This window comes from Acomys russatus, chromosome 31 (genome assembly GCF_903995435.1).
Source record: "Acomys russatus chromosome 31, mAcoRus1.1, whole genome shotgun sequence".
NCBI classification, from domain to species: domain Eukaryota; kingdom Metazoa; phylum Chordata; class Mammalia; order Rodentia; family Muridae; genus Acomys; species Acomys russatus.
Genome location: NC_067167.1, coordinates 16,797,315 through 16,868,625, shown reverse-complemented (window position 1 = coordinate 16,868,625; position 71,311 = coordinate 16,797,315). Strand labels below are relative to the sequence as shown.

The 71,311-nt window shown below is 43.6% G+C and overlaps 2 protein-coding genes across 3 annotated transcripts; one reads left to right on the top strand and one right to left on the bottom strand.

The window, feature by feature from the left end:
- Positions 1-20,591: 20,591 nt before the first annotated feature.
- Metap2 (methionyl aminopeptidase 2) lies at positions 20,592-46,915 on the top strand. Of its 2 annotated transcripts, none has more exons than XM_051172659.1 (11): positions 20,592-20,777; positions 22,661-22,765; positions 31,267-31,332; positions 31,835-31,937; positions 39,470-39,631; positions 40,784-40,965; positions 41,780-41,874; positions 43,667-43,763; positions 44,879-44,982; positions 45,425-45,540; positions 46,225-46,915. In XM_051172659.1, exons 1-11 carry the CDS (start codon positions 20,627-20,629, stop codon positions 46,475-46,477), a joined length of 1,434 nt encoding a protein of 477 aa, XP_051028616.1. In that variant the 5' UTR covers positions 20,592-20,626; the 3' UTR covers positions 46,478-46,915. The 2 variants fall into 2 exon arrangements, with proteins under 2 accessions (XP_051028616.1, XP_051028615.1); XM_051172658.1 differs by having other exon boundaries at positions 22,658-22,765.
- A 2,808-nt stretch (positions 46,916-49,723) lies between these two features.
- Usp44 (ubiquitin specific peptidase 44) lies at positions 49,724-59,138 on the bottom strand. The gene is made up of 5 exons (XM_051172660.1): positions 57,662-59,138; positions 55,167-55,362; positions 54,088-54,196; positions 50,926-51,131; positions 49,724-50,060 (listed from the first exon to the last, which is right to left on the bottom strand). Exons 1-5 carry the CDS (start codon positions 59,072-59,074, stop codon positions 49,861-49,863), a joined length of 2,124 nt encoding a protein of 707 aa, XP_051028617.1. The 5' UTR covers positions 59,075-59,138; the 3' UTR covers positions 49,724-49,860.
- Between the last annotated feature and the right edge of the window lie 12,173 nt (positions 59,139-71,311).

Sequence of the window (71,311 nt, the reverse complement as noted above, 5' to 3'; positions counted from 1 at the left end):
TCATAACATTGTCATCACCATCATCAGCATCATCAGCATCAATATCCTCATCATCATCATCAACATCATCAATATCAGCAGCAGCAGCAGCAGCAGCAGCAGCAGCAGTAGCAGCAGTAGCAGCAGCCTGTCACATCCACATTTCCTACTGTTCTTCCAGTTTAAACAAGAAAATTTTGAAAAACACTGACCGCCCAAAAAAAAATCATTTGAAAATCCAAGAAGATATTTTTAAAAGCAGAGTTTCTGAGCTATTTGCAATCATTCATAGCCAGCTGTCAGTCAGTGTTCATTGATGGGGCATCTGCTGCTTGTTTGCATCCGTAGACACAGATGAAAATCTTCACCATCACGAACCTCTATTTTTCTGGCTGGAAATGTACGTTGCCTTTGGAGAGAATCTGCAAGGCATGCTTCCAGAACTTAATGTGCATCAGAGTAATCTTGAAGGCCTGTTGCGCCCGACTCTATCCTCTCAGTTCAAGAGACTAGTATGATGCCGTAAAAATTTGCTGCTCTAGCAAATATAATGAATAGGTTTGGGTGGGGTCAGGGGGTTAATGTAAACAAAACGCGATGATCTGCATGTATGAAAATGTCATAATGAGACCCATTATTTTGTGAGCCAACTGAAAAAAATACTGCTACAAAAATAAAAACGAGATAACTTGGAAATTAAACTTCAGGAAAGAAAATTATACGTCAAGGTTGAACGTGGTGACACACGCCTTTAATCCCAGCATCTGGGAGACAGAGGCAGGTGGATCTCTGTGAGTTTGAGGCCAGCCTGGTCTACATAGTTCCAGGACAGCCAGAGCTACACAGGGAGGCCCTGTCTTGAAAAGGAGGAAGAGGAGAAAATTAAGCAATCATTACGCAGTAGGTCCTATGTGTTTCTGTTGCTGTAAGAGAGAACCTCAAATCTGTCCCAGGAGAAGCCTAACAGATGTTTTAACTTGCTTCTTTCTCCTGACAAGCATTAATTAGTCAATAGAATGACTCTAACAAACCAGACTGTACTAATCCAATGCATTGTCACTATCTTTTTATATATATATATAGTTTATTAATTTATTCATATTACATTTCAATTGTTATCCCATCCCTTGTATCCTCCCATTCCTTCCTCCCTCCCATTTTCCCCTTACTCCCCTCCCCTATGTCTGTGACTGAGGGGGACCTCCTCCCCCTGTATATGCTCACAGGGTATCAAGTCTCTTCTTGGTGGCCTGCTATCCTTCCTCTGAGTGCCACCAGGCCTCCCCATCCAGGGGACATGGTCAAATACGGGCACCAGAGTTCGTGTGAAAGTCAGACCTCACTCTCCACTCAACTGTGGAGAATGTCCTGTCCATTGGGTAGATCTGGGTAGGGATTCCAAGTTTACTGCATATATTGTCCTTGGCTGGTACCATAGTTTGAGCAGGGCATTGTCACTATCTTATTTACATATGGTTTTGTTCATTTATCCCCAAATATTCATAAACACAGCCAGTAACTTCAACTTACCAGATTTTTCTGGAGATTTTTTTGGTACCACCTGAGAAAATGTTCTCACTCTAATCCACTGATGTCCCTCTTGAGGCAGTTCCTTTGCATCTGGCTTGATTTGGTATTTTTTGTCGTTGATGATAGTCATGGAGCTGGAACCCCTGCCCAAGGCCCTGTCTTGTGCCACCATGTTTGGCGATATGCTCGCATTAGAATCTTCAATCAGATCTTGCCAACCGTAAGTCATGAGATTGATGAGGCCCACAGGGAAAGCCATACCCTTGCTAGCGTATTTCTTCAGTGTCGTCTCAAGTTCGTAGAGTATTTCAGAAGCCATGAGTTTGTACTCTTCAAAGAAGATCTCATGCAAGTATGATTTGGAGAATGTAGAATCAGGAAACACTTGAGGGTCGGAGATGAGAGTCGTGCGGGACTTGTTTTCTTCCGCAGGTTCTGAGAAGATGACCCTACTGGGCTTGTCTTCTTCGGCAGGTTCTGAGATGATGGTCCTGTGGGGCTTGTCTTCTTCAGCAGGTTCCGAGATGAGGGTCGTGCGGGGCTTGTCCCCTTCCGCAGGTTCCGAGATGAGGGTTGTGCGGGGCTTGTCCCCTTCCGCAGGTTCCGAGATGAGGGTTGTGCGGGGCTTGTCCCCTTCTTCAGGTTCCGAGATGAGGGTCGTGCGGGGCTTGTCTCCTTCCGCAGGTTGCAAGATGAGGGTCGTGCGGGGCTTGTCCCCTTCTTCAGGTTCCGAGATGAGGGTCGTGCGGGGCTTGTCCCCTTCTTCAGGTTCCGAGATGAGGGTCGTGCGGGGCTTGTCTTCTTCCTCAGGTAAAACTACGTTGTTCTCTTGGGCTTTCTTTGGCTCGGTTGATTGTTCGATTTCGTGACTGTAAACAACATGTACTAGCATTAGAGAGATCCTACATAGTCTTACCTGCTAACTTGGCGTCTGGAAAGCCATCTTAAAAATGTGTACACCTTTTATAGGATGGCTTACTAAAACTTTGTTATTATCAGAAAAAGAGTGGTAGGAGGATGCTTTATAGGAAATGAAACTTAGTAACCAATGCCATAACCACACAGTGATCTAGCCTGGCACCCCACTGTATTATAAGTATACATAATTGGCCAGCGTGGTGTCCTTTAATCCCAGCACTCTCGAGGCAGAGGCAGGAGGATCTCTATGAGTTCCAGGCCAGCCTGGTCCACAAAAGTGAGTCTAGGCCAGCCAAGACTACATAAAGAATCCCTGTCTCAAAAAACCAAAGAATAAAAAAATAAAAAAGTCTGCATAATTATATATGTAAAATCACCTCAAATATATTATATGCCTGTGTAATTATATATAAATATAAGGCATATTTGATAATAAAAATACTAAGCAAGAGTCCATCAAGTAGTTAACTGGAAGATTATGGAGTTACTTAAACTTTCCTTCTTTAAACCAAGCATGATGGTGCATGCCTTTATTAGAACTTGCCTCAAAATACTACTACTACTAATAATAATACTTTTTCTTCTTTTATACCTCTCAAACTATTTTTGTTTTGTATTGTATTATTTATTTGTTTGTTATTTTGAGACAGGCTCTCAACTGTGTAGATCTGTCTGTACTAGAACTCACTGTGTAGACCATCAGACTGGTCTCAAACTCACAGAAATCTGCCTGCCTCTGCCTCCATGTGCTGGAATTAAAGGTATGTGCCACTACACCCAGTTAATACTGCTCAAACTTTCTTACACACACATGACTAAAAAAAAAATGTTTTGTTTATTCATTTGTTTGGTTTTAGGACACATCAGAGGCCACTTTCTCCAAAAAGTATTAGCTGAATTTTATTTGGCATGGGGGTTCCAGAGTGTTCAAATCAGGACATCAGGTATACTTGGCCAGTGCTGTATCGCTGACCCACACTTCCAGCTCCTCAATTTCTTAGTAGACTTCAGATATGTTCTCTTATTCCTCAGCCTGTCCTATACACTTCAATCATATATTAGTATTTTATATTAAATTTCTAAACCGTGCAACAGATAACAAGCCCATAAGCAGGCTAGCTATTTCAGACATTAATTTTTTTTTTTTAGTGACTGTTTATGGAATTTCAAAAAAGCCAAAGTATACCATGTTTTAAAATTACAAATGAAGTGATCTTCCCTTTATTTTTGTTTTTTATTATTCTTATATTTTTCTTTCTTTCTTTTTTTTATTTGTTTTATGTATATGAGTGCATCACACACATGCCTGTAGCCCACAAAGGCCAGAAGAGAAAGAGTGCTAGATCCCATGGGACTGGAGTTACAGATGGTTGTGAGTCACCATGTAGATTGGCTCTTAACCACTGAACCCTCTCTCTCTGTCTCTTTCTTTGTCTCTCTCTCTCTCTCTCTGATGGGGTTTTACTATGTATCCCTAGCTAACCCAGAACACATGATGAAGACCAGACTAGCCTGGAATTCAGAGCTTTGCTTGCCTCTGTCTCCTGTGTGCTGGAATTAGAGGTATATGCCATCTCACCCGGTTTATTATTATTACTTGTGAGAGCCCATAACTGTGGTGTGTGTGTGTGTGTGTGTGTGTGTGTGTGTGTGTGTAGGTCACAGGACAACTATATGGAATTGGTTCTCTTCCCACACTTGTGTGGGTTCTTAGGATCAAACGCAGGTCTCCAGGCTGGTGCAGCGAGCACCTTTACCCCCTAAGCCCTCTCACTCACTGGCACTTGTTCTGGTTTCTGGGGTTGTGTTGTATAGCCTGGGCTGGCTTGGAACTCACTGTGTAGCCCAGTTGACCTCAACCTTCCCCTGCTTCTGCTTTCCAAGTGTTAGGTTTACAGCCAGACTCCGCCGTGCCCCGTGGGGTCTTCCCCTTTTGGTTAGAGCACCTAGATATTTCAAAGCCACGTTGCCATAGCGGACAACTGGAGGAGCTGAACAAAGTACCTTTTTACAACTTTTACTTGACATGTAGAAGTTGCGAACATTTGTGTGGCACTCTACTATAAGCAGACAATGCATAGCGATTAGATAGGGGCGGCCAATATATCCGGCTCCTTGCTTGTTGACCATTTCTTAGGATTGGGAATACTCAAAATCTTGGAAAGGGTGGGTACAATAGTGGTGGGGGTGGGTAGGGACAGAGAGAGTGATTAGTGGAGACAGGTGTGCAGCGCAGTTGCCTGGGAGGGACAACTCCCAATGCCCTGCAGAATAGTAGAAGAGCTACACTGGAACAGTGCACTTAGTATTTTTTAGAAGTTTTAAAAGATATTTATTTTTTATTTTATTTAATGTGTGTGTGTGTGTGTGTGTGTGTGTGTGTGTGTGTGTGTGTGTGTAGTCCCGGAGGCCAGAGGCATCAGATCTCCCTGGAACTGGAGTTGGTCACTGTGAGCTGCCAGATGTGGGTCCTGGGAACTTAACCCAGGGGCTAGATGGTTCAGGGGGTTAAGTAGAATCCAGGTTCTCTTCTGAGCAGCTGCACCGCAGCTGACGTCACCTGTAACTCCAGTTCCAAGGGTTCAGCTGTGAAGGGCTGCGCCTTCAGCCTGTGGCCAAATGCTGAGCAGAAGCCTTGCTTCTGCCTGAATTCGCAGTGCTGTGGCTTTTGAGTTGTCGACCCCTGCTCGGAGGATCCTCTGTGCTGCATAATCTATTCTTTGAGTTGCTAATCTTTGTGTTGTTAAAGAAACAAGGAAGTTCTGATTTAAGAGCTATTCCTGGGGAGTGCATTCCTTTCAGCCTGCCCAAGGCGCTGGGAGGGATGGCGTCTTGCTGTGTAAACCGCACTTCCTTGAAATAAAGTGAGCCTTGCCTGGCAGTGGTGGCACACGCCTTTAATCCCAGCACTTGGGAGCAGAGGCAGGCGGATTGCTGTGAGTTCGAGGCCAGCCTGGTCTACAAAGTGAGTCCAGGACAGCCGAGGCTTATGTGCTTACCATATAATTTTATATGTTGTTTTGGGGGAGGTTATTTTATTATTTATTTATGTATGTATGTCTCTGCGTATGACTGTGCACACACATGCAGGGGCCCTCAGAGGCCCGGAGAGGGTGTTGGAGCCTCTGGAGTTACAGGTGGTTGGGAGCCACCCAACATGGGTGCTGAGAACCAAACTCTGGTCCTAGGCAAGAGCAGCAGACGACCCCCCCCCAAGGCAGGAAAAGGGTTGGCTTGTTGCAAAAATGAGGAAGAACTCAGTGACTGGCTCATATGATGGATACACTTAAGTTAACCATTGATAAAGTTGTGATGGGGGCTGTCGTAGTGATTCTTTGGTGCAAGTTTTGGGGGAAGTGAGGAACCAGGAGAGCGACGTTGTTCAACATCGTGAGATAAACTCTTACAAATGTAAAGAACAAAAAGCCAGGGGCGTGGTGGCGCACACCTTTAATCCCAGCACTCAGGAGGCAGAGGCAGGGGGATCACTGTAAGTTCGAGGCCAGCCTGGTCTACAAAATGAGTCCAGGATGGCCAAGGCTACACAGAGAAACCCTGTCTCAAAAAGCAAACAAACAAAAAAGAAAAAGAAAAAGGATGAATGAAAGCCGAAGAGGAATTCCAAATGTTTTACCTGTCCTTCTCCTTTAGGTATAAGAATTGGTCCTCCTGTGTTTTCTTTTTCCATTTTCTTAATTTAGGTTTTAACTAAAACAAAAGAAAAGTTTATGATTGGCATGTGGAGGAAGATGCTGGTTAAAGGTTAAAACAAATCAAATGAATTATAAGGAAGGGCTGGGGGGTGTCACTGAATTGGTAAAGTGCTTGCCACAGGGACATCATTGAATTGGTAACGTGCTTGCCATGGGGGACATGACCGAATTGGTAAAGTGCTTGCCATGAGGGACATCACTGAATTGGTAAAGTGCTTACCATGCAAGCGTGAGGAGCTGAGTTCAAACCTGGTAGCATGATCCTGTCATTCCCAGCACTAGGGGGGGTGCAACAAGAAGATGCTTGGGGCTCAGTAGCCAGCCAGTACAGCCTACTGGGCAAAGCTCTAGGCCAGTGAGAGACCTGGTCTCCAAAAATGAGGTGGGGCTGAAGAGATGGCTCAGTGATTGAGTGCTGGCTGCCCTTCCAAAGGACCCGGCACGCACGTGGCAGCTCACAACCATCTGTAACGCCCGCCTCTGTGAGGATCAGAAACACATGTGGTACACAGACACACATTCAGGTAAAACACCCATACACATAAAATAAATAATTTTTAAGAGGTAGACAGTGTTTGAGGACTGACACTTCTGGCTACCACACACATGTGCACACATGTACACTCAAAGCAACATATTTATAACATTTGACCTTGCACACACACACACACACACACACACACACACACACACAAAGTAAATTATATTTTGTTGGGGCTGGAGAGATAGCTCGCCAGTTAAAAGTGCCAGGCATGGTGGCACACACCTCTAATCCCAGCACTTGGGAAGCAGAGGCAGGCAGATCTCTCTCTCCCACATGACAGCTCACAACTGTCTCTAGTTCGAGGAGATCCAACACCCTCACACAGACATACATGGAGGCAAAACAGTGCACATAAAAGAAAAACAATATATAAAAAATTATAAAAACAGAAAAATATGTTTTAAAAAAATACCTTGTGGGAAATGAAGCAATTGGTATTACCTGATCAAAGAAATATATCGGCCCAGAGTAAAAAGACGTGGTGTCAATAATTTTCTCCATGCTGCCATGAGACCTAAGAAGGGAAAAATTGAAATCTGAAAAATCAGTTATCTCATGGCTATAGGTGATGATTCAAAGAGCCCAATGGTTTTAACGTTTAGATGGTCAATGGGGCCCCAGATACGACACCTGGTACAACAGAGGTGATTAGGGATGCAGGAAACAACATGATACTCATTCTCAGTTTCAACATGGCTGACACTTTGGACCAAGTAGCTCTTTGCAATAAGGAGCTTCCTTGTGCGCGCTAGGATGTCCAGCAGGCCAGGCACGCTGGCTCATATCTTTATCTCAGCACCTGGGAGGTAGAGGCAGGCACATATCTGTGAGTTCAAGACCAGGCTGGTCTATATAGTGAGTTTCAGGGGGGGCCAGAGCTACACAGAAAGATTTTAAAAATAAAAAAAAAAAAAAAAAGAGGGTGTCTCACAAATGCAAGCCTGGCCTCCACCTACCAGCCTACCAGATGTGAATACACACGTTACTTTAAGATCACAGAACAAGAAGTCTCCCAACATTGCCACGTGTCCTTGGGGATCAGAGTGCAGTGGAAAGGAAAAGTCTGCGCAGGGGAGTCTGCGCGTGGGGGGGGGGGGAGGGAGTCTGCGGGGGGGGGGGGGGGAGTCTGCGCGGGGGGGGGGGGAGTCTGCGCGGGGCGGGGGAGTCTGCGCGAGGGGGAGTCTGCGCGGGTGGGGGGGGGGAGTCTGCGCGAGGGGGAGCGTGATGCGGTTCACCTATAATCCCAGCATTTGGGGGGCTAATGCAGGAGCAGCGTGAATTTGAAGTCAGCCTTGGAATATAGCAAGACCTTGTGTAGGAAAAAAAAAAAAAAGAGGCCAGGTGTGGTGACCCACGCCTTTAATTTCAGTACTCGGTAGGTAGATGCAGGTGGATCACTGTGAGTTTGAGGTCAGTCTGGTCTACAAAGTGAGTTCAGGATAGCCAAGGCTACACAGAGAAACCCTGTCTCAAAAAAACAAAAAAGAAAAAAAAAAGAAAAAAGAAAATTAACCGGGTGTGGTGGTGCACACCTTTAATCCTAGCACTTGGGAGGCAGAGGCAGGAGGATCGCTGTGAGTTCCAGGCCAGCTTGGTTTACAGAGTGAGTTCCAAAACAGGGCTATGCAGAAAAATGCTGTTTCTTTTTTGTTCCCGACCCGCGGGTTCAGTTATTCGTGGAGTGGCGAGGAGGGTCACGACCTGTGAATAAAGAATGGACGAAAGAAAGGCACGAGCCCAGGAAAATTTTGCTTATCGAGGGCCGTTTATTATAAGGGGGTATCCAAATTTATAATAAGCTTCTGAAAGGGCGGGGGTGAGAAGGAATGCAGTGGAAAGCTACAAAATCTTCTGGGCCAGGCCCAAGGACAGCAGGTGTGGAGTGGGGCGACTATACAGAAGTCTCGATACACCGAATGTTCTCTTTCTCAAGGTCAGGCTGGATCTTTGTGGTAGCCAGGCAGAATAATTATCTCAAGTATGCAGACAGCTGTGGCTTTCAGCCAGCAGGGCCTCTCAGCCACTGGGGCAGGTCAGGCAAGGTCCTATGGCTCCTGACACTTTTTTCTTTTTTATGTACATTGGTGTTTTGTCTGCATGCATGTGAGGGTGTCAGATCTTGGAGTTATAAACAGTTGTTAGCTGCCATGTGGTTGATGGGAATTGAATCCAGGTCCTTTGGAAGAGCAGGCAGTGCTCTTAACTGCTGAGCCATCTCTCCAGCCCCTTGTTTTTCTTTGTTTCTTTTTTTTTAACTTTTAAAAAATAGAATTTATTCATATCACATCCCAATTATTATCCTATCACTTGTATTTTTCCGTTCCCATCCTCCCTCCCTCTTTTCCCCTAGACCTCTGACAGAAGAAAAATGCTGTTTCTAACAACAACAACAAAATACTGGGAGAGCCGGGTGTGGTGGTGCACATCTTTAATCCCAGCACTTGGGAAGCAGAGGCAGGTGGATAACTGTGAGTTCAAGGCCAGCCTGGTCTACAAAGAGAGTCCAGATAAACTTTTCCATATCATATCTGCTCTCTGGCATCTTATTTTTAATCATTACACCTAGTGGTGTAACATCCATAGTGGAGGGAGAAAACTGACTCCTGAAAGTGGTCCTCTGAGCGTGTGCGCACTGGGGGACACATACACACACACACACACACACACACACACACACACACACACACAGACCTATATATATGTATAAGCATTTTAATGAAAATTATGGTAGACGGGTTATATTTTTAAAGGGAACTCTACCAGTTCCATCTTACACCTGTGCCAGCCTAGAGATACCAACAGCTAGAGACCAAGTCTTCAAAAATATCTGTGCACCTTTAAAAGGACCTATGTGGGAACTAGGGAGATGGTTCGGTGGTTAAGAGTGCACACTGCTCTTGCAGAGGACTGGTTCCAAGTGCCCATATCATGAGGCTCACAACTGTCTGTAACTCCAGCTGCACCCAATCTGATGTCATCTTCTGCTATCTGAAGGCTCCGGTGCTCATGTGCACAACCACACACACGGGCTATACATTACTAAGAATACGCCTTTAGAGAAGAAAGTGCCTATGTGTACTGGGGATTGTATGGCACTCACAAGGTGGGCTTGGGTTCAATTCTCAACATCACAGAGAGAGAGAGAGAGAGAGCGCGCGAGAGAGAGAGAGAGAGAGAGAGAGAGAGAGAGAGAGAGAGACAGACAGAGACAGAGACAGAGACAGAGAGACAGAGAGAGAGACACACAGAGAGAAAAGCAGAAAGGCAGAGACAGAGACAGAAAGACAGAAAGAGACCCCATAAATAAAGTACCTACCTTCTGCCTCATCACCTTCAAGTCTTGAGGGATCTCCTGGTTCTGACACAGAACACTCGTGTACCAGAGCTCCATTTAGAACTCTCGGCCCAGATGATTCCACTCATGACCTTTATCTTGGTCCTCTGTAGTCACTCAAATACAAGGCTGGAATTTCTGGATAGAGACCCTAACATGCTACCAGAACCTTATTAAAAGCACAGCAGTGGAGAAATGAAAAACAGCAGTCTACAACACACAGAATGGGAGCAAGGCTTCAGGGGATGTGAGCTCTAAGACTTTTTCCTATCTGAAAGTAAGAAAAGCGCCTTTAGCAGTGGCAGTGGTGGCACACTCCTTTAATCCCAGCACTCGAGAGGCTGAGGCTGGCAGATCTCTGTGAGTTCGAGGCCAACCTGCTCTCACAGAGTGAGTTCCAGGACAGTCAGTGCTACGCAGAGAAACCCTGTCTTGGGAAAAACAAACAAACAAACATCCAAACTTCAACAACAAAAATAAGATGTCTGATTTAGGTGTCAAACCATCTGCCAGAGGGAAAGGCAAGCAAAAAATAGAGATTTCGAGCCGGGTGTGGTGGCACATGCCTTTAATCCCAGCACTCAGGAGGCAGAGGCAGGTGGATCGCTGTGAGTTTGAGGCCAGCTTGGTCTACAAAGTGAGTCCAGGATGGCCAAGGCTACACAGAGAAACCCTGTTTCGAAAAACCAAAAAAAAAAAAGTGATTTCTTGAAGAAAAGCAATAAAGAATTCTCCTTTAAAGTGTCTCCTCAAATGCTCTGGAAGCACAAGTGAAGACAGGGCACCGAGGCCTGCTAAAGCGAGCGGTGGCTCTCACCTGTCCCAACGCTGTGACCCTTTAGCACAGTTCTTCATGTCACAATGACCCGGCCCCCAGCCATAAAATTATTTCCATTGCTACTTCATAACTGTAATTCTGCTGCAATTATGAATTGTAAATATCTGTTTTTCAGTGGTCTTAGGTGACCCCCCATGAAAGGGTCATTGGTAGCAACCCGAACCACAGTGCTAGACTGTATTTAGCTATGCAGAGATGCACTTATATTGCATAGTTGGAGGTAGACTCTAGGATTCCTCAAGCCCTGATGTAGTCATCAAGGGCCCAGCATCATTGCATCTTTCTGCACTGTGTTCAACATGTTTTATCCCAGACTAAGAAATCAAAAGAGCCTAGTAATGGCACATGCTTGTAATCCTGGGACTCAAGGTGAAGGCAGTACAAAAATGTCTAGACTAGACCAGCCTAAGCTACAAAGAAAGATCCTGTTTCAAAAAGAATGAAAAAAGCTGGGCATGCATGCATTCATGCATGAATGTGTGTGTGTGTGTGTGTGTGTGTGTGTGTGTGTGTGTGTGTAAGAGACTATACTTTGTTATTGGTTTTTTTTTTTTTTAAGGTTTAGAAAAACTTTCCAGAAGGTTACAATGATTGTCTTTTATTTCTCATTGAATAAAATTGCCACAGATGACACTGCCTAAATAAACCATAGGCGGGAGGGATGACAAGAGCTGTACATTTGCTTAATCAGGATTTTCCTTTTCGCTATGGATAGGTCCACCTGGCTATGCAAAGAAAGGGGGATATGCCAAGCATGCTAGGGCACACTGTTCTCCCAGGACTCAAAAAGGTGAAGCTATGATGGTTATGTTTAGAAATGAAACACTAAATATGAATTTTCTTTTTTTTTTTTTTTGAATTTTCAATACGATCTGCTTTCTTATCTCTTTTTTTTTTTTTTTTTTTTTTGAAGATTCATTCATTTATTATGTGTACAAGTGTTCTGCCTGCATGTACACCTGTAGGCCAGAAGAGGGCATCAGATTACATTACAGACGGTTGTGAACCACCATGTGGTTGCTGGGACTTGAACTCAGGACCTTTGGAAGAAGTGGCCGGTGCTCTTAACCACTGAGCTATCTCTTCAGCCCCCCCCCCTTTTTTTTTTTTTTTTTTTTTTGGTTTTTCGAGACAGGGTTTCTCTGTGTAGCCTTGGCCATCCTGGACTCACTTTGTATCTTATCTCTTTACACTGGAGCAAAATCTGTCCATTGACAGAGCTGTATCCATACACAGTTCACAGCTAGCGTTCTTACTGTGTCATTTGAAAGCAGGAAATGGGGCTGGAGAGATAGCTCAGTAGTTAAGAGCACTGGCTGTTCTTCCAGGTCCTGAGTTCAATTCCCAGCACCCACAACATAGTGGCTCACAGCCATGTATACTGGGATCTGATGCCCTCTTCCGGTGTGCATGATCATATACATAAAATAAATAAATTAGTTAAAAAAAAAAAGAAACCCAGGCCATCTTTTTCCTCTGAGAGTAGCAGTATCCATGTAGTGCACATACATGCTTGCAGGCAAAAAGAAAAAAGGCAAGTGTGGTGGTGCATACCTTTAATCCCAGCACTCAGGGAGCAGAGGTGGGCAAATCTTCGTGAGTTTGAGGCCAGCCTGGTCTACAGAGAGAAATCCTGCAGGGGGAGAGGAGGGAACTTGCCATGTGGAAATCAAAGACCCGCCTAGGGACTTCAACTTTCAACCATGATCTAGAAGCTGATTGTGAGCAAACCTCCCATACAGTGATGGACTGGGCAAAAGAAAGGAAATAGCTTTTTTTTGTTTGTTTATACACTGGCCCAGAGGAAACAGCATTTGATGCTCAACAGAGAAGAAACAAGTGAAATGAAATGCTTGGTCGTGGCCGGGCATGGTGGCGCATGCCTTTAATCTCAGCACTTGGGAGGCAGAGGCAGGTGGATCACCGTGAGTTTGAGGCCAACCTGGTCTACAAAGAGAGTCCAGGACAGCCAAGGCTACACAGAGAAACACCCCCCCCCCCCCGAAAAAAAGGCTTGGTCACCATGGCTCTTTGACTGAAAGGCACTTTCCAGGATAGACCGAATCCCTGACACAGAGCAGATGCAGAGAGAGGGAAACTGGCTAGAAAGCATAAGACGAAGTATTTTATTTCTTGATACTGAGCTCTGTGTAGCTCTCAAATAATCCCTTAAACTCATGTAAGAGTAATGAATTAATTATATTCCTGATCTCTCTTTCTCTCTTTCTCTCTCTCTCTCTCTCTCTCTCTCTCTCTCTCTCTCTCTCTCTCTCTCTCTCTCTCTCTCTCCTTTGCTTTCCACTGCTGTGATTAAACACCGCGACCAAAAGCAGCTTGGGAAGAAAAGGGCTTATTTGGCTTACACATCCCGATGCGAGAAGAGTCCAGAGGCAGGAAAAGCTGAAGCAGAAGGCACGGAAGAGCTCTGCTTACTGGCTTGCTGCTCACGCCTTACTCAGCTTGCTTTCTTATGTCACTCAGGGCCACCTGGTTCTGGGTCCAGTCAGCTGGACCCGTCCACAGCATCATTTCATCACGAAAGTGCCCCTGTAGTCTTGCCTATAGGCAAATCTGATGATGCAATTTCTCAGCGGAAGTTTCTTCTTCTTAGATGTCTCTAGCTTGTGTCTCTAGCTTGTAGCATAGACGTTATCTGCATCGAGATTGTGGGGGAAGGGGAAGAATTCTATTACTAAGAATGTGTTTGGACAAGAACAGTTTTGTTAGGAGATACGAACAGAGGCTATTAGGGAGAATTTGTAGTTTGCTACCCTGAACTAGAAATTTTCAACTACTAATCATCTTGCAGTTGCAAAAGAAGCTAATAACACACTGTAAGGTAAAAGGTAACTTAAGATACCGCTGGATACGATTAAGAAAATATCTGGGCCAGGTGGTGGTGGCAAACGCCTTTAATCCCAGCACTTGGGAGGCAGAGGTAAGGTGATCGCTGTGAGTTCGAGGCTAACCTGATATACAAAGAGAATTCAGGATAGTCAAGGCTACACAGAGAAACCCTGTCTTGAAAAATATGTGTGTGTGTGTGTGTGTGTGTGTGTGTGTGTGTGCGTGCGCGTGCGGTGGTGCACCCTTTAATCCCAGCACTCTCTGGCAGAGTCAGGCAGATCCCTGAGTTTGAGGTTAGCTGGTCTACAGAGAAAGAGCCAGAACAGCCAGGGCTACACAGAGAAATCCTGTCTTGAGCCTCCCCAACCCCGTTCCAAAAAAAAAAAAAAAAGTTAGAGAAAATACTATAGAGTGCAAGGGAAACATGCATCATTTCAAGAAGAATCCTCTCGGGGACACTCAGGGGAGAATCACAATTCACCTGTGAAACGAGTTTGAGATCCTGGGTCTCCAAGCAGGACAGTGTGCGCCAATTTCTTCCTTCTTAGTATCTCCTAAGAAAAGTGTTCATCACTGGCTTCCTAAGACCTGTCTGCTCTTTCCCTAGAGATGCTTGACCATCTCTGCTTCCACTGGCCATTTTCTACAGCATCTTCTTCTCTAACCATTCCTTTGAAGTCTCCTTGACAGAATCCAACCCCGCCCCTGTGCCCCCCCCAAAAAACCTCCAAAACTTGAAAACACCAGTGTCCTCCTGGGTTTTGTTTGCATTTGGGTCACTGAACTCTCAAGTCTTCTGCCACATTGAGGCTACATTTGACGAGTATCCCTATCACTGGATCCACGTTGCTCGCTGACAGCTGGGTATCTTTGTCTGCATGCCCTGCGGGCATTGCAAACTTAGGATGTAGGCAGCTTATCTTTGGCTCCACCTTATCCAAAGCCCCCCGCTGCCTACTTCATTCCTTATCTCAGCTGCCATACCATTCCCCACCCAGGAACCTGGGTGTCATTCTTACCTTCTCCCCCTCGAAAGTCAAGGACTATTATAGTCTCTTAATTATACTTCAGAAATATTTCTGTCTTTAAGCCTCTTGTCTCTGGTCCCCAATTATAACCTCTGCTTAAGGTGTCATCAATATTGTTATCAGCCATAACTTACTGCTTCTGTTTCCCCTAGCTTCTACCATCTCTGTGCTGTCTCTAGAACAGAGGTCATCAGACTTAAAGATCTTGTTGTTGAGTACAGCTTTAAGAATTGATATTGTAGGGGCTGGAGAGATGGCTCAGTGGTTAAGAGCGCTACCTGCTCTTCCAGAAGTCCTGAGTTCGATTCTCAGCAATCACATGGTGGCTCACAACCACCTATCATGTGATCTGATGCCCTCTTCTGTAGATAAAGCACTCATATACAATAAATAAATAAATAAATAATAAATAAAAAGAATTGATATTGTGGGCCAGGCGTGGTGGCTCACGCCTTTAATCCCTTTTTTTCATTTGGGGGGGGCGGGGCTTTGAGACAGGGTTTCTCTGTGTATCCTTGGCTGTCCTGGACTCACTTTGTAGACCAGGCTGGCCTCGAACTCATAGCAAACTGCCTGCCTCTGCCTCCCGAGTGCTGGGATTAAAGGTGTGCGCCACCATGTTGGGCTGCCTATGATTTTTCAATTGGGAACTGTTCTCGCCCATGAAGACCTTCGTATGACTTATGTTATACAGCGTATGTACCTCTAATCAGCTACATCCATGTTTTCAGGCCCCATCCTCTAATGTGGCTGTAGCTGGAGACAGACCTGCTAAGGAAGTGATCGATATCAAATAACGTCTCAAGAATTGTGCCCTAATTCTACAGGACATTTAAAAAAATAATTTATTTTAATTTTATGTTCATTGGTGTTTTGCCTGCATGTATGTCTGTGTGAGGGTGCCAGGAGCCCTGGAACTAGAGTTTCAGACAGGTGTGAGCTGTCATATGGGCGCTGGGAATTGAACTCCAGTCTTCCAGAAGAACAGCTACTGCCCTTAACTGCTGAGCCATCTCTCCAGCCCTGACATTTTTCTTATAAGGTCTAGTCACACAGAATCTAAGGAGGTCATCTGCCAATCTGTGGTACCATATGGCATCTAGCCCTAATGGGATCTCATTTGCTGTTTCAAACCCTACAACTGTGAGGAAATAGAGTTCTGTTGTTTAAATTACCCAGTCACTGGTATTTGTGCCGGGTGTGGTGGTGCACGCTTTTCTTTTCTTTTCTTTTTTTTTTTTTTTTTTGGTTTTTTCGAGACAGGGTTTCTCTGTGTAGCCTTGGCCATCCCGGACTCTGTAGACCAGGCTGGCTTTGAACTCACAGCGATCCGCCTGCCTCTGCCTCCCGAGTGCTGGGATTAAAGGCGTGCGCCACCACGCCCGGCTTGAATTATTATTATTATTATTTTTTTTTTTTGGTTTTTCGAGACAGGGTTTCTCTGTGTAGCTTTGGCCATCCTGGACTCACTTTGTAGACCAGGCTGGCCTCGAACTCACAGTAATCCGCCTGCCTCTGCCTCCCGAGTGCTGGGATTAAAGGTGTGCGCCACCACGCCCGGGTGCACGCTTTTAATCCCAGCACTTGGGAGGCAGAGGCAGGTGGATTGCTGTGAGTTTGAAGCCAGCCTGGTCTACAAAGTGAGTCCAGGACAGCCAAGGCTACACAGAGAAACCCTGTCTCAAAGCCCCGCCCTCCCCCAATGAAAGAAAGAAATAGAAAGAGAAAAAGTGGTATTTGTTATAGCAGCCTGAGGTAGCTAATCTGCTCTGGAAATATCTTAAATTATCACAGGTTGGGATGGTAGCAGAGGGCACATTATTGGTAGAGGTCAGGACCATCAAGATAATTTAGTATAATCCACCCTCACACCCTTCTTTTTAATTTTTAGTTACTTGCTGAGACAAGGTCTTGCTATGTGTCTCAGGCTGGCTTTGAATTAAAGATCCCCCTGCCTCCACCTCCCAAGTGTTGGGATTGTGTGCACCGCCATGTTCAGTTTCTCCCATCTTATTTTATATTAGAAAACTGTGGTCCAAAGGACATGATATGAACTTTCAGCGACTCTAAGCTATTGCTAAATGGTGTTCTAAATTAGAATGAATGTTTTCTCTTTCACATAGTGAACAGCACAGCTCTCCTTCTTCCCCTTTGTTGACTGTGCCTGCTTATCTTTTAAGCATTCTTAATGTGCATGTGTGTATTTTTATGTTGCTGTATTTTATATACTTATGTACTATGTTGTTTACCACTAAATGCATCTCTAATATGTATGTTTATACGTGTATATATTATATATATCTATCTTTTTTTTTTTTTTTTTTTTTTGGTTTTTCGAGACAGGGTTTCTCTGTGTAGTCTTGGCTGCCGTGGACTAGCTTTGTAGACCAGGCTGGCCTTGAACTCACAGAAATCTGCCTGCCTCTGCCTCCCAAGTACTGGGATTAAAGGTGTGCACCACCACACCTGGCTTTTTCTATATTTTTTTAAACAAAATACCATAAACTAAGTATAGACAACAGAGTTTATTTCCCAATGTTCTGGGGGCTGGAAAGTGCTAGATCAGAGTGATGGGAATTCAGCTCATATATTCTTTTTAATTGCTGCTTTGAGATTTTATTTCCTAGACACTTTAGGAGCAAAAGGAGAAATGCAAACTTCAGTTCTTCCCTTTGGCACGGAGAAGGACATGTTGTTTTATCACTGTTCTTTTAGTACCTTGTTCCTCCCACACACACTTTTAACACCATTTCTTTTTTTTTTTTTTTTTTTTTTTTTTTTTTAGTTTTTTTTTTTTGTTTTTTGTTTTTTGTTTTTTTTTTTTTAAAGATTTATTTATTTATTATTTATACAGTGCTCTGCCTGTATTGTGAACTTGCATGGCAGAAGAGGACACCAGATCTCAGTATAGATAGTTGTGAGCCATCATGTGGTTGCTGGGAATTGAACTCAGGGCCTTCTGGAAAAGGAGACAGTGCTCTTAACCGCTGAGCCATCTCTCCAGCCCTTAACACCATTTCTGAGGATCAACTTACACCCTAGCGTCTCTTTGTCCTGATCCTGTGACAATCTGTGCTGGAGTTGAGGTAGAGATGGCCAGAGTGTCCCTAGAAGTGAGAGACGAACTGAAGGGTCAAAACAACATTTGAATGTCCTTTTGTTTTGTTTTGTTTTGGTGACAGGGTTTCTCTGTGTAGCCTCGGCTGTCCTGGACTGGCTTTGTAGACCAGGCTGGCCTCGAACTCACAGCGATCCGCCTGCCTCTGCCTCCCGAGTGCTGGGATTAGAGGCGTGCGCCACCACGCTCTGATGTAGCGGGTGTCACTAGTGAAGACGTTCATACGCAGTGGTGGCACATGCCTTTAATCCCAGCACTTTTGGGAGACAGAGGTAGGAAGATCTCTGATCTACAGAGTGAGTTCCAGGACAGCTAGGGCAACAGTGAGAGACCCTGTCTCAAAAAGCAAAACAAACAAAAAAAGCTGATATGAACTAGGCATGGTGCTATGTCTGTAATCCCAGGCCTGGGAAGTAGATAGGCAGGAGGGTTGGGAGTTCAAGGTCATTCACGGCTACATAGTGAGTTTGGAGCCAGTTTGAGCTATATTATACTGTTAAAAAAAAAAAAAAAAAAAAAAGAAAGAAAAAGAAAGATATGAACTATGTAGTGAAACAAAAGATAGTTAAAAGACCACTCCAATACTAGAAATACATCCGTCTTTTGCTTTTGTTTTGCTTTGTGAGGCAGGGTTTCCTGTGGCCTGGCCTGAAGTTTACTATACAGCCACAGATGGCCCTGAAAGTCCCAACCATTCTCCCTTCAGCTCCTTAGTGCTGGGATTATGTGTCCACTCCCACACCTGGCACTTCTCCTCTTTTATATGTAATGCTTTTGTCTTCCTTTCCCTTTGCCAAGAACTTTTCACACTTAGCCTCAGATCTCAGTCTACCTGCCCCCTCACAGGTCACTACGGTAAGTTGGTCATGGTTCAAACCATTCATATCTATTTTTATTAGTTGGTGCCATGAGACAAAGACTCTGTTCTGTTTTGTTCTTTTTCTCCATACACTGCTAGCTCCAGGTTCATACTACGCATTGAATGGTTGGATATAAGAATGAATTAGGTATGTATTGGGCAGGCAAAAACACAGCCCAGATGGAAGGAATAGGGTGTGTGAAATGCTCCAAGGCCAAAACCAAACAAACAAACAAAAAACCAAAAACCAAACAACAACAACAAAACAAAAAAACTTTAAAGCTGGGTGTGGCATCTCATGCTTTTAATCCTGGCAGGATATGAGTTTGAGGCTAACTTGGTCTACATAGAAAGTTCCAAGACAGCCAGCGGTACATAGAGAGACTCTGTCTCAAAACCAAACCACCCCACTCCCCCAAATGGAGGGACTAAAGAGGAAGGGTTGGGATCATGGTGGGAAATTACAAGGATTTTTGGGTAAGGGCTACCTTTTTCTTTCTAATGTGTTTGGCCTATTAATTTTTAATATTGTTAGCGCTTAACCAGAGACATAAAATTGAAATCTAGAGATACACTTAGGGGGAAAAAAAGAAATGAAGATATGTAAAAGGTTAAGAGAAGCAGTTTTCAGGAGGATTGGCTAAGGCCTGCCTGAACCTTTGCGATAAATAATGCACTCCTGTTTTGTTTGTTTGTTTGTTTGTTTGTTTGGGTTTTTCTCTGCGTAACTCTAGCTGTCCTGAACTCCCTCTGTAGACCAGACTGGCCTCAAACTCACAGAGATCCACCTGCCTCTGCGTCCCTGAGTGCTGGGATTAAAAGCGTGTGCCACCACCGGCAGTGCTTCTGTTTTTTAGTGCCGGGAATGGATGAGGGGCTGTTAGCACTCCCAAACACTCCCGGGTCCCATTTTCTGTAGCCGTGGTCAGGGTTGTATAAAATAAAACCACTAGTAAGGAGAACCTTAGAGCTAGACCTAGTTTAAAACTAAAGAAAACACCAGACCTCTCTAGTTGGGCAAAGGCCCGTACTCAGTATAACTCCTTAGTTCATCCAAATAGCCACTCACCATCTACTTTTTTGGAGAAGGGGGGGGGGGTGTCTTTCTATATAGTTCTGGAACTCACTATGTAGACTGGCTGAGCCTCAAACTCAGAGATTGTCAGGCTTCTGCCCAAGTGCTCGGATTAAAAGTACTAACCACTCGGGAGGCAGAGGCAGGCGGATCGCTGTGAGTTCGAGGCCAGCCTGGTCTACAAAGCGAGTCTAGGACAGCCAAGGCTACACAGAGAAACCCTGTCTCGGGAAAAAAAAAAAAGTAATAACCGCCCCCAAAAGAGTATTCTATCTTGAACCATCGGAGGTTTGGAGTACAGTGCTCGAAACGCGGAATTCTGGCTTCCAAAATCATCCCAAGCTTCTAGACAGTTTCTTGGTAAGCAGTGATAGTGAATTTAACGCAGTTGAGTCATCAAGAATGCGTATAACTTAAAAAAAAAAAAAAAAAAAAAAAGAATGCGTAAAACGAACACGTTTCCTGTAGGATTAGAAAAAAGAAAAGAAAAAGAAACCGGGAACACTAAATCTTTCGTGTTCGTGGCATCTCGGGAGCGCTCTAGAGCGAAAACCCTTTTCCAAGCCGGGAAGGTGAGCACCGGGCGGGGGCCGGGGGGTGAGGGCGAGGGCGTGGGGGGGGTGCCCTAGGTTTAGGACTAGACAGGTGCTCCCAAGCTGGGCGAGGGGCGGGCGCTCAGGCCGCGTGCTGCGGAGTCCTCCGCCGTCCCAGCATTCCCTGCGTCCCGACCGTGGTGAGCGGCTTCCGGCGCCGCTGGTGGAGGTGGGTGAAGAAGGAGCGGGCCCTCGCCGCTCGATCTCACTCCCTCGCTCTCTCTCTCTCTCGCTCTCTCTCTCGGGCAACATGGCGGGCGTGGAGGAGTCAGCGTCCTTCGGGAGCCACCTGAACGGCGACCTGGACCCAGACGACAAGGAAGAGGGAACCTCCAGCACGGCCGAGGAAGCTGCCAAGAAGAAAAGACGGAAGAAGAAGAAGGGCAAAGGGGCTGTGTCAGGTAAAGGAGTCGCGCGTTGTCGCTCTGCCTGCCAGGAATGGCCGAACTTGGCTCGGGCTCCGGCAGGAGTGGCCGGGGAGCGGGGACGGGGGTGCCGGGAGCCCGGAGCCCTGGCTTTCGTGAAATCCCCCAGGCCTGGTGGAGGTGGCATGGCCGGCTTCCCGTGCTGCGGCTCCTCCTCAGGGATGGTGGGAGGGCGCGGGGTGGGGGGGTGATGAGAGCGCGAACTCAGCTCCCACGCAGAGCGAGGCTCAGGTGTGAACCGTGCACGGGGTTCGGCGCGGTTGGGACGCCGCCCCAAAAACCTCCTTCGGACTCTCGGAGCGGCCGGGTTGCTGGACCTACCTATTTTTGTCGAGGGTGGGGGTTGGGTATGGGAGCCTATTGCTGGGACGGTTACGTCCCTCCCCGCACATCCTCCGCGCTTACACTAGGGCTTTAGCCAGGGGCTGCAGATGTGGGGTGTTCTTCTTCTATGGGTGTGTGTCCTCACTGACAGCTCATGGCACTGACGGGTGGTGGTGGTGGTGGTGGTGGTGGTGCAGATTTTCACGTGCTTTACTCTCTCAGCACATACTCTAGCTTTTCAGGGCTCGCAGGCCTGAATTTAGATGCCGCTTGGCGTGCGGCGCAGACGGGGTGCTGTGCGACTGTGGATAAGGTTCTCTTAACTGGTAATATCTAGATCCATGGGCAAGGCCGAGAGGACTGCGCAGTGTTTACACGTGGACCGTGTTAGCTAGGAACGTGTTTTATCGTGAAAAGTTTTGTTTTCCAAGCGCCTTCATTTTAGGAAACTTTTTGTTTTTTACCTGTTCATGTTTAAGAATCATGAGATGAGGAATGAGAATTGGAATTCAGAGAGATTGAAGAGGACTTACCTACGCGTTTCAGAAATTTGCTGGTTAGTTGAGAGTAAAAAAAAAGTGGAAGTTGTACCTTGTGTAGGTCTTTTCCAGGGCAGGATTTAATCTAGGGGAATTCTCCTGTGGCTGTTTGGTGGGCTTTCAGTGCTCTCTGGACTCCACAGTTTGCCCTTGAAGGTGAACAGCAGACCATCTCTAAAGATGTTGGGTTTGTTCTGTTGATTTTTGTTTTGAGGCGTTATCTGATTGTTTGTGTTTTTGTCTTTTGAGACAGGGTTTCTCCTCTGCATATCTTGGTTGCCCTGGAACTCCCTCCATAGACCAAGTCGGCCTTGAACTCAGATTCCACTGCCTCTGCCTCCCAAGTGCTGGGATTAAAAGTGTTAGACAATCTGTCTGGCAGGGTTTCACTGTGCTGCGCTGGCTGTTCTGGAACTCCACCCCTCCACCCATAGCCAGGGCTGGCCTCCAGTTCACAGAGATGCTAGTGTTTTTAAGCTGTCTCTCTCAATGGGAACCCTCACTCAGTAGAATGTGCACATGCTGCTCCTACAGCTGGATTGTAGTCACTTCTGGGCGTGTGTAGATGTTTAAGAATTTGTATTTTAGTGATGGATTATCTTTTCCTATTTATTTTGCTTTTTGTCCAGCTGGTGTGTAATACATCCTTGTCTTCCTAAGGTCTTCAGCGTGTATTTTAATATTTTTCAGCATGTTTTTAAAATATCTTTAAACTGCTTAAGAATAGGGGCCAAGTTACATTTGCATCTATCCTGCAGGTGCTATCCTATGTAATGGAGGTTTTCCTAAAATGAATTGAGTAGGCAGTACTACTTGGATATGGAAATTTTTTTCCCGTGGTTTAACAAATTATATTAATAATAATGTTTCTGTTTTGTCTCCCCCATGCTGCTTATTGTAAAATGATTTGTGAACTATACAGGATCTCTAGAGTATATTGAAGTGTGGAAAGGTCCTTTATTACATTTAATTTGTCCCGTTTTGTTTGAACAGCAGTGCAACAAGAACCTGATGCAGAATCGGGAGCCTCAGTGGATGAGGTAGCAAGACAGTTGGAAAGACAAGCCTTGGATGAGAAAGAGAAAGACGATGACGATGAAGGTAAGCACTTAATTTGATGTTTGGTTAGAAAAGACAGAAAATGCAACATTCTTTTTTTAAACATATATTGTATTAATCATATTACATCTCAATGGTTATCTCATCCCTTGTATCCTCCTATTCTTCCCTCCCATTTTCCCCTTAGTCCCCTCCCCTATGACTGTGACTGAGGGGGCCCTCCTCCCCCTGTATATGCTCATAGGGTATCAAGTCTCTTCTTGGTAACATTCTTTTTTTTAAAGTTTTTTTTTTTTCCATTTTATGGTTCTGTGTGAGAATGCCTGTATGTAGGTATATCACATTGATGCTAGTATTTTAAGAGGCCAGAAAAGGGTGTTTGATTCCTGGAACTGGATTTACAGGTAGTTCCGCTGTGAGTGTTCTTAACTACTGAGCCATCCCTCCAGCCCTGAAAATGTGACATTAGTTAAGGAAAATTTGTTTGTTTGTCTGTCTAGTAATTGTCTAACATTTGATGTGTGTGTGTGTGTGTGTGTGTGTGTGTGTGTGTGTGTGTGTGTGTGTTTTGGTTTTTTTGAGACAGAGTTTCTTTGTGTAGCCTTGGCTGTCCTAGACTCACTTTGTAGACCAGGCTGGCTTTGAACTCACAGTGATCCCGCCTGCCTCTGCCTCCTGAATGCTGAGGTGTGCGCCACCATGCTTGACTTATTAAAATTTAATGTCACAGATAAAAAGGAAAAAGTGTTTGTTAACAACTCTTTGGCTATATTGATACCTGCTCAGATAGTAGGATTCTAACTTTTAGATATGTACTTGGCAGAAGGCCAAGTATTGGGTGAGTATGATATAAAATTAGAGGCTGTTATTTTAACATTTACTGAACTGCTACTGTGTGCTATCTAGGATATTTCATATGCCTTCTTTTTTTAAATCTCACAAGACCAGCTGAAGTAGATGCTATCATTCCTGTGTGTGTATGTGTAATTTTACATACATTATCTACCCCACTTAACCACCACATAAATATGTGTATGTATATATGACACATATATAGATGGCATACAAACAGGTATATAATGCATACTAGTGTGTATGCCATTTATATATGTATTATACACACACACATATTTATGTGGTGGTTATGTGATGGACCTAATGTATGTGAAGTAGAAGCAAAGCACCTTATCCAGAGTCTGACCCTCTACCCCTCCCGTCTCTTGCCCCGCCCCACCTCAGTCCATACAAGAATTGGCGTCATCATTCTCAGATGTGCATGATGGACTGTGTCTAACCTTAAGTGTATTTGGGTACTATAAGATTTCTTTTACAGAAATTGCCAGAAGTCTAGTGCTTGGTGCTGTCAGTAAAACAACAGGAAGAGATGATTAGGAAAACTATTATTATTTCCCAGCCTAGTTTGGCACAGGAGTAATTGGGGCTTTCCCATTCTTTGGGTTTTTGGTTGTCTGTTGTCAGCCTACAGGCTATGCTTACCTGTCAGCTGGGTGGGGTAGTTTGAATAGTTATTATTACTCTAGAAAGTTGGCTTCTCTGCCTTCAAGAAGCCATTGGCTGTTCCTCTCCTTAAGCACACCTCTGCTCTTCTATATCACTTCAGATTATAGCTGTGTTTTGAGTTTTGAATAAGAAATGGATTTGCAAATTGTAGGTAATATGGTAGGCCTTACTGTGTGGAATCTGAGTGCAGATTTTGAAGTGTGCCATACCGCACTTTACTTAGAAAGTTGCATGAATCTCCTCGACATTGGAAAGGAGAATGGTATGTGAGATTGGTAGCTTGCTCTCAGTTTGAGTTACTTTTCTAATTCATTTTGACTACCAGAATCAATCATTACTTACCTAGTTTTTAAGCTGGCCTTGGTGGTGTATGCCTTTAATCCCAGCACCCAGGGAGGCAAAGGCAGGAGGATCTCTTGAGTTTGAGGCCAGCCTGGTCAACAAAGGGAATCTAGGACAGCCAGGGCTACACAGAAAACCTTGTCTTGAAAAACAAAACAAGGGGCTGGACAGATGGCTCAGTGGCTAAGAGCACTGACTGCTCTCCCAGCAACCACATGGTAGCTTACAACCATCTACAATGTAATCTAGTACGCATTGTATATATAATAAATCTTTAAAAAAAAAAACCATTTAATTATTTTATGTATGTATACATGCCCACGACACATGTATGGACTTCCAAGTACAGCCTCAGGGAATTTGTCCTCTTTCACCATGTGAGTCCCTAGGTCCAAACTTGGGTTCTCAGGTGTGACAGTAAGTGCTTTTACCCACTAAGAGTGAGGGAGACTCCTTTCCTTCTGCCTCTGTTGGTAAAAGGTGCAGATGACCATGGCTGGCCTATCTTTTGAATAAGCTTTGAAGGGAATGGAGAACACAGACACTTCAGAAATTTTCTTTCAAAGAAAAACTGGCTGGTGTGGTTGAGAGGCTACTTTTGGAGGTGAAAAGGCTCTCTAATGTGCATATTACAGATCAGTGCAAATTAGGTTTGGAAAGTGGAGGTGGAATTTTGTCTTAGCTGAAGAAACTCTTCTTGTAAGCCTTGGGATCTGATCCAATCCAAATGGAGCTTGGTGTTGGTGGCACTTGCAAGGCAGAGGCAGGCAGATCTCTTTTGAGGCAAGTGTCAGGCCAGGGCTACATAGTAAGACCCATTCAAGAATAGGAGAGAAAAGAAATCAAACAATTCAAATGGAAAAGACTATTTACTTGAGTAGGGGTTATTTTGAGAAAGTTTTGAAATATGGTGAACAGTGCAGATGAGAGGATTCTTTGAGAGAGACGGAGAAGAAACAGGAAAGGCAAGATCATTTTTGAGGCCACTTAGCAATTGGCTATGCATGTGGTAATTAATATTTAACTGGCTCTTGTAGATAGTGTTCAAAGGAAGGGTTTAATGGGCTAGTAATAGAGACTTTGAATCTGAGCAGCAGGGAGATAGGCATTAGTACATCCATCCCAGGGGTTTAAGCTGCTGATTGAAATAATGAAGTCAGGAGAGAGCCTGGAGATTGTGGAAGGGTGATGGCACGCCAGGAAGAAAATAGACTTCACTTTGGATATATTGAATTTGAAATTGTTGAGTACCACTTGAGAAGCTGATCCTGTGGTCATCTGACAGTATGTCAGAGGTCACTCATTAGATCATTTTTTTCTTATATTTGAGACAGATGACCAAGAGGCCAGGCTGCCTTTGACCTCTAGATCATCCTTCCTCAGCCCTTTGAGTGCTAGTATAACAGGCGTGCACTGTCCCGCCTGGCTTTCATTCAGTATTTGCTTTTTATCCAGAGCATGCCCATTGGGAAGGTTCCCACTCACCTTTCATCAGGTGCTTTCTGTGCTGATTCCTCCCGCAGGAGCATCCTTCCGTAAACCTGCTTTTCCTTCTGTAGGCTGACACGGCAGCAGAGCAGCCAGCATACAAGACTGCCGCTTGTGCATGGCTGAGGGCTGAGTGGGCATTGTGTAGCTGAGTGGGCATCTCATGTCCGTGAAGTAGGAATTGGGGCTCTGCACCAGTTCTTTCTCCTGTGTTTTCTCTTCTCCCCTCCTGGAAAGGAGATCCTTTGTGAGAGGCATGGTCTTATAGGCAGTTTATCCCTGCCAGAAAACATTCAGTAAATTTTAGGTTGAGCTAATAAACTAGTTGTTCAAAATAATATTTACAGTTTTGTTTTTTGAGACAGGGCTTCTCTGTGTGACCTTGGCTGTCCTGGACTTGGAGATCAACCTGCCTCTGCCTACCGCACGCACCCAGCTGCACATTGTTTAGAAAAATTAGTGGGCACGGTGGTGCACACCTTTAATCTCAGCACTAGGGAGGCAGAGGCAGGTGCATCTCTGTGAGTTCAAGGTCACCCTGGCCTCCAAAGTGAGTCCGGGACAGCCAAGGCTACACAGAGAAACTCTGTCTTGAAAAACCAAAAAGAAAGAAGGAAAGAAAGAAGAGAAAGAAAGAATGTATAGCTGTGTACTTGTCAAAAGAAAATATAAAGTATGTACATTAGCAGGTCAGAGGACAGTTTGTAGGATAAAGTCTGTCTTCTCCACTGGGTTTGGGGAATTGAATTCAAGTCCATCTGGTTGGTGGCAGGCACTCATACCTACTTAGTCACTCACTGACCTGCCATCTGTGCTCACTAATGGTCTCACCTCCGCTAACCGTTTACCTGGTATCCTTTTGTATCTGGTTCTTTTGCTTCCACCCTTTACCCTTTGCATGGCTAATCTGTTTCCCCATACAGTGTTGTATTTTCTGCAACATCGTGAATGGAATTCCTATTCAGCTTTTTTATGTCTTGTTTTACCTAATGTGTATATATACGTATGGTGTGGGTGAGTGTGGAGGCCAGAGGAAGACACCGGGTGCCTTGCTGTCTCTGCCTCATTCTCTTGGGTTGGGGTCTCTCACTGAGCCCTTAGCCTACTTCTTTAGCTAGGCTTGCTGGGACAACCGTGATCTGACTGTCAGTCCCACAATGCTGGGCTGTGGGCACATGCAGCTGTGCCATGCTTTTACATGGGTGCTGGGGATTGCAACTCAGGTCTTCATGCTTGTGCAGCAGGCCTTCTTACCTAATGGGGCGCAACCTATCCCCGAGTTAGCAGTTTTGACGGTGATCCAGCTGTTGCGTTCTTTTTTAGGAATTATTAATATATTTCTTTTTATTGTTCAGTGGTTACTAGATTTTACTTGTCTGTTACTAGTTGAAGGCTATTGTGTTGTGGTTTTTGTTTGTTTGTTTATGCAGTCATTTATATACATGTCTTTGTATAGATGTATTTTCATTTCTCTGGGTAAATACCTAGAAGTAGAAAGGCCCTTTAATGATCTATCACTCTCTGTAAGCTGTCTCATTTGCATGTAACACATTATAGAAACTGTCAAGCCAGGTGTTGTGACATATGCCTTTAATCCCAGCACTTGGGAGGCAGAGGTAATTAGATTTCTGTGAGTTCCAGGCCAGTCTGTCTGGTCTATATAGTGAATTCTAAGACAGTCAGAGGTTCATAGTGAGACCCTGTCTCAAAAAAAAAGGAAAGAAACTGTCAAATTGTTTTCCTAAGTATGTCATTCATGTCAGTAGTGAGAACTCCATTGTTGGTAACTGTGTAAGAAATTGATGATTGTCAGCTTTTAAATTACAGCCTCTGTAAAAGTGTATAGTGCTAGTCACTGGGGTTTGCAGTTCCACAGTGATGATATGAGCATGCCTTGCACACATCATTTTGAAGTTCTTGTGTGGTCTTTGGTTTTTGTTTTATTTGAGTGTCACTGAACTGTAATTGTCCTTTGTATCTTCTGGATGTATGTTTTACAGATACTTTCTTGTTTGTGATGTCCACTCCCCTTTGCTGATGGTGTAGTTTGCAGTACAATAAGTTTAATTTTGATGACATTTGGTTTGTGTACCTGTATAGGTGGTGCTTCTGTGTCCTCTCTATAAACTGTCTTTTTAAGGTTTTAAGAGGTTTTGTACATTTTTAGCTGCTACATCTAAAGATATTCTTTTCTAATTTTTAAATAAAGTGAATATTGAATTAATTTTCCTGAGACAGGGTCTCCTGTAGTTCAGACTGACCTCAAACTTGCTATGTAGCTAAGAACGACCTAGAACATCTCATCCTGTCTGTACCGTCTTGGTGCTTAGCTTGATCTTAGTTCCTGCTGAACAAGTGTACTCTGCTAACTAAGGTACACCCCGTAGTTGTTTCTTTTAGCATATGGACATCAGTTGTCAATTCAACAAATTACCACTGAGTTGGATCTAATATTAATGATGAAATAGTCTTTGTCTATTAGAAATATCTTAGGATGCTAGCGAGAACAAATGACATGTATAAATGTAAATCTTATCTGTTTAAAATGGTTAGAACCATAAGCATATATCAATACTCAGATCTTGGCTCTGGTGGCACCCTGTTACCAGCTAAGTGGTGGCTTTATTTTGTACTGATTCACATGTGGGGCATTGAGGCGAGGCACTTAGCTTCCAGGGGATGCTAGCAGATGAAAGAAAGACCTTTTTATTAGAGGACAGTTTTACTATCCCATATAAAGTTAAAGAAGTCCCTGTAGAAAGAAGCTAATAATGCCCAAGTTCACACAGCTGGGGAGATTTTAGTTATTGTAAAATTGCTTGTACATCTTGGAGTCTTTGCTTTAGGTTAATGTTTGAAGCCATATAGTAGGTACTGAATGCTTTCCCAGAGCAAAAAGTGCCTTGCTTATAACTGTCCTATACCTATTGCTTGGCACCTAACAAACACACCGTTAATGAAATGGCAGAGGCTATGTATGCAAATCTGATTATAGGATGCATTGAAAGATGTCAAAAGTGTGTATTTTAAAATATTTTCATGTTGGGCATTTTAACCAATATCAGTGTTTTTATCATACTCTGCGTGGTAGACCTGCTAATGTTCTATAATTGAATGTATCACATTATAAACTCCCCTTCTAAACCTCTTCTTTCTTTTAAGTAAAAAAGAAAAATCTAAACATTTTTTTAGTAGACTGTAATTATCATGTTTTATTTTGTTGGGTTTTTTGTTTGTTTGTTTGTTTGTTTTGTTTTTTTGAGACAGGGTTTCTTTGTAATAGTCCTGGCTCCTGGCTGTCTTAGAACTCTATTTGTAGAACAGGCTGGCCTTAAACTCCCATAGATCTACCTACCTCTGCCTGCTGAGCACTGGGATTAAAGGCATGCATCTCCATGCCCAGCATCAAGTGCCACATTTTTATTACAAAGCTTAGTTTAACAGCTGATATCTAATCTGTCTTTTAAGAAGCCCACAGATAAGAAAGAATCATAGAAAACCAATGATTATAATTTTTGTGTGATTAATTAGAAAATTGTAGAGTGGTTAAAATTTTTTTAGTGACTCTCTTATGACTCCAGGATTTAAAGGGGCATCTATGCTTCAAAAAGAAATCTAGTCATTTGACTAATTTTTTAAAAAAGATTTATAAAGTGTACAGTGCCCTGCCTTCGTGTACACCTGAAGGCCAGACGAGGGCATCAGATCACATTACCGATGGTCATGAGCCACCATGTGGTTGCTGGGAACTGAACACAGAACTTCTGGAAGAGCAGCTGGTGCTCTTAACCTCTAAGCCAGCTCTCCAGTTCCCCATCTGACTATTTTTTAATTATTACTTTGTGTGTAGGGGTGTTTTGCCTGAACGTATGTCTGTGCACCATATGTGTGCCTGGTTCCTGTAGAGTTCAGAAGAGGGCATCCGGCAACAGATGCTCTGGGACTGGAGTTATAGACAGTTATTAGCACCACGTGGTTGCTGGGAATTGAACCCAGGTCCTCTGGAAGAGCAGTCAGTGCTCTTAACCACTGAGCTATTTTCTAACCCCTTGACATCATTTTTTAGGTGTAGGTTTCTAAAATTACTACTCAGGCCTTATCATTAGGGAGGACATTTAATGTATAACATGGTGGACATATAACTAGATCATCAGCTTACAGCTGCCTTGGGCGCCATCTTATTTATGCCCCCATTTCATAGCACTAATCTGTGGATAGAGTTAGGCATTTTGCAACACAGTGTTTAAGTCTCATTTTTGAGTTTTGTTTGTTTGTTTGAGACAGTGACCCAGCTTGCCCTTAAACTCAAGAGCATCCTACCTCAGTCGTCCAAGTGCTGAGATTACTGCTATGCAGCCCCTTTGAGACTGAAACCTGTGAACCTACAGAATGTGTATATGCATATTAATTTGCATACAATTTGACCTAGAACTATTTTTCTCCGATAAGTATTTTAAAATAGTGCCGGGTGTGGTGATGCACACCTTTAATTCCAGCACTTGGGAGGCAGAGGCAGACAGATCTGAGTTTGAGGCCACCCTGGTCTACAAATCGAGTCCAGGACAGCCAGGGCTGTTACAGAAACTCTGTCTCAAAAACCAAACCAACCAACCAAATAAACAAACAAAAAAGGCATTTAAAACAGCATTAAGATAGATGGTGTTGGATTACATTATTTTAGGTGACGTCACTGGGCTGTTAACTGTTACTAAATTTATGTCAGTAACTTGCCCAGCCTTTTTTCTTTTTTTAAGTTGATACAACTTTTTTTCATTCTGGCTGGCGAGGTGGCTTCTGCAGAACAGCAGCGTTTGGTTCCTAGCTCTCACATTGGGTCGCCTGCAACTGCTTATATCTCCAGTCTCAGAGGACCTGACAGCTTCTCTGGCCTCTGTGAATGCTGAGCATTGTGTGGCATACGTACTCACATGCAAGCATTCACACATAAACAAGTTAGTTTAGAAAATATGTATTTCATTAGCGGTTATTAGAGTAATTCAAAGTAAAAGTTGCTAGTGTTTTAATGTTACACCTGATACTTAACTCTAGAAGCATGAATGAACACTATCGGGGTGGGTAAGAGGCATTGTATGCACGTGTGGATGCACACACTTTCTCTTGTGCTTGCTTTATTTCTCTGCACTTTAAAATTTTCAGTTTAAATGAAGGTGTTTAAAAATTTTTTTCCCTAGATGGTGATGGAGATGGCGATGGTGCAGCCGGGAAGAAGAAGAAAAAGAAGAAGAAGAAGAGAGGACGTTAGTGTCTTGGGGGTCCTGTTAGATTGGCAATGGCTGCTAAGCCCTGGGTCTGAGGAGGACGCTAGAACTTGCTTCAGATCGTAGTGGATATCAGCGAACTAGACAAGAGTTTGAATTAGTGGCACTGATCCTTTTGATCTAGCAGTCTTGTTGGCATTTTCTTTACCAGTTACCCCCAGGAGTGCTAGTATGACTGGTTCCTTTAATTGCAAGTTGGGGATGAGTTCTTAAAATTTATTTAATTTAAATGTACACACTTAGTAATTCTACAAAGGATGGTAGACGCAATGCTGCTGCAGTGCAGCAGGAAGAACAAAGTTTCTGACTATTGATTAGCTTTGAAATGACTAGATTTTGGGTAAATGGTTAATGGAAAGTCCCATAACTTAAAGTGTGAATATAGTGAGGTTTTATTAATAATTTGTGTATTGTACTGTTCAGATATAGTTTTGCTTTATTGCTTCTGTAGATAATATAACTGAATATTTGTATCTCACAGCAAAAGTTCAAACAGACCCTCCCTCAGTTCCAATATGTGACCTGTATCCTAATGGTGTATTTCCCAAAGGACAAGAGTGTGACTACCCACCCACACAAGATGGGTAAGAGTCATAAAATAGCTTCCTGTTTTAGGTTATCTATTGTAGCTTAGCAATAAAGCCAGTTTAACTTTTCGCAGAAGTTTACTCGACAGTTTTATTAAAAATTTTGTTACCTGTTGCAAAGAAAATTCAGTAGAAGTCTTATCCAAAATAATTGGGACCAGTAACAGGTTGGTTAATTAAAAAAAGGATGTTGGGGTAGGTGTTAAAAAGTTGGAAGTCTTTACAGATACAGGTTAACTTGCTTTTTCCTTCTTAGTCTTTCAGCATAGATTTACATTACACTGCAGTTTTTTCCTCCATAAAGTGTCTAATAGTGCTTTATTTATTAATTTCACTTTGGGTTTCTGGGGAGATGAGCAAAAGGAAGTGACCTGAGAGTTGATGTGTGCTTGGTGTGACATTTTTCCTTAAAGCATTTAGTGTTTGTGAGTGTGCATGTGTGTGCGCGTGGGGTGGGGTGGGATGGGGGTGGTATAGGGTATCTCTTTCTCTCCTTGAACCAGAACTTGCTGTGTTTGCTATTGTGGGTTACCAGTGGTCCTCTGGGCCTGCCTGTTTGCACCCGCAACACTGAGGTTAGAGGCACACACATACAGATTTTGTATGTGGGTGTTGGGGATCTGAACTCAGGTCCTCAAACCAGACTTGGCATCTTACCCACTGAACCATCTCCACAGCTCCCGCAGCTCTCCCTTTTTAAAATTAAAAACAAAAACAAAACTTTTGCCTATGTGCACATGCGCGCGTGTGCCTGTGTAGTGTAGTCAGCTCTGTCCTTTCACCTTATGTGGGTTCCAGAGATGGTACTCCCATGGCAAGTGTTTACCTGGTTTGCCATCCTGCTTGCTCATATCAATTCTTATTTATACTTAATTTGGAAAAAAAAAGATAAACTTTTCAAAGATGTGTTTATTTATGTGTATGAGTGTTTTGCCTGCATGTGTGTATGTGTGTACCACATGCATGCTGATGTCTGCTGAGGTCAGAAGAGGACTTTGGGTCCCTGAGACTGGAGTTAACTCGTAGTGGTGAGTCTCCGTGTGGGTGCTAGGGACGGAACCCAGGGCCTCTGCCCACAGCAGCAGTGCTCTTAGCTGCTGAACCGTCTCTCTCCAGCCCCAGACAGAAAAATGCTTTTAATGATTCGACTTTAATTGAAACTTTTCAGAGTAGTTGTTGTTTTCATAGGAGCAGTTGGTTTTACCTAACACAGCAAATTACACAACAACAGTAACGTAGGGCGCTCAGCTGACGTGTAAGTGCCCTGTAAGGCGTCAGGGGTGCCAGCAGAAGCTCATGGAGAACTCATTTCCTGGGTGGCTTGAACATGGGAGCTGCGTTTGAATCTCATGTCTAACACCTTAACTCTGCACTGTGACACAGAAGGTGACTTAGGCCTATACTTTTATTTCCTCATCCATAAATGGGCACTTCACAGGACTGCATTAGGGACAGTGATAGATGGAAATAACGCCCCTAGATAAGTGACAGATGCGTTGTAGACACTAGGTCACTTAGTGCCATTGACAGCACAGGAGCCTGCTGACTGGTTGTACTTAGGATGCCACGCTGTGCCTTAAAGAAGGAACCAAGAGCGTTGCTTAATACAGTACGTGGAACCATTGGTTAAGCAAGCGTCTACTGTAGTATTGTCTCATTGGCCTATAAACATAGAAATGTTATTACAGCGTCACCTCCCTCATTCCCAGATATGAGTGTTCTAAAATTTTTGTGATATACACATCTTCTCTTTGAATTCGTCTATTACTGTCCCTACCTTAAAATGTCTAAACACATGCAATTTGCATTAATTACATAAACTCTCATGGTACTTACATCACATTTATTTTTAAATGTAATCTTTTAATTATTTTTTTATTTTGCTTGTTCCCTCTTTTTCCCCTTCCTTCCAGACCCATGTTAACCACCCAGCAGGTAGCCTTCCATATTTTTCTATGCTCATATATGTGTACTTTTGTGTCTGTTTATGAGGGGAGTGTTTGGTCATTTATTTTATAAAATTAAAATCATAAACCCTCCCCCCCCCCGCCCCAAACATCTCATTCAGTACTGCCTCCAAGTTAGAAGAATAACTCTTGTTATTCTTTTGAATGGCTTTGGTATTCTGTGCTATAAGTGTATCACATTTTCTTTCTCTCATTGTTCTAATTGGTGAAGATTTACTCTGTCTCCTTTTTTTTTTTTTGCCACCATTACCTTTTATAATTAACATATTGGGTAAATAGGTAGAGTGTCTTATGTATGGATAATTTTATAATGAGATAATTTCCCAGGAGTGGGATTGAACACAGCTAGTGATTTTAAGCATCTTTTCAGTTGTTGGCTTTTTGTTTTGTTTTTGTTTTGCATTTGTGTGGGGAGGGGAGAGGCAGGCACTTGTGTACCAGGGCATGGGTGTGGGGGGCTGTGGACAGTGTATGAGAATTGGTTCTCTCCTTCCACTGTGTATGTTTTGTTGACTGGACTCAAGCATCTTTACCCACTGAGCCATCTTGCTGGCCCTCTTTGGGAGACAGTGTCTCACTATGCTCCGGCCTCTGCGTCCTGTGTTCTGGGGTTAGAGGTATGAGCCACTGCCTGGCAGTGTGCACACCAGCTTTCATAAGCCCACCACTGACCTGTATGCAAGTCCCCTACCTTTTGCCGGGTGAGGGGTGGTTGGTTTTTAGACAAGATTTTCTGTGTAGCCTTGCCTGTCCTGGACTCACTTTGCAGACCTGGCTGGCCTCTAACACACAGAGATCTGCCTGCCTCTGCCTCCCAAGTGCTGGGATCATACTTTTGGGCCACCGAACCCAGCTTACCTTTTTTTTTTTAAAGATTTTTGTTCTTTACTTAAGATTTTCTATGATTCTGATTTCTGAGGACTGATAAGCAAGCCTCTTTCTAAATGTTATGAGCAAATTTGAGTGGGAGCTATTAATTTTATAGGCGATATATATTGCTTAGGAAATATGGATAAAATAGAGAAAATAAATATTTTCTTTATTTTCTAGCAAATAAAAACCACTGAGGCACTCAGTGTTTCTTTTTTTTTTCTTTTTGTTTTTTTTGTTTCTTTGTTTGTTTTTTGGTTTTTTGAGACAGGGTTTCTCTGTGTAGCCTTGGCTGTCCTAGACTTGCTTTGTAGACCAGGCTGGCCTCGAACTCACAGTGATCCGCCTGCCTCTGCCTCCCTAGTGCTGGGATTAAAGGCGTGCGCCACCATGCCCGGCGCTCTTTTTTTTTTTTTTTTTTTTTTTTTTCACTCAGTGTTTCTTCTTCCAAAGCTTCTTGATATAAGTACCTGGTATTCTGCTCACAAGATGGAGAGCAGGTAAAGGCACCTGTTGCCAAGCCTAGTAACTTGAACTCAGCCCCTAGATCTTTCATGGTAGAAGGAGAGAATTAGTCCTGAAACTAGTCCTGTAACTTTCATGTGTGTGTGTCGTGGCATGCATTGCACCCACAGCCTACACACACAAATATAATAAAGAGAAACAGGAGAAGACGTACCTGAGACTGCAATACAGCTTAAATGAGTAGGCTATGTGTGCTGTGATGGTGTCCCTACCAAACTGTCTAACAGTTTTCTCGTGTACTTTCTAATTTTTGGATGGTGGCTCACCCCTCCCCTCCCCCTCCCTATGTGCACACCTCAGCCTTCTTTCTGTCTGTCACTGGGCTGTTCAAGACAAGGCGCTAGATGTTTGACTTGGTGACTTTGAATGTTGCCTTATAAATGTAGACTCTGAAGGATCACTTGGAAGGAAACTCAGCAGTAGCCCCCATGTTATGTAAATACTGTGTGCTTATTTAAAATCCTTCCCCTTTTGTTTCTCCCCATTTTACTCCTTTATAAAACTAGACACTTGTAGAAAGTCTTTTAAACAACAAAAAAAGGCTTTCCTGTTTTTCCTTGTGGTAGTAAGCTTTTGTCGTGTCTGTAAACTGTAATTAGGTGTGAGTGAGTCTTGGTTCTGTTTGGAGTAAACGTTTGTGACACAGCTTTATCAAATCCTAGGCCACATCATACTCCATAGAAGTGTTGCCAGGCTGACCTGTTAGTCTCTGTGGCAGCACTTTCTTACGGTGATGACACTTTTTCTTCTCTCACCCCCCTCCCTCTCATTTGTGTGAGTGTGTGTGTGTGTGTGTGTGTGTGTCTGTGTCTAGACTGGGAGGTCAATGTCAGGTGCTTGAGACAGAGTCTCTTTCTCACTGACTGGAGCCTGCCAGCCAGCCCGTTGGATTTACTTGTTTTATCACTCTGCCCCAGTGTTGGGGTAACAGATGCATACCTCCACACTTGACGTTTATGTGAGTGCTGGAGATCCAGCTCAGACCCTGACACTTCCATAGTAAACACTTTCCCTGCTGAGCTGTTTCTTCAGCCTCAATTCCTTCCTTGCTTTTTTTCTTTCTTTCTCCTGCTGTCTCTGGTTTTTGTTTGTTTTGGGGGTCTCACTTTATAGCTCTGACTGGCCCAGAACTCACTCAGTAGACCAGCCAACCTTGGCCTTACTAAGAATCTGCCTTCCTCTGTCTCCCCAGTGCTATGTGTACCATTAAATGTACACCATAATGATGGGCAGAATTTTCTTCTTGGAGTTTCCAGCTAATCCGCAGATCTTTTGGAATCATCGGCGTACCCTTTTGTTTACTTATCTTAAGATCCACTGATGACTTTTGTTCTGTCAGTTTTGTTGGGAAGTACAAAATAGTTTGCGTTTATTAATATTTTTCCAAAAGATGAATGTTCTCTTACTATACAGCTTATTCCTAGTTGAAGATTTAAAATGTGTTTTACTCTTGACCAATTTTCAGAGAAAGAGATTTTACTTAACCTTTATATTTTAATTATTTTGGGTTTAAAGGCATGTATGATACAGTGCCTTAACATGCAAATGAAGTTGGCTTTTATGTTTCCATGTACAGGATTAAAAATGCCAGGCATAGTATACACACCTTTAATCTCACCACTGGGGAGGCAGGGCAGGTGGATCTCTTGAGTTGGAGATAAAAAGAAAGAAACAGGGTCTCATTATATACCTATGGCTGTCTTGTAACTCACTATGTAGATGCTCTGGCCTCAGACTCAGAGAGATCTGCCTGCCTCTGCCTCTCAAGTGCTGGGATTAAAGGCATGCCCTACTATTCCTGGGTTGCTTGCTTGCTTTGGTTTGTTTGTTTGTTGGATTTTGTTTTTCACCTTTGGTCTTTTTTTTAAATGGCAAAACATTAAAAGAAATATTGGTGCTGCGGGTGGATGTAGCTCACTTCAGTTGGTAGGACTGCCTCACCTGTGTAAATCCCTGGGCTTTTCCTCAGCATGGATGAAACTGGGCACAGTGGTACACACCTGTACCTGAGAGGCAGACACAAGAGGATTAGAATTTGAGAAAATATCAAAGATGGAGTTACGTACTCTAATCATTTTCAGTGAGGTTTTCACGGTATTCTTGTCCTTGTGCCATAAATTAAAACCTGACTTTAATGTACTGTTTTATTCGATTATACTAGTGGATAGATAGCATACATAATCTAAACAGAAAAGTAAACCTAAGAACTTTCTGTTGAGCTCACGTGCGGTGTCCTTGTGTCAAGTAGGCCATTTCATTTGGATGCCTGGGGGCACAGTGACGTAGTTGTTCTCAGTTTGTGAGCTCCAGTAGAGACTTGGCCTCAAAAGGTAAGAGAGCGCCGTAGAGGAAGATGCCTGATACTGGCCTCCAGTCTCATACATGCACATACTCAGCACACAGATGAAGCCATAAACTATGTAAACAAATATGGATAGCTGTGTTGCAATACACTTTTATTGGGTTTATCTGCAGACTGTAGTCTGCTGAATCACTAGTTTATAGAGACAACAGAACTAAGTCCTTGAAGGGAATCACTTCTGTAGCATCAGTGAGGCAGCGCTACTGAGTCTAAGCACTGTGGTAGTGGAAGAATGTAGAAAGCTGGAGGAGGGATGGCCCTGTGCTCGAGCACTCCAGCCTGATTGTCCACGGGACCCAGGTCAACTCCCAGCACCCACATGGCAGCTTACAGCTGTGTAACTCCAGCTTCACGGGATCTGATACCCTCTTTTGGCCTCTGGGCACCAGGCACACAGCAAGTGCAGATACACATGCAGGCCAAACAGCCATACATGCGAAATTGAAGAAAAGAATGAAAGTAAGCTAGTCATGGCAGCACATGCCTTTAATCCCAGCACGAGAGGCAAAGGAAGGTGAATCTCTTGAGTTCACGGCCAGCTTGGTCATGTAGTGAGTTTCAGAACAGCCAGGGCTATACAGCGAGACCCTGAGGCAACAACAAGAAAATGTGTGAAAATTATAACAAATTCATAAGGTTAACCCATTCTAAAGTAGTTACTGTTTCTGAGAACATGCTGCTTAGTCATCAGTAGCTTTCATAATTAGACATTGAGTGAGCTGCACATTGAGAGGTGGACACAAGGACTAGGAGGGTAAGGCTAGACTAGGCAGCATGAAAATGTTTCTCAAAACAAAAACCAGAAATAACAGCTGCAACAACCACCATTGTTAGATATTAGATACTCTGCCAGGCTTGATGTCTATGTGAACCAGCGCCCTGTCTTGTATAGGGCGTGCATACAAACCCGTAGATAGCATGAGTGGTGCGGGAGGGCCATGGATTAGAGGCAGCAAAAGCTCCGAAAACCTACACAAAGCTAGAGCTTCAAGAGCAAACCACCCTCCCCACAAGGTTGCCTCTCACTTAGTAGTTACAGACTTGGGTGATTTTTGTTTGTTTGGTTGGTTTTGGATTGGTTTGGTTTTTTAGATGGTCTTACTATGTACCTCAGGCTAAGCCTGGAACTTACCATGTAGCCCTGGCTGGTCTGAGATTGGTGGTAATCCTCCTGCCTCAGCCTGCAGAGGGATGGAATTATAGGTGTGAGCTCCACACCTAGTTTGTGTAGATATTTCTGTAACTGTTAGACCTTAAAGCAATTGAGGCAGCATTTGGTTCGTGTTAGGACTTTTAAACAGCCTGGAGAGGATTACATCATAAGTATAATAGCATTTGCTATCAGGGACTTGAGCAGTCTTGCTGTCCACAGACGAGGAGTTAGAGGGGTCTCTGGAACCAGGTCCCCAGATAATGATGAGAAAGCCCCGCGTAGCTGTTAGTTGTCGTTGTGCTCCTGGTGTAGGTAGCTCCTCATGTGCAAACAGCACCTGCTTGACTTCTGGAAATCTGATTTTTCTGGTTCTCCTTGCCATTTTTTATTAGTAGGAAATAACGAGTCCCTCTGATTATGAATGAAATCTCAACTTGAGGGTTTTGTTTTCTCTAAGAATCTTTTAGAGGAGCCTCATGTAAATTGGATTAATTGCAAGCATGTGGCTCTTAATATTTCAAAAGTTTTGTAAAATATATAGAAACTGATAATGTATCTGAAATGCTTGCCATATAGTTTTTAATCTCCCTCAGCTTTTACTATTCTTGTGACGCTTGTTTAATGACTCACAATATGCCTGCCTATTCCAAAGGCGAACAGCTGCTTGGAGAAGCACCAGTGAAGAAAAAAAAGCCCTAGATCAGGCTAGCGAGGAGATTTGGAACGATTTCCGAGAAGCTGCAGAAGCACACCGGCAAGTTAGAAAGTATGTTATGAGCTGGATCAAGCCTGGGATGACAATGATAGAAATCTGGTAAGAGGAACATGCTTTTGTAAAACGTTAAAAAAAAAAGTTTGCACTGGGCATGGTGGTTCACACTTCAGTCCTGCAGAGGCAAGTGGATCTCTAAATTTGAGGTCTGCGTGGTGAATTCCAACCAGCCAGGGCCACTTAGTGAGATTCTTTTTTTTAAGGGGTCTTTGGGAGAGCACACACTTTAATACTGAGTAGCTTCCTAGTTAAAATCAGCCATTATTAGTCCTGTACTAGTAAGTCATTGTCCTAGGTAGAGAATCTGTATTGTCTCCAGAGTCCTTGTCCTTGGACAGGAGGGAACTATGAAGCATGCATATATGTGCACATTAGCCATGCTCTTTTGAGTACATTTTCATCTGGATGTGCTTGCATATAGTAGTGACTCATGTCTCTCTGGAAATCTGTTACTCACTACTAGCAATCCACATTAAGAAATAGGAATTCTGGGCTGGAGAGATGGCTCAGAGGTTAAGAGTACCGACTGCTCTTCCAGAAGTCCTGAGTTCAATTCCCAGCAACCACATGGTGGCTCACAATCATCTATACTGGCATGCAGATGTACACGCAGATAGAGCACTCTTCTACATACATTAAATAAATATTTTCAAAAAAGAAATAGGAATTCTTAGAGTGTCTAGACACAAAAATATAATGTAGCGAAGAAACTAGTCAAATTATTTTTCTTCTTAATCTTGTGAAATGATTATCATAGAACACAATTCTCCTATCTAAATAGCTTTTTTATTACATGTAAGTGTTCTGCCTGCATATGTGCCTTCACACCAGAAGAGGGCACCAGATCTCATTATAGACGGTTGTGAGCCACCACGTGGTTGCTGGGAATTGAACTCAGGACCTCTGGAAGAGCAACCAGTGCTCTTAACCTCTGAGCCATCTCTCCAGCCCCTAAATAGTTTCTTAAGTGCACACTATGAGGGACTGGAGAGATGGTCCAGTGCTTAAGAGAACACTGGCTGCTCTTCAGGATGGCCTGGCTTGAGAGCAGAGTCTTCTCTTGAGCTTGGGATGGAATAGATTTCCTTGTCTCTCACGGAGAACTGTTTACATTCAGAAGGTGCTCATATCACTCCCAGAAAGTAGCCAGGGGTTTATACTTTGAGTCTAAAATCAAATTGCCTTTTCCTTTAGTGAGAAGTTGGAAGACTGTTCTCGTAAGCTAATAAAAGAGAACGGGTTAAATGCAGGCCTGGCGTTTCCCACTGGGTGTTCTCTCAACAACTGTGCTGCACATTACACTCCCAACGCTGGTGACACGACAGTCTTACAATACGATGACATCTGTAAGATAGACTTTGGAACGCATATAAGTGGTAAGTCTCTGGAGACAATCCCATCTGGGACCCTTTTGTATGTGTAAGATGGAGCTGTAAAATACTCAACTCCATATTTTGTTCTTGTCTCCCTTTCTGTAAAGCTGTGTGGGGACAATTTTGTTTGCTTTGGGTTTAAGGCATCCTACTTAAACTGAAAACTATTGGATCTTGACATTTATTTTGTTTTCATATGTGATTGTATGACTTATCTAGGTCATTGATTTATACACAATATATTCAACTACAAAATATTTCACCAGGGCTGTGTATATAGGTCAGTAGTGTGACAGTTAGTCCTCGGTGTCACATTTGAAGGTGTGGAGTGGGGCTGGAAGGCAGGTTGCTGGCACGGGTCTCAGAACTCAAGACCTGTCTCATCTACAGAGTTCCCAAGCTCGTACATCCGAAATGCCTTGTGTGTATTTACTTAACAGGCAAGGGAGTGAGTTTACATTCTTAAGACAGTAAGGTTTTGCTAAATTAGGTGTGTGACATTGTGTTTAGGGCTTTGAGACTATAGGTCTTTCTCTGCTATTCTGCTGTGCTTCCTCGGTGTTTATTGGTTTGTTTGGGAGAACACTGAATTACGCAGTATACAGTAACATCATAAAAATTGTATTCTGAAGCCATTGAATAGTTGGCACTTTTTTGCCTCTTTGGTTTTAAATAATCTCTCAGGACTAGGAATGCTGCCTTCCTTTGAGCCTGCCAATCTCCTTTTAACTAGCAAGGTTAATAGAGTAATGCTGTAAAGTGGATATACAGTTAATGGTTAAATAAACTCAAAGGTGAATTTTATTTTCTCTTTCAGGTAGAATAATTGATTGTGCTTTTACTGTTACTTTTAATCCCAAATATGACGTATTATTAAAAGCTGTAAAAGACGCCACTAATACTGGAATAAAGGTATGTGGACTGACGTGCTATTTAACAGCATGATGCTGAGTACTCTTGCGGACTGTTCTAAGGTCTGTGCAATAGTTAGGTGATTTGTGTACCTTATTGCCCTTAGGTTCTTAGTAGTCCACAGTACCAGGAGCTCTAATAGGCATACGTACCGAACAATTTAGATCTTTTTGCCTTTAAATTTGACTTTTTTTTTTTTTAAATGGTTTTTCAAGACAGAGTCTCTGTGTTAGCCTGCCTGTCCTGGACTCGCTTTGTAGACTAGGCTGGCCTCAAATTCACAGCGATCCACCTGCCTCTGCCTCCAGAGTGCTGGGATTAAAGGTGTGCAACACCACGCCCAGCTTAGAATTGACTTTTTATTATTTACTTTTTTCTTAATACATTTTCTTCTTAGAGCAGTTTTATCTTCACAGCAACATTGAGCAGAAGATAGGGAAATTTACCATATAAACCTGTCATCAGCACACATTACTTTTCCACTGCCAGTATCTTCAATAAACCACAGTCCTTAGAGTTGTTTGATCAGCATTGACACATGACGGTCATTAAAGTCCACACTTTGCATTAGGGGTCACTCTTAGTTATGTGTTTTGTTTTTTTACGTTCTGTGGTTTGACTGCCTCCAAAGTGTGTGTGCTGTGCTGGTGAAGCCTGTCCTCTGGTGGGCCCCAAAGCACTTAGCTTCACTTCACATTATGTCTGTGTGTCCTAAGATGCACACTATGTAAAGTTACCATCTTGTATTCCGTTAAGTGTATTCATAGAGAGCTGCTACTCTTTGACTCTACTGCTTTCATCTCCACCAGCTGAGCACAAGGACAGGCTCCAGCAGTTGCTTTAGATCTTCCCCACTCATTTTCTAATGTGTGTTGTTCGTTTTGTAGTCATCCTAATGGTTGTGAGCATGTCTGTAATTTTGATTTGCAGCCCCCTAGTGTGAGGAGCATCTTTTCATGTGCTAATTCATTTTGAGTTTTGGCCCCTCACCTATTCAGGGCCTTCGGTTTTTGTTGTTTTTGTTTTGGTCTTTGTTGTTTTGTTTTGTTTTTCGAGACATGGTTTCTCTGTGTAGCCATGGCTGTACTGGGCACACTTTGTAGACCAGGCTGGCCTTGAACTCACATCAATCTGCCTGCCTCTGCAGGGATTAAAGACATGCGCCACCACCACCTGGCTTGTTTTCTAATTTTTTTTTTTAAGTTGCAAATAAAAATCACACTGAAATTAAGCAGACCCAAAGACTATGCAACTCAGTGAAGTTCTATGCAATTAGAATAGCCATTTGGAAAGGATGCCATGGGGCTTCACATTGGAGTTTATACTTAGCTATTTTTGTTCACTTATTCACCACCAAAAATGAAAAATGTAGTTAGCTATAGAAAAAGTTGCCTTCTGTTGTCTTTAGCTCATGCTCATTCATTGTTCCCAGTTTGTGTGATACTGTGTGTTTAATCTTGGTGTGTTTAACATCCTTCACAAAGGCTTTTATATAATTTGTAGTATACATACTATTTTTCTGATTGTCCTTTATTCAAAAATATTAAACCGGGCCTGGAGAGATGACTCAGAAGTTAAGAGCACTCATTGGCTGCTCTTCCAAAGGTCTTGAGTTCAATTCCCAGCAATCACATGGTGGCTCACAACCATCTATAATGAGATTATGTGCCCCTTTTTGGTGTGCAGGCATACATGCAGACAGAATACTGTATACATAAAAAAAAAAATCTTCAAAAATATCAAACCATTATAAAAGTTTGTGCTTTAAGATATATACATTATTTTTTTTTAGTGTGCTGGGATTGATGTTCGTCTCTGTGATGTCGGTGAGGCCATTCAAGAAGTTATGGAGTCCTATGAAGTAGAGATAGATGGGAAGACCTATCAAGGTATGCTCCATTAAAGCAGGTCTCGGGCCAGTTGTTGAGTGTATGGAAGCAGCACTGTGGAAGCTGCTTCTAAGCTAAGAAGTAGTTAAGACATCTGGGAAATTTATCCTACAGCATCCAAATCTGAACGGAGTGTTCTGGGACGTTAAGGAACTTTAGAGGACATGAAAACCAAGCACCCCTCTTTGCCTTTCCAGTTGCAGCAGTGATCTCTATGGGCCAGGGTCATAAGTGCTGATGTGTGGCATCTGCTTTGCTTTGTCTCCTAATTACACATTCCTAAGCGGCAGCTACACTTGAGGTTTGAACACACACGATGCCTCTTGTGTCTTAATCATTCAATATTGTTTATTCCATTTGTTAAATTATTCCTTGCTTTCTGTTACCATTTTTAAGTAATGTTCTGTGGTGTGACTTTATTCTATCATTGGTTGCAGAAATTGAGATTGCTTAGATTTTGTGACATTTGAAATAGTAAAGCCCAAATTTAAGATTTATTTGACAGTGTCTTTACCTTCATGTTATCTGTAGTCTATAGCCATATTCTTTTGTCATTAAGGTTCTTATGTCTATATATGGTTTGTATCACCTATAATTTACTTTTTCTTCCATTCCTCCCATAACATTCTCTTCAGTATTTTTAAAATAATGTGTATACGTGACTGCAGGTTTGTGCAAATGAGCACAGGTGCCCATGGAGGCCAGAAAGCATGGAATCCTTTGGAGGTGGTTGTGAGCCTCCTGCAGTGTGAGTGCTAGGAATTAACTTTGGTCCTCTGGAAGAGCGGTGTGTTCTCTTAACAGTTGACTCCTCTTCAGCCCTTTCTTATTTTAATAAAACAAACTACTTTTCACTTTAGCTCAGCAAGAGCCCTTTTAAAAACAAACAGACAAACAAACCAAGACTCACTGTGCCCCTGGCTGGCCTAGAACTTACTAGGTATAAACTAGGCCAGCTTTGCACTCAGAGATTCGCCTGCCTCCTAGGTGCTGGAATTACAAGGTTTTATGCCACCAGTCTGACTCAGTAAGTGTAAACACTTAGTCTGTACCAAAAGTTGAACCTTTTTATCCTTGAGAGATCCTAAAGAACATTTACTTCTTTATTATGACAGTGAAACCCATCCGAAATTTAAATGGGCATTCAATCGGACCATATAGAATACACGCTGGGAAAACAGTGCCCATTGTGAAAGGCGGGGAAGCTACAAGAATGGAGGTATGTGAGCTATTCTTGCTAACGAGGGGCACCGCACATGCTAGGAAGGTTCACTGTCACTGTCTGACCCCCGCCCAACACTTAAGACTTAGGTGAAAACCCACGCACGACACTTTTCTCCAAACTGAGACTCCCATCTAAATACTGAACAAAATAAGCTTTCTATTCATATTCATAGTGTGCCAAGCTTATGAAAACTGGGGCTGTCAACATACTATTTACCAACGAATGACCTCAGTGCTGGGGTCTTTAGGAACCCCAGGCACTGGAGTACAGCAGCGAACAAAAGTCTCCACCCATGTAAAACTTGTATCTTGATAAGGGATATCCAGTGGTCCAAGGTGCTGAGGAGACAGGCTGCCAGGCTGTGGGAAGGTGTTTCATGTTACTGCTTTCTTTCGTTCTGACTTGTCTTCCTCTTTTTATCCTCATGTTTTTGAAGGAAGGAGAGGTGTACGCCATCGAGACCTTTGGTAGCACAGGAAAGGGTGTTGTTCATGATGACATGGAGTGTTCACACTACATGAAAAATTTTGATGTGGGACATGTGCCAATAAGGTAAGACTTGGTTTTAACTAGTGAGCATCTCAGATGGTGTATTTGTAGACGTCAAGTCTATAGGCTCGTCAGTAAGCTCTTTGGTTTCTGTAGTACAGCGGAAAAGTTGAGTTTCCTTCTACTGCATTGAAGATGATACAGGCAAGGACTCAGATCCAGTTTCTGATGAGAAAGCAGTAATTTCCTGGCATTCCTAGGCCTGGGATTCTAATGTTTTTCCTATTGGTAAATGTCCCATCCCAGGTGACACCGTGTTCTCAGTCTTCACAGAGATTGGTTATAGGTAGGATTCTGTCCTGCCTTCACAGGTGGCACTCTCTGAGGGTGTTGTATGAAAAGTAACTTGTTGGGGCTGAGAGATGGCGCAGAGGTCAAGAGCACCGCCTGCTCCTCCAGAGGTCCTGAGTTCAATTCCCAGCACCCACATGGTGGCTCACAACCATCTATAATGTGATCAAATGTGCACTGTATACATAAATAAATCTTTAAAAAAAAAAAAAAAAAGGTAACTTGTTATACTGTTTAGGACTTCTGCAGCAGGTCTTGTCTTTGGGACATTACATATTTTTATTAGTGAAAGAACAGTAAATGTTTTTAAAGTCAGATTCCAGGGAGACTTGACTGTTAACATGGGGGAAATTGGTTAGTCAACTCTTTCACTATTAATCTTCATTTTTCTCTTAGGCTTCCAAGAACAAAACACTTGCTGAATGTCATCAATGATAACTTTGGCACCCTTGCCTTCTGCCGAAGGTGGCTGGATCGCTTGGGAGAAAGTAAATACTTAATGGCTCTGAAGAATCTGTGTGACTTGGGCATTGTAGATCCATATCCACCATTATGTGACATTAAAGGATCATACACAGCACAGTTTGAACACACCATACTGTTGCGTCCAACCTGTAAAGAAGTTGTCAGCAGAGGAGATGACTATTAAACTTAGTCCAAAGCCAACTCAACGTCTTTATTTTCTAAGCTTTGTTGGAACACATTATACCACAAGTAATTTGCAACATGTTGTCTGTTTTAACAGTGGAACTGTGTAATCCCTTTATCCATGTTTAAAGAAGTTTGATCAAAGGCAAACTGTCTACATGTAGTTAACCAAGGAAAAGGCTTTCAGGACTTGAATGTTAACTGTTTTTCCTGTCTAGGAAATGCTGTATCACTCACTAGTTAGGAATTCCTTACACATTTTGTTTTGAAGACCTAAGAGATGCTTTTTGGATATTTATATTGCCATATTCTTACTTGGATGCTTTGAATGACTGCACACATCCAGTTCTGCACCTATGCCCTCTGGTATTGCTTTTTAACCTTCCTGAATCCATTTTCTAAAAAAAAAATAAAGACATTTTCAGATCTGAGAGCTACATTTTAATGTCTGTGGTTATAATTCTGAGCAGAAAGTAGCTAAAGTGTGGATAGTGTTCTTTGTCTGGACTGTAGACACGACAGATACTACAGATTCTCTACAGGCAAGGGAGCTACAAGGTCTTCGTGTCTACGAAATGGCAGAAATGAGCACACTTGAGGAATGTTCTGCTTTTTTTTGTAGAAACAGATTTTAAAATTTTTTGTCTTTCTTATCATTAGGAAGATGTACTAATCTAAGCATCATGGGGAAAAAAAATTGTGCCAACTGGAAAACCTTGATGTAGTAAAAGTCCCTTAACGCAGTGGCCACATTTATAGGGTATGTATTTGACATTATAAAACCAAAACATTAGAGCCATGAGCAAAAGTTATTGGGATCTTGTTCTAAATAGAAAAGTTACCTTGGAATCGGGCATTAACGTTCACAGCCCTCAGCAAGTTAGAGATCCTAACATCATGGATCACTTGAGGAAAAGAGGTGGTTCTTATCTTTAATAAAGCCAAGTATGTTAATTTGAAAGTAAAGACATATTTTTTTTGTTTGGACTGTGCCCAATAATGATTTGGCTGCTTAAATTCTTACATGTGGTTTGCTAGAAATGTTCCGTTATAGTTTCAAAATTGTTACTTGCCCAGGTAAAGCCTTAATTTGTGTATATGCCTTAGCACAATGATGCTGTATTGCCTCTGGGATGCTTTGTAGATTTTTAAAATTTTGCTTGACATTGTCTCTGAAGAGACTCAGTGGACCCAGACTATGTGCTGCTGTGAACAGCTGTTCTTTCCAGTTCTGGTTCCAGCTGTTAGGGTTGCCTTTCTTCGTGGGGAGAGATGTGGCTAGGCTTGGGCTGTAGGAGCTCTGTCTTTCCCCACACACTGTTCAAGAGGCTCTCAAGCTGGTGCCTGGGCTCTGGATTCCTGTTTTAGGCTTTTGAGCAGCTTGATATCTAAGCCCAGATTTTTAAAAACTGACCTGTAAAGAAAGAGCTTAGAGTGTTCCAAGATTGTCAGCACAGCCTCCTTTGTGAGGTCCACTCTTACCTCAGAACGCTGTTGGAAGCAGAGCGATCAGTGAGTCCCCGAAAGGCTGGAAGGAGCACACCCTTACCAAAGGAAAGCAAAGCCGGCAGACAAAAATGTATCCCTTAATCCCTTAAGATCATGGTTGCATTTCCTGATGCGCCTCTAACTGGCAACAAGGCCTTGGTTTGATGTCTAACAATAGTGCCCTGAGTGAATCACAGCCCTAACTGCCTTGTGAAAACTACTTAGACTGTAGGTGTCTATGCTAGACCTGGGGTATTCAATAAGAGACCAGTTTCTTTTCATTTGGATTTTACTTTTTCAAGGCTCTATTTTCTTTTCTTTCTTTCTTTCTTTTTTTTTAAGAGTAGTTTTATCTATTGGGAAGTACCATAGCTCTCCTGTGTCACTTCTGTTCTGGTATTTTTACTTTGTAGGCTATCATGAGAGACAGCCTAACTTTAAAAAAAAAAAAAAAAGCAAAAATCAGGGGCTACAATGTGCCCTTGAAATTAAAGGGTAGACTCATACCTTTACCACATAAATCTTTAATGAGGTATATTTAAGCATTGAGGCAACACTTTGTATAGGTGTTGGTAAATGAACACCTAGCCTTTAACATACTCCCACCAGTATTATTGGCACAAATGATCTGTCCGTCAATACATTTTTGTTGGAGTTACCAGCTGCCCCAGGTAACACTGCTTTCAGAAATCCATGCTAAAGATACTTCTTTCTGGCTTATAAGTAAGCTGTAAATAAACCCACTTTAGCAAAAAGGAACAGTGGCTAACAGGGAGCTTGAGATCTGTACGTTGGTGGAGCCCACTTTTCTGAGTAGATTAGGCGGCGGCGGCGGCAGCAGGGCCTAGAAAGCTTTCTTCAGAAGACAACAGAAAAAATCTCTCTTGCTTTCAGTAAATTCAAGTTTAGGTCATTTTTAGGAGAGAGGCCAGGGCCCTAAGAGGTTTCCAGTAGACAGAATCCTAGCAAAAGACTCAGGCTTAGGTTCCTTAAAATGAGGTTTCAGTTGCCAAATAGTTCTCTTCTGCCCTATGCATCTGTCCCCTCTTTAAGACTTCTTATTCCTTTCAACTAAAAAAATCTCAAGCACTTAAGAGATCTAAAATAATTCTCAAGATAAACTACATTTGTATAATAGCATAATATACTGGTTTGCTAAATTCAGATTTTTGTGACTGCTTTATTAGAACTCTTTTTTCCAATGCCCATAGTTCCAAAGTTCATTTAAGTATACTGTTTGTAAATCTGCCATTTTCATCTCAAGTTTGTATTCAATAAAGAACAGTTGTGGAAGCAATAAAGTTTGTAGTGAAAGACCAGTAACCGCATTAAGTCTATTCTGAGCCCCATAGAAGTATGAAACCTCAGGAATAACCTTAAGTAGATGATACTTCAGTATTTCACTTCCAATCTCTATTCACCACCAAAGGGACAGAACTGGAGTCAGTATACCAATGGCTTTTTTTTTTTTTTTTTTTTTTGGTAATGCTTTTTGTGAAGAGCATATCCTTCCCGTGTATTTAGAATCCGCATAGAAAACAGCTACAAAAGATAAATAAGTAACAATATATATAAAATGATGCCACCTGAATTTCCTTAGTTAGATTGCACAAATTCATGATTTGAGGCAATTAAGACATCAAAATATAAGAGGTAATGATAGTCTGAGGTAACACTAAAAGTATAAATCTCAAATACTTGGAAAAAGTTTAGTTGTCCTACAGTTGATATACATAAATTTATAGTTTGTCTTTGTAAAAAAAAATCCTTTGTAGTTAAATACAAAATGTCTTGGTATGCACTGATCATAATTAAAATAAAAACAATGAAGCTCAGCATCGTAAGTCAGCCCATTTAAAAAGTATATATACAAATAACAAGAGCCCACTGTCTGGATCAGCTAAGGACTTCATTAGAAGACGCATCGGTTTCTTCAGTGGGGTGTTGGCTGTTGGACAGGAGCTCGGGAGGCAAGAGTTTAGAGTGTCCATTCTCAGTAACTCGCTGAGTATAAAATAAGATATAAGCTTGGGCCTTGCGTACTTCATCCATAGTGCACATGCTGAGCTTGGAATCATTGCAGTGTACCCAGAACCCTAGAGCGAAGCACAGAGACCAGATATTTGTAACAGAATTTCAAAAGTTTCTACTACAAAAGCCTGCTTAACTTCAGGGCTTCCTGAAGTTAGAGTAAAGGCTGGTTTATTTTCTTTGCAGGAAAGAGTTAACCTAGAATTCTTTTAGGTGCCATTTATGGAGTAACCCATTTTCTTTGGAGTTAACAGAATCTGACACACGTACTTGACACTTTCCAGTGCAAATACTAGGTAATGCTTCAGCCACTTAGGCCAAAATACGGTATACTAGCAGCTTAACAAATATCTTTGCAGAATAGCTAGGCTTGTTGTCTGAAGTACTACAATGTGTGCACGCACATGTGTTTGTTCTTTTTCAGTGGGAAATGAAAAGGGCTGCTCTAGAAGGGACACAGAGAACAAGTCAAACTGATTTTGTATGTTAAAATTGAACAAATAGCTGCAATCGTCCAGGTCATTAAATACCCCGTTCTTTAACAAACCAGTGGACATAGGGAGTGTGACTTTAAGGAAAAGTAGCCAGTGCTGGGCCTGGTGGCATATGTCTGTAATCCCAGCAGTCAAGAGAGGCAGAGGCAAACACATCTCTTGAATTCAAGGTCAGCCTGGTATCCATAGCAATTCCAGAGTAGCCTGAGTTACATAATGAGAGTCGATCTCAAAAGCAAAAAAGTATCCAAGCCTGTACCCCTGCTCCCCCTCCCCCCAGTAATCCAGCAGCACTGACTGCAGAAAGCCTTGCTCTAGAAACAAGGCAGGTGGGTGATCAGGTGACTTAATGGCCAATTTAGGAACGGCTGAAAAGCTAAGCGCACACCAACTTGCAAGTTTAACCCAAGATAAAAATCGGTTTTCTTGGCCCTACCTCCTTCAGAATTGTAGCAGTAGGCAGTGTAGTGTCCTGAGCCAAATCCTTTGCCATGATGGATTACAACAGCAGATAAGTTATAGATAAAGCACTCTGGCCTGAGAGCTTTCAAGGTATCCCTGCAGCAATAGGGCTCCATGTTTAAGGTTTCCTCAAAGACAACGTGAACACCAATCTTCTCTCGGTTATTACGTCCTGACCATCTGGGGATAAAGAAAGTGGAACTTCAAAATCAAGGGAAGAAAGTGTGCCATATAAGGACTCACACACACACACACAGACACACACACTTTCAATGTTGTTGAGAGAGATGGCTTATTTTACAGCAGGGTCCTGTCAAGTTTGCCTCACTAGTTTAAGAATGCGTACAGGAAGTGCAGAAGGGATGACGTCAGGGCCTTAAAACTGCTGGGCATGCGTCTCACCACTGTGCTGTATTCGAAGTCCTTCCATCATCTTTGTGGCCGCATGGTTTTGTTTTTACAGACAGAGTAGTCAGAAGTGACCTTTACCTCCTGAATGTCTTCTCTCAGGCTTGTGCAACTATGGCAAGGGGCTTGAGAGAATTGTCTTTTGTAGTGTAGAAATAAAACTTAGAAAATGATAGTTTGGAATTGATTCTGCCTTGCTATAGTGTGGATGTGACATCTCAGGTGGGAGGTGCACTCTCTGTCCTTCCTTGACAGGTGGGTAGGGACAAAGGAAAGCACGGGTGCCTGTTAATACCTAACAACGATTCACAACCATCTACACTAAGTCGGGAATGTCTAAGGGACAAGAATCAAAAAAGGCTCCATAATGTCACTTGCTCAGTGTGTCCCATTACTGAGTCTAAGCGCAGCAAGCAGCAGTTTGTTACTGACATGCTATCGGTTGGTACAAAAGGGAAACTCACAGTGTACATTAGTTCTTTCATGAAACTAATCTTGTTTGGGGTACTGTGGAGAAAATGCACCACCGAAGAAAATATTAAAGCATTACATTCCTAGAGAATAACAGAGATGTTAATATAGGCTGGCTTCAAAAAGAAAAAAAAAAATGCAAATACTTTGTGTAGTGTAGAGCTGCCTGCTGGGCCAGAAAGGCATATGATGCCATGTAATATGCGTTGGCCTTGCATTTCCCCAGACAGACTGCCCTTGGGATCTCTGAAGTGTTGATGAGTTTTGTATGCTCTTTGGTAGCCATAAAGACTTTCAGTCCGAGAAAGGGGAGAACTCTGGATACCATAAATAACATCTATATGAACGCACAGATTTCCCCTAAAGGCCTGGGCTTGGGAGCTGACAGACAGCTTAAAACATAAGGAGTCTGGGAAAGGCATATGAGCTGGCTAGTTTATTTCTATTTGCCACAACCTATAGTCACCTGAGTGAGAGTGGGGAACTTCGAGGAAACACCTAAGATCCAGCTGTAGGGCATTTTCTTAGTGATTGATGGGGGAAGGCCCAGCCTGTTGTGGGTGGTGCCACCCCTGGGCAGGTGGTCCTGGGGTCTATGAGATAGGAGGCTGAGCAAGCCACGAAGAGCAAGCCTCCCAGTAAGCAGCACCCCTCTGTGGCCTCTGCATCAGCTCCTGCCGCCAGGTTTTCCTGCCCTGACTTCCTTCTGTCAGAAACAGTGATGGGTAAGTGTGAGCTCATGCCTCCCAAGCTGCTTTTAGTCACGGTGTTTCATCACAGCAATAGTAACCCTAACTAAGACAGTAATTGATGTACCTTTGCCCCTTCCTAAATGCCTCCTGTATCCTACCGTTCATCGCTATCTTAAGATGCCCTTTGTGGTAATGGATAAACTCGAATGCTTGTGTAAGATCCATTAGCAGAGTAAGGGACCTAAAGAAGAGCTTATGGGAACCCAGCTGATAACTAAACTCTTTGTACTAATGCATTTTGTGTGTGTGGGGGGGTGGGGAGTGTCCTTTTTGTCCTGCTGTTAATGATGTGTTTTTCTCTATATATGTGGCTTACTTGGTGATTTATTCCAGTACACCATAATTAGCTTTGTATTTGCACTGCCTGTATAGAAAATGATTTTAAGAGCTGGCAAGACAGCTTAGTATAGGTATAAGTGCCTACTGTCAAATCTGATGGCTTAAATTCAGCCCCCACATAGAACAGCCTCACACAAATTGTCGCTGGCACATGCCCACTAAAGTATGTATGTATATGTCCCACCCCTCCAAAAAAAACACCAAAATGTTAAAAAAAATTAAGACAAAATAATTTAAATTTATCTTGTAATTTGGCTTATTTTCATAGCCTTTTAATACAAGTATGGTTACAGGGTCCTTTATAAAGTATAGGACTTCCTCAACTAAAGATTTGCTGGGTCTCACTGTTTTCTAATGCAAGTATGGTGGCACATGCTTTTAATCCTGGAACTGAAGCAAAGGCAGGGGTAATATCTAAGTTTGAGGCTAGCCTGGGCTGTGCAGCAAGTCTTAGGCTAGGCTGGCCAAGGCTGCACAGTGAGACATTGCTTTTTAAACAAAAACAAAACAGAAAAGCAAAAACAAAACAGGTGATATCTATTCTTTTTTTTTTTTTTATCTATTCTTTTTTATTTATTTTTATGCCATGTGCATTGGTGTTCTGCCTGCATGTATGTCTGTGTGAGGGTGTTGGATCCCTGCAGCAATAGGGCTCCATGTTTAAGGTTTCCTCAAAGACAACGTGAACACCAGTCTTCTCTCGGTTATTACGTCCTGACCATCTGGGGATAAACAAAGTGGAACTTCAGAGGTGGGCGTGGTGGTGCTCGCATTTAAACACAGCACTCGGGAGGCAGAGGCAGGCGGATCCCTGTGAGTTCGAGGCCAGCCTGGTCTACAAAGTGAGTCCAGTACAGCCAAGGCTACACAGAGAAACCCTGTCTCGAAACCACCGCCTCAAAGAAAAAAAAAGGAAGTGGAACTTCAAAATCAAGGGAGGAAAGTATGCCATGTAAGGATGGACACACACACACACACATACACACACACACACACACACGCACACTTTCAATGCTGAGTTGGCTGTAGAGGGATATGGCTTATTTTTCAACGAGGTCCCGTCAAGTTCGCCTCACTTGTTTAAGAATGCATACATGAAGTGCAGAAGGAAGGGATGAGCGAATTGTTCTCGCAGCTGGTGGACAGGTAGAAATAGCACCACTGACCTGAACCGTTTGAGGTGTAGCCTGAGAACCTGAGGTAGGTGGCAGATCATAAGCTGTTTCTGGGCTTCTGTGAGCACAACTGGTTTTGATGAAAACTTTCTACGCTTTGCTAGAATGTCAGAAAAAGGAGAAGGGGGGGGGGGTGGGGAAGAAAATTTCAGTTTTAAAAAATACAAGAAAAATGTGTAAACTCTTTCATATCACCCACACTATGTGACAGGCCTATGCTAGTCACACATACACTGTGAGTGTATGCTTTGACCTCAGCAAACACAGTGCATAATGTAAAATAAACTGACATGAGATGACAGGATTTAGTAATCCGGCAACGGGCTGGAGAGAGGGCTCCTCGGTTAAGAGCAGGCACTTGCTTTGCAGAGAATCCAGATTCGGTTCCCAGGACCCACATGGAGGCTCACAACTATTTGCAACTACAGTTCCAGGGGATGCCACACCCTCTTCAGGTCTCTGAAGGCACTGCACATGTGGTATGCTTATATACATCCAGGCAAAACACTCATGGAAAAGTAAAATAGAACAGCCAGGCGTGGTGGCGCATGCAGAGGCAGGGGGTGGTCTCTAAGTTCTAGGCCAGCCTGGTCTATAAAATGAGTTCCAGGATAGCCAGGGCTAAAACAGAGAAACCCTATCTGGAAAAACCAAAATACATAAATAATAAAAATAATTGTTATTTTATTCTCTGTGTATGGGTTAAATGTTCTTCCTGCCTGCATGAAGTCTGTAGACCATATGTGTGCCAGAGGAGACAAGAGGGCATCAGACCCCTTGAGATTGGACTTAAAGACAGGTTTGAGCTGCCATGGGGATGCTGAGAATCGAACCCTGACCCTCCATCACAACTGCCAGTGCGCTTAACCATTGTGCCATCTCCCCAGCACTGCAAGAAGAATTTCAATAATTTAAAATAATAATTTTAATAATTATAAGGTAGAAATGTCTGAATTCTTTTGTGGAACTAAAAAACTTGTTTTCACAGCTGCTATTGAAGAACTTTCTTGCAGCTCCCTCAGTCTCTACAATTAGTCTTATAAAGGCACGGAGAAACGGTCTATACTCACAGTTACAGTGGTCACACACGTAGATTTTTCCTTCTAAGGCTTCTGTTTCTGTGAATTTGCCCAACATGTCAGTAACGAGACATGGCTGGGAGGCTGCATCTTTCCCACTGCATTGGTATCTCTCTGGAAATTCCAGTGACAAGTCCCAGAAGGGTTCGATTGTATTTGATTTGTTGTCGCAAGCGAGACACGTAACCTGCAAGGAAGGGTAGTAGTGCTCGGTTTTCCCCTCTTTCTGCCAAAACATTAACTTTCAGCAGAGGTCACTGCCAGCTGTAAATTTTTCTTCTGAGAATGAAAGATTAGAATGCTGACGAACAGGTTTTACAATCTCTCGGGACAGCTGATTGTAACTTTTTTTTTTTAATTCCCCTCACGAAGCTATTCCTTAGGGGCAGCAGCAAAATGGCTGCCTAGGGAAAGGCATCCAACTGGGTTGGACTCCCAGAATTCAAAGGGGGGGGGGGTTTGGATGCAGAGTTCTAAGATGTCCTTTGACGTCCAAACATGGAGGCACACACCACAAAGGAGAACCTGACAGCTAGAAGCAATTTAGTGATTGGGGTACTTAATGCCACCAACCCAACATATAAACAGCTGAAGGCATTATGAGCCGAATCTACGCAGCATGAAAACCAGCAGAGTAACACACACAAACAGGAAGACAACAGAATAAGGGATCAGAGAGATGACCTGTCTGTTGAGCACTGGCTGCTCTTCCAGAGGTCCTGAGTTTCATTCCCAGCAACCACATGGTGGCTCATACGCGTCTATGAGATCTGGCGCCCTCTTCTGGCGTGCAGGCATATAGGTAACAAAATAAGGCAAACCCAATAAGGACTTTGGATGTAGCAAACCAACACCAAGAACCCTCCTGGAGTACAGCATGAAAGGTCAGCTTTTGAGAAGCCTCTTGAAGTGCCTTGGGAGTCTATTACATGTTCAAAGGGAAAAGAGAGGAACTATAATGGCTCATCTGTAGGATGCTTACATCCCAAAGGAGAAGCAAGACATTTATATATAACAAATTTTATTAATTTCAAGATTCACTTATTTATAAAGTAAAAGTGGAAAAAAAAAAAACCCCACATAGCCATTTTCACACTGTTGGGAATCTAAAGGGAGAAACTAACTTTCTGGAAATGAAAGTATCACTAAATACCCAAACTGTTGCCTCTTTTAAAGATTCTGTGCACTTGTGTGTGTGTGTGCCCATGTGAGTGGTGGTGCTCGTGGAGGCCAAAGGCCTCATGACCATCTGTCATGAGATCTGGCGCCCTCTTCTGGCCTGCAGGCATGCATGCATAACATTGTATGCGTAATATGTATTCACTATTATTTATATGCATACATGTGTAGATAGATAATGTGTGTGTGTGTGTTAGGTGGGATATGGGTATGGGACTGCAGGTGCCTGTGGAGACCAGAGGTGTCAGATGCCCTTGTGGCTGGAGTTATAGGCGGGTGTGACTCACCAGGTGTGGGTGCTGGGAACCAAACTCTAGTTCTCTGTAAAAGCAGTAATCAATGAACCATCTCTCTAGCCCAGTGGTTCTCAACCTGTGGGTGGAGAGCTCTTTTTCAGGCGTCACTTAAGACCATGGGAAAAGACAGATATTTTACACTACAAATTTAACAAACAGGAGGAAGCAGCAAGCAGCAAAAAGAATTTCATGGTTCAGGGGGCGGGGGTCACCGCGACATATAGGACTGTTTCAAAGGGGCACATGCAGCATCGGGGAGGCTGAGAACCACTGCTTTAGCCCCTTTTGTTAAGCTAAAAACAACTAAAAAGGAAAGCTGTGTGTTGTGGGAGGACTGGGGCTTGTGTCTAGTGCCAGTTTGTCTAGTGACAGTTTATCAGGTCGGCCGGTCAGAGGACCACTGAGCAGATGGAATCTGGGCTTTCCCAACAAGAAAAGCGTACAGACGTGACGAATGTAAACAGAAATCACGTTTGCTTGCTTACCTTCAAATTGCCCTACATTTTCAAGATTTTTGACCCTTACGCTTTTAATGGGATTTTGCCAGAGAGTCCCACACTGGGATCCAGGAAACTGTTCATGGACCATATCTACTCACAGGACAGCAACTATGTCCTCTAGGTAACACATAGCCCATCCTCCCCTCCCTCTCTCTTCCTGCCTTCCCCCAGCTGCTCAGGGAATGGCTTTAGCCTAACCCAGAAAACGCGGTTCCTTCATCTCCTTCCCCTCAAAAGGCTTTTTTGATCCCACGAAAACACAACTGTTTCCATTAAAAGTGAACAGATGACTTCTTTACACATTCATAAAGGGAATCTTACTTTGACCTGAACACACACACACACACACACACACACACACACACACACACACACACACACACACACACCAAAACAAAACAAAAAACCTCCCACGAGCTTTTCATCCTGCTAGATACATACAGAACAGCCCAGTTGTGAGCCGGGCGGTAGGGAGAGCCTCAGATGATAAAATATGGTAAGAGATCCATACCTGACTAAGAAGTCGTCCGTGAAAGATGTTATTCACAACGTTCAGGACTTGCTCAATGAGTTTCCTTTGGGAAGTGGGGATGAGACCCGGCAACTTGGTTCCCGTCGTCTCTAGCTCTCGTTGTATCTTATCCAGAAGTTCACAGAGGAATTCCTGAGCATCTTGCTGGGCGTAACCACGGAAAGCGGGGATCAGTTTCCACACAGAGTGCAGCATAGCAAAAGGGGACACCAAGGCCCACTCTCCAGACCACATGACTTGGAACAGGGTATGCAATTCATGGCAAAGAGAACTGGACGGTGAACTTGGCTCCTTCGGTTGGATGAGCTCCATGTTTCGGCCTTTCACGGCACCTCCGCTTAGGCCTGGCGATAAACTCGCGTGTTTGGAGCACGCGAAGCTCTTCTCTCTCTCTTGGCCTTCGCTCAGCTGCTGTGCCGCCGCCTCCGAGACGGATGAGTGCTTGTAGGATCGGCCCTTATCGCTAGCGGCCACAGCCAGCCACTGGTTCAGATCAAGTTTTAAAAAACACTGTCGAAAAACAAGTAAGTGACTCAACACTTGGAGGACGGAATTCATATAGCAAGTGTTTCCTAGGTTCCTCAGGCCGGTTACACCAGGAGTTAGTACTGGCCTTCGTTTGATCAAAGAGTCATTTACTTTTTTCAATTTGATGTCTTCCGAGGTAGGCAGCACTGCCTTTTCCTTGGCTGGTGACGCTGGAGTCGGCAGCGGCACCTGCTCTGGGACCACTTCTATCGTGGCAGCCTCAGTGAGGCCTTGCAGGCGTAAACTCTTTCGTGGGGGCGTGCTTTCCGACTCAGCGGCCGCCTGCTGCTCCGACTCTTGCTGTCTTCGCTTAACTTCTCTTTTGGCTACCATTTTCTCCCGAATTTCTTCTTGTTTTTTTCTCCCAATGGGTGACTGTTCAAACCAAGTTCGAAAGATTTTACCCATGAGGGCCCTTCTCCGGTGCCAAAGGGCGGTGCCCATTTGATCTTCGTTGGCAGGCGGAGGTTGGGCGTAAGAATTGTCACCGGTATCCACCGGCTGTAAAACCTTGCCGCTCGGAACCACACAGGCGTGATTTTTGCTTTTGATTGCACTTAGTGTACTTCGTAGGGATCTCAGGTCTCCGGAGGCGTTATCGTTAAGAACATAATCGTTACAAAGGTAACAAAAAGCGTACATGTGGTTCACCTCGATGGCCACGGGGTGCTCGCTTTCTCGAAAGTGCTTCAGTGCGTGCCCTTTGATGTACCGTCCACAGGCCACGTGGGGACAGCTGAGGCAAGCCCAAATCGACTCGGTCGTGTTGCAGTCCATGCAGTGCCATTTCTGAGGGTTGAGGACGGAGTGCCCTTGAGCAAGCTGCAAATGCTCAATGTGTTTGCATCTATCCATTGTTAGCATTTACTCAGTCTGTCTGAGACACACATAATCCGCACGGGTCTCTCTTCATAACACCCGAGGCATCTGAAAACTAAGTCGGACAAGATCAGGGGTTTTGTTTTGTTTTGTTTTTTTGTTTTTGGCCCCCTCGGAAAATCCTCTTTGATATTTTCCCAAGAACAGTGTTCTACATTCGCTCCCTCCGAATGTTATTTCTGTGTTGCCTGTCACAATACCAGAGGCTGGTCTCTCTCCCCTTGCTTTGATTTTCCCATCTCTTCCCCCTCCCTCCCTTCCTCTCCCTCCCTCCCTTCTTACCCCACCCCCCACTTGCATACACTTCATTTTATTTTCTCCATTGGGTCCACTTTAAAACCTTTTGTTTTTGATTTTCTGTCCCATCTAGTGGTGAAGACTCAGTGACCACTTTCCACTCAATTAGAATAGTATCTGTCCACTATAGTGACAGCCGTCTCCAAAAGCACATTCTTTAAATATAATAAGTAAATAAAATATAGGGGGGGTGGGAGTAGGAGGGGCTTAAGCAACACGGAGTAAACAGTAACCACATAGGCTACAGGTACAGCTCGGCAGGACAGCAGAGAGTGCAGAAGTTCCTGGGTTTGATCTCCAACACCACGTAACGTACAGAGAGAATGAAGCAGAAAGTCTATCTTAAAAACAGCTGGCCACAGAGCATTTCTTCATTGTCTTAACAGAAGCTGAACGCAGACTTCAAGATGCAGATAGGTACCTAGTTACAGAACTCCGAGGCTACCGTGCTTAAGTACCTACAGGAAGTGAATTCGAGGCCAGCCTGGTCTACAAAGTGAGTCTAGGACAGCCAAGGCTACACAGAGAAACCCTGTCTCAAAAACCAACCAACCAACCAAACAAACAAAAAAATCCACTACCCACTGCAATGGTACCTGCAGGTGTCACCTCCGGGGACCTAGGAGAACTGCAGAAGTCAACTTGATTTCTGGTGCCTTCCAACCTCTCTTTGGGAAGAATCTGCTCTCAGGCCCAAACCACACATCTCAAATGCTCGTTTTAAATTTCAGTCTCTGCCTTTAATCCCAGCACTCAGGAGGCAGATGCAGGCGGATCTCTGAGTTTGAGGCCAGCCTGGTCTACAAAGTTAGTTCAGGACAGCCAAGGCTACACAGAGAGACCCTGTCTCAAAAAAGCCAATAAATAAATAAATTAAATAAATAAATAAAATTCATTATCAGCCAGGTGGGAGGTGCTCAAGGACAGCCTGTACTATAGGAGCTATTTTCAGGACAGCCAAGGGGGTGTACAGCGAAACGCTGTTTCAAAAACAAAAATATAAAATAAATGTAATTCTTCAAAATTCCCTCAGGCCTAAAATCTGATGAAACCTATAGGAAACACAGGATTCAAAATATACACTTGCTGGTAACACATCAGTAGATAATTAAGGCATATCATTACCCTATATCCTTTCATGTGCTGATAGAAAAATATTAAGATCACTTTATTTTTATTTTTTTTGATTTTTCGAGACAGGGTTTCTCTGTGTAGCCCTGGCTGTCCTGGAACTCACTTTGTAGACCAGGCCGACCTCAAACTCACAGCGATCCACCTGCCTCCGCCTCCCGAGTGCTGGGATTAAAGGCGAGCGCCACCACTGCCCGGTGAGATCACTTCATTTTTATTCTCCGTGGATGGGTGCTTTGCCTGGACATATAGAAGTGTACCATGGGCGTGCCTGGTACCCTTGTGGGTCAGAGGAGGGTGTTGGATCCCCTGGAAGTAGAGCTGTAAGCTGCCATGGCGGCGCCAGAGACTGAGCCTGGATCCTCTGCAAGCCAGTGATCTTCACCACTGAGCCATCATCTCTCTAGCCCTTGGAGTCAGTCTTGAATTCGCCCTCCAGATCAGAGAGAGAGAGAGAGAGAGAGAGAGAGAGAGAGAGAGAGAGAGAGAGAGAGAGAGAGAGACGGCTTAGGGGAAACCTCTGGCTTCACTTCCATGATACCTCTAGACCCCCACTACCCTTTGCTATTCTGCCACTGACCTGATCCAAACCACAGCCGCACCTCACGTGGATTATGACAGTGAGGCTTCTAAATGGTCCCCCACTTCTACACTCAATCACAATCAAACGTTTACTTCACACACAGGGGCTGCGTGGATGGCTGCTCTCCCCAGCGCTCACAGGGCAGCTCACACCCTGTCACTTGAGTTCCAGGGGAATCTCACATCCGCTTCTCGTCTCCACAGGCACCGCACACGGTGCACAGACACTTAGGCAAAACAGCCATATGGATAACATTCAATCTTTTTTAACAATTAAAAGTTTACTTCACGCAGTAGTATTTTTGCTTCTAGACTCAAGATAACCAGAGCCTAGATCTGCTGCTTCAGATCCCTATTCTGGCTCTCCTCTGTTCATGTTGAATCAGCAGGGCCAAAGGGAAGCACACACAGACACACACAGTCTCACACACACACACACATACAGACACACACAGAGACACACACATACACACAAACACACACAGTCTCTCACACACACATATACACACACATAGTCTCACACACACATACACACAGACACACACACACACACACACATACACAGACACACAATCTCTCACACAGACACAGACACATACACACACAGTCTCTCACACACACACAGACACACAGTCTCACACCCACACAGTCTCACACATACACGCACTTACGCACACACACACACACCTTCTAAAACCACCCGTTACCTGGGTTTTGTAGGATTCTCAGCTTGCATCACTCCCCAGATTGTCTATGGACAATATAAGCTTAGCAAAGAATATTCTGTGAAGAAGAATGGCCCGAGCAGTCCTGTAGGCTACAGAACAATCTGATGGTGAAAGATAGATGACAGGGAAATGTCGGCTGCCTCGAGGGAGCGGTTTTGAAGAAGGAATCAGAGAGAGAGTAGTGCTCACTAGGAAAAGGCCTGCTACCCAACCTTGTCCTGTCGTCACTCAAGCATGCACAAACACAACAAAACTCTAATTATTAAAAAATGCAGAGAGCTGGATAGCTCAGAGGTTAAGAGCACTGCTGCTCTTCCAAAGGCCATGAGTTCAAATCCCAGCAACCACATAGTGGTTCACAACCATCTATAATGGAATCTGGTATCCTCTTCTGGAGTGCAGTCTTTACATGCAGACAGAACACTGTATACATAATAAATAAATAAAGAAATCTTTTTTTAAATGCAGAGAAGAGCACTGGGTGCTTTTCCAGAAGACTCCTGTTCAGTTCTCTGTACCTACAGAGGGCCTCACTGTCACCTGTATTTCTAGTCCAGTGCCCTCTTCTGGCTTCCAAGGGCACCAGGCATGCACGTAGCGCACATGAACACATGCAGGCAAAACACTCATATAAGTAATACATGTTATTTTTTAAAAGATTTACCCAGCACTCGGGAGGCAGAGGCAGGTGGATCGCTGTGATGTTGAGGCCAGCCTGGGCTACAAAGCGAGTTCAGAACAGCCAAGGCTACACAGAGAGACCCTGTCTCGAAAAACAACAACAACAAAAAAAAAAAAAAAAAGAAGAAAGAAGAGAAGAAGAGAAGAAAAGAAGACGAAAAGAAGAAGAAGAAGAAGAAGAAGAAGAAGAAGAAGAAGAAGAAGAAAAAGAAGAAGAAGGAGAAGAAGGAGAAGAAAAAGATTTAATGCAGTGAAGGGCTAACAAGGTGGCTCAGTGGGTAAGGAGCTTGCTACCAAGTCTGAGGAAGACCTGAGTTACATCCCAGGGACCAACATGGTAGGACAGACTGTACCCCCACACAGTCGAGCACTGTGGCCTCTGATCTCTACATGAAGTGGGACACACACATGCCTACACACAAAATAGATAAATGCATTTCTAAAATGCAGAGAAAACATAGCTACAAATTAAGTCTCTGGGGTAAAAATACAATAATTATTAATTTAAAGCCTTGAAGAACTGAGAGGGCTGTTTGCTGTTGTTTTTTGTTTTGTTTTGTTTTTTTTTAAGACAAGATCTCAATATTAAGTTCAGGATGGCTTTGAACTCTCACTTCTGACTCAGTAGCATTCGAAGTACCGGGGTTACAGGTGTGTGCCATGACACTTAGCTCATCATGGGAAAAACAACAACAATTGTTTTGCGGCAGGGCTTCGTGTCTCCCAGGCATGGCTCAGTTTTACCATAATCTGAAAATGACCTTAAGTCTCTGATCCTCCTGCCTCCACCTTCTGAGTGCTGTGACTACAGGTGTGCGGCACCGCACCGGGTTTATGATGTACTGTGGATGAACTCAAGGCTTTGTGTGCAATAGGCAAGCATTCTAACAGCCAAACTAGCATCCCCAGGCCCGTCTTTAAAAACCTCTAGAGAGGTAGGATAAGTTAATGCCTTATGCAAGGCTCGGGGGGGGGGGGGCTCCATAGGGGGGTAAAAGCCTGCAATGTATTTATCCTGGGGTTATGGCTGGATAATAACACTATTGTACCTTTTCATCCATTCACATTTTCAAGGTCTTGAAAACAAGCAACTGTACGCATCTTAGGTGCTTACGGCTCAAGGTGATAGCTTACTAGATAAGGGCAGACTTCTAGGTTGGACGTGGTGGCCCACACCTTTAATCCCAGCCCTTGGGAGACAGAAACAGGAAGACACAGGAAGATCTCTGTGGGCTTAAGGCCTGGTGTACTGTACACGGAGTTCCGATCCAGCCAGGGCTCCATGCAGTGATACCTTATCTTCAAAAAAAGATGGAGTTCTACGATCTCGTACCATTGCTACTCTGTAATAGACTCCTGTGGCTACAAGCAGATTTTCCTATTTTGTTGCAATTGTTATTCTTTAATTTTTTTTTAATGATACCTATGATATCACTTCTCTAGAAGTGCTCGGTGAACACTTGCTCAGATGTCATTTCTCTGACATGTTCAAGTACAGGGAGGTGTCATAGGAAAATGGTTTTTAAAAAGCATTCTCTGGAGTCAGAACTTACAACATGGCCAGACAAGTCATTTGGGGCTCTTGACCTCACGCTGTGGGCTGTGGCTCCAGGCAGGAGAACAGAGAATCTAGGGGCGGGGAAAGATGCCGGAGCAGCTGCTACTTTGGCCTCTCCTTTCCTACCACTCTTCCCTTGGGTGTCCACCACTTCCTGCCTGGCAAAGCCACGTACCTGAGCTGTAAAGGAATCCTGCTAGGGATTATCAGTGAGGTTACAAATATATTTATATCTGTAACACAGAGAACACTTCCTGACAATCAACAACATAGCCTTCACTGCAGCTTAATTGCTGGTGGCAATTTTAAAAAGAAAAGACTTAGAAGAAAAAGGAAAAAAAAAAAAATGGCTGGGCTTATAGCTCAGGAGTAGAATGCATGTCTAGCAGATTCAAAGCTCTGGATTCAAACAAAAAAATATTATTAATAAAATATTGTAGATTATAATTTCCTTCAGGTTGATGATTTTTTTCAGAGGTTCCTTTCTTTCTTTCTTTTCTTTTCTTTTTTTTTTTTTTTTTTAAGCCAAATCAGGCTTTAATGGATGTCAAGATGCTATGACAAGCAGGATGTGGTGGGCGCACGGCTTTAGTCCTAGATGAGACAGGCGGATCTCTGCATTCGAAGGCAGTCTGGTCTACATAGTGAGTCCCATGGCGGCCGGGGCTACACAGTGAGAGTCTGTCTAACAACAAAACCATACCGAGGTCTAACCTCTCCCATGGGTATTTGCATTTTAAAAGGGATCACATCTTTTTAAAAAAAAAAAAAAAAATCTCAAGATGTGTGAGACAGATGGTGGAATCACAGATCATGGACATTTTAGAGCTGGGGACCTATTTATGCTGTTTACCACTGAAAGGAGGCATTAAGTGGTGGACGGCAGGGCAGGGGACGAGCAGGGAGGAAAGCAGGGGCCCAAAGCTGTAGCTGCCCCTAGAGACTCAATATGCCTGGGGCTGCAGCTCACAGAGAGCTAGGTCAAGAGCCCCAAAGAGGCCCCAGTTGCACAAAGATCTAAAAGCTGCAAGAGAGGGAGGATGGCAGTGTTTTCCTGACACTTCTTATTTTCCTCTCCAGGACTCAGAGCATTTCTTTTCAACTGCTCTGAGAGGAGGCATTGAAGTCTGCCTGGCTCCACAGCGTCAAAAAATATGGTTTTTGACACATGCATTTGAAAGAGCTATGGCAGAACAAAAACACTGACATCCCCTCCTAGGTTCTAAGAAAATATTACTTGTGTGTGTAGAATAGCAGTAAATACGTATGATGCTCTCAATGAAATATGCTTGGAGGGATTGAAACGATCTGTACTGTCGTCCTATACATTTTAAGAATATGCCACCCATGACCTAAGTGGCCATTAAATGGCTTTTAAAAACCACGTATGCAGCTTTAACGACAGATGTACTTACAAATGTTATAAAAAGCTTTTGGTTATCCAGGGTTTTAAGGACAATAAATTGTTAATTTGTTCACTGCACTGACTTGCTTCTTTCATGTCCCAGTGAACAGGGTTCACACTTAACAAATACGCTCAGGAGCTAAATGTTATAAACAAGCCCTGTGAGAATAATGTAGCCTGAAATTTTCTATTCAAGTTCATTTCTTAAAAAGTGCTAGCCATCACACCTGTAATCCCAGCACTCAGGGAAGCAGAGTGGACCGAGGTGAGTCCGAGACCAGCCTGGTCTGCACAGTGAGTCCAGGACAGCCAAGGCTATACAGAGAAACCTTGTCTTAAAAAACAAAACAAAACAAAACAAAAAAAAAGAAAAAGAAAAATTGCTAGCCATACCCCTCATGGTGGCACACGCCTTTAATCCCAGCACTCAGGAGGCAGAGGCAGGAAGATCTCTGTGAGTTCGAGGCCTGCCCGGTATACAAACAGAGCTCCAGGTCAGCCAGGGCTACACAGAGAAACCTTGTCTTGAAACAAACAAACAAAAGTGCTAGTCATGAGGTAGGAGAGATGACAGGTTAGAGCACTGGGTTTATTTCCCAGTGTCCACATAATAGCTCACGGCCTGTAACTCCAGCTCCAGGGGATCTGATGGCCTCTTCTGGGCTCTGAGGGCACCAGGCACTCGTGTGGCGCATAGATATCTATCTCCACCTCCAGGCAAACATGCAGACACATAAAAAATAAAAATGCTAGTGGAACAAGAAAAAGTAATATATATTCGTTAGTCTTGTATTCAAACTTTTCTGGATCCCAACCTGTCCTCTTTGTTACTGTTCTATTTCTCATGTGTATTCCAGCAAAGCCATTTCTATTAACTTCCAGAATTCATCACCATTCCATAAAAACTTGTCAATCAAAAACAACAGTTCCCCCTCTAACTCCCTATGGGATGATGGGTTGCGGCACTGATACACGAGCCAGTGTGACTGTCTGTATTTATGGAGATACACGTTTACTTTGTCATCATTGTATTTCTTTTTTTAAAAAAATATTTATTTGTCATATATACACAGTGTTTTGCCTGTATGTACACCAGAAGAGGGCACCAGATCTCATTATAGATGGTTATGAGCCATCATGTGCTTGCTGGGAATTGAACTCAGGACCTTTGGAAGAACAGGCCGCACTCTCCAGCCTACTTTGTCACCATTGGATATGCTCTTTACCATCATGGAAGTGCTATATCTCAAACATTATCTAACTTGAAGGAGAAAACTGGTGAGATGGCTCAGCTGTAAACGTTCCAGTCTGATGACCTGTGTTCAGTTTCTGGGACCCACAGTAGAAGGAAAGAAAAAACAAAACACTCAGAAAGTTGACCTTTGACCTTTGCACATGCCTGTAGAACATGCATACAACACACACAATAATAAAAAAATTAAACCCAAGGGCTTAATAACACCAAGAGTACATAGCAATATTGTTTTCAGCTAGCAAATTCTTAGAGCAATCCAAAGAATTTAAAGATAGCAAATCTTTTTTGGTTTTGAGACAGGGGTCCCTCTATGTCGGCCCAGCTGGCCTTGAACTCAGGAAACCTCCTGCTCCTGCCTGGCAAACACCAGGCCCCTTGATTACAAATCACTCCCTTTATGACATTTACACCAGTGGCTGAACTAGGAAGTCATTTCGTGCCGTCTCCCGGACTCTTAGAAAGTCACGTGCTTCTGGTTGTAGCTGCTCTCCCCGTCACAGCTCTCCCTGTCATGGTCAGTCCTCAACTGTTTCTTCATCTTTCTGTGGTATGGTAACTGCCTGTCATTCAGGCTGGTCTGTGGCTTGTGGCGAGCTTCCTGTTCAGTCTAAGTGCCAAGATTATACATGCGTGGCAACCATATCCATGCCTCTCTATCTCAAATGCGATTCTAACCCTGTGGCCCTCGACTGCTGGCATGACAGACACAGGGCTCGTGGCCAGCTCTACTTGTCTCATTAACCTGCGTCTAAGTCACGCCCGGTCACCACTGTATATGCCTCTGGACATCAGAAGCAGATTTCATAGAGAACTAAGCTGGAATTTTGTTATGAGACGTAGTATGCCTTTTTGACAATGTTATTGATGTTACCAGTTGCTGCCTGCTTTGACAAAATATCTGATAAAAGCAACTTAGAGAAGAGGGGAGGAAGTTTTGACTCAGTTTGAGGGTGCATTTCAACATGGCATAGGAGACGCGGCGATGAAGGTCTGCAGTGCCAGCACCACGTGGATGTGCTACCAGGCTCTGCTGCCAACTGGGGATGTGGCAACCTAGGTGCCTTTGCTTCAGCGGCACTTGCTCCGTGCGCCTTAGTGGCTCCTTACATGGCCGTTTTGAGCAGAGAACTAACGAGGACATTCTTAGTTCAGTCTGTGTCAGATGGTTTAACATCTTTACAAGCTCAGGCCTTTGATGGGAGGCCCCTTCCCTATGGTCCCAGTACCACATGGTTTTTGACAAAGATGTCAGAAACGGAGCTGGAGAGATGGCTTGGTGGTTAAGAGCACTGTCTGCTCTTCCAAGGGACCAGCACAATGGTCTGTGACTCCAGTAAGGTTCTGACATTCTTCTTTCTTTCTTTCTTTCTTTTTTTTTTTTTTTTTTTTTTTTTTCAGTTTTCGAGACAGGGTCTCTCTGTGTTAGTCTTGGCTGTCCTGGACTCGCTTTGTAGACCAGGCTGGCCTCAAACTCACAGTGATCCGCCTGCCTCTGCCTCCCAAGTGCTGGGATTAAAGGCGTGCGCCACCACGCCCGGCTTGGTTCTGACATTCTTACACCAATGCATATAAAATTAAAAAGAAAAAATAATAATAATTCTTCAAGCTGGGTGTGGTGGTGCATACCTGAAATCCCAGCACTCAGGATCTCTGTGAGTTCGAGGCCAGCCTTGTCTACAAAGTGAGCCCAGGACAGCCAAGGCTTCACAGAGAAACCCTGTCTCGGGGGGAAAAAAAAATGTCAAAAACATGTACAGCGGACAGCTCCACAACAAATAGTGCTGGGAAACCAGACATTTGTATATACAAGAATGAAGCTAGATTCTTTCTCTCTCAGCTTGCACAAAGACCTGAAACTCTGAAAACACTGGAGGAAAAAAGTAGGGGGAACACTTCAAGGCTCAAGGACAGATAAAGCTTTCTGAGTAGGACTCTGAATACTTAGGAAATAAGGCCAATTGTCCGCAAATGGGACTCGTGAAACTAAAATGCATTTGTCCAGCAAAGAAAACCGTTGACTATGTTAAGAGGCGGCCAAGGGACAGGAGAAGACCTTCACCAGCTATGCATCTAGCAGCGGACTCATATCTAGCATACACAAAGAAAGATATGTTTGTGTATATAATATATACACATATAATACATATATAAATGTAGCGAGCTGCTGAAGAGGATGCTCAAAAGAAAGAGAAAAGGAGTCCCAGCCTTTAGTCCCAGCACTCAGGAGGCAGAGGTGGGAGGATCTCTGTGAGTTCGAGGCCAGCCAAGGGCTACACAGTGAGACCCTGAGTCTCAACAGGAAGGAAGAAAGGAAGGAAGGAAGGAAGGAAGGAAGGAAGGAAGGAAGGAAGGGACAACAAATGCCAGACGTTGTAAAGAGGAACACACAACCATTGCTGAAGATAATATAATCTGGTGTTATGAAAATCAGCGCTGAGCTTCTCAAGAAGCTAAAAACAGGGCTTTTACTGTCCGCGTTCCTACTGACTTTCGAGTCTTCCACGCGAATGGCTTGCTAAACTCCCAATTACAGCATTTTAGGGCCTATCTAGCCTACGGGGGGGGGGGGGGGGGGAACTCTTTCCATCACCTTCAACAGCAAACCACTCCCAGAGGACAGCAAAGCGCATGGCTCAGGGAGGCCCAGCAGCGGCCCTCACCTCTCGGTACCATTTTTTCTATATTGTTTTTCTTGTTACTGTGACAAAGCGCCCAACAAAAGAAGCTTGGGGAAGGAAGGGTTTTTTCGTCTTTTTTTTTTTTTTTTTTTTTTTTTTCCTGGCTCACAGTTGAAAGGTAAAGATCATCACTGTGGAAAGGCAGGGCAGCAGAAGTGACTCTCAGCCGTGACTCACAGCTCCGTGAACAGGCAGCAACAGCGGAGAATGCTGGGGCCAGGGAAAGGGGACAACGGCCTCCACAGCGAGAGGTGTCTGGGGAATCCCTCAAAGACATGAGCACATGGGACATGGGTATCTCTTCTAGGTGAGTCCAAATCAAACGGACAGTGAAGCCAGCCAGTAGAGTAGTTACATTGTTGTATTTCAAAAATTAGTAGTTCAGGGGGCTGGGGAGATGGCTCAGCAGGTAACCACACTTGCTGCTATCCCAGAGGACCTGGGTTTAGCGCCCAGCACCCACACCAGGCAGCTCACAACTGCCTATAACTCCAGCTCCCGAAAATCCAATGCTTCTGAGAGCATTTGCATGCAATGCACATGCACATACATGCAATTAAAAATAATAAAAACAAGTATTTTAAAAAAACTAATTATTTCGCAGCTAGGTGTGGTGGCACATGCCTTTAATCCCAGCACTTGGGGGCAGAGGAAGGCAGATCACAGTGAGTTCAAGGCCAGCCTGGTCTATAAAGCAAGTCCAGGACAGCCAAGGCTGCACCCTGTTTCAAAAAGTCAAAAAACAAAAACAAAAACAAAAACAAAAAGTAACTAACTTATTTTGCCAAGTGGTGGCGGTGGTGCCGCTCGCCTTTAATCCCAGCATTTAGGAGGCAGAGGCAGGTGCATCTCTGAGTTCGAGGTGAGCCTGATCTACATGCTATACAGAAAAACCCTGTCTTAAAACAAAACAACAATAAAATCTCTAACGTCTCACTGAGGCTAGAGAGATGGCTCAGCAGTTAAGAGCACTTACTGCTCTTGCAGAGGATGCAGGTCTGGTCCAGCACCCACAGCTCAGAACTAGCTGTAACTTGAGTTCCAGGAGATCCAATGCCTTTTCCTAGCCTATGTGGGTACCAGACACATAATACATATATGCAGGCAACACACACACACACACACACACACACACACAGACACAGTAAAAATAAAAAATAAAAATATGGGGCTGGAGAGATGACTCAGGGGTTAAGAGCTGTCTGTCCTTCCAAAGATCCTGAGTTCAATTCCCAGCAACCACGCGGTGGCTCACAACCATCTACAATGAGGTCTGGTGTCCTCTTCTGGCCTGCAGGCACACATGCGGGCAGAATACTGTGCAAATAATAAATACATCTTTTAAAAAAATCAAAAATATATATTTCATTATAAACTCTAGTTTTCTGAGGGCAGGAGAGATGGCTCTGTGGTTAAGAGCACATATTACTTTTACAGAGCACCCAGGTTCGGTTCCCTCCACTCACGTGGCGGCTCACCACCATCCATAACTCCAGTTTCAGGGAATAGGACCACTCTGACTTCCGTGGGCACCAGGGGCGCACATAGTACACATACATAAATAAATGCAGGCAACCCACTCATACATGTAAAATCAATACATCAAAAAAGACATTTCCAGTCATTCTAGTTACCTTCAATATGACCTTTTTTAGCTGGCCACTTCATTGAAAAAAAAGGACACAGATAGGGATATACCACAGCCATAAAGTGTTGCCTAGTGTATAGAACACGCTCTGGGTTCGAGCCCCGACACCAGAATAGCAACATTATACCACCACTACCACAAACCACGCCCCCTCCCCCCCCAGGTACCGCTGTACATTAAACATAACGAAATTGTGTTACAGTAATCCTGAAAGTCAGGCCCATGTTAATGCTTCCTCAGCACTCACAGCTGAGGCAGA

Excerpts from the sequence above, each read along its gene's own strand:
- Metap2 (XM_051172658.1), top strand. The coding sequence starts at position 20,627 with ATGGCGGGCGTGGAGGAGTCAGCGTCCTTCGGGAGCCACCTGAACGGC. Across the intron at positions 39,632-40,783 it reads ATGACAATGATAGAAATCTG|TGAGAAGTTGGAAGACTGTT; the intron begins GTAAGAGGAACA and ends CTTTTCCTTTAG. Across the intron at positions 43,764-44,878 it reads AGATGGGAAGACCTATCAAG|TGAAACCCATCCGAAATTTA; the intron begins GTATGCTCCATT and ends TTATTATGACAG.
- Usp44 (XM_051172660.1), bottom strand. The coding sequence starts at position 59,074 with ATGCTAACAATGGATAGATGCAAACACATTGAGCATTTGCAGCTTGCT. Across the intron at positions 55,363-57,661 it reads ACGGACGACTTCTTAGTCAG|GTTACGTGTCTCGCTTGCGA; the intron begins GTATGGATCTCT and ends CCTTCCTTGCAG. Across the intron at positions 51,132-54,087 it reads CTACACCTCAAACGGTTCAG|ATGGTCAGGACGTAATAACC; the intron begins GTCAGTGGTGCT and ends CTTTATCCCCAG.